The sequence below is a fragment of the Amphiura filiformis genome, chromosome 2 (genome assembly GCF_039555335.1).
Source record: "Amphiura filiformis chromosome 2, Afil_fr2py, whole genome shotgun sequence".
In the NCBI taxonomy this organism is placed as follows: domain Eukaryota; kingdom Metazoa; phylum Echinodermata; class Ophiuroidea; order Amphilepidida; family Amphiuridae; genus Amphiura; species Amphiura filiformis.
In genome coordinates, this window is record NC_092629.1 from 24,136,118 (window position 1) to 24,208,206 (window position 72,089).

General features: G+C 37.6%; 1 protein-coding gene across 1 annotated transcript; it reads right to left on the bottom strand.

The window, feature by feature from the left end:
- Positions 1 to 2,605: 2,605 nt before the first annotated feature.
- LOC140146009 (pumilio homolog 3-like) lies at positions 2,606 to 39,478 on the bottom strand. Its single transcript, XM_072167748.1, has 17 exons — positions 39,369 to 39,478; positions 26,873 to 27,276; positions 26,000 to 26,126; positions 25,356 to 25,431; positions 24,459 to 24,552; positions 23,747 to 23,988; positions 22,195 to 22,298; positions 21,030 to 21,105; positions 19,708 to 19,806; positions 18,515 to 18,649; positions 17,715 to 17,857; positions 16,674 to 16,819; positions 15,720 to 15,805; positions 15,056 to 15,118; positions 13,461 to 13,545; positions 7,236 to 7,338; positions 2,606 to 5,654 (listed from the first exon to the last, which is right to left on the bottom strand). The coding sequence occupies exons 2-17, from the start codon at positions 27,264 to 27,266 to the stop codon at positions 5,525 to 5,527; spliced, it is 2,103 nt and encodes a 700-aa protein (XP_072023849.1). The 5' UTR covers positions 27,267 to 27,276; positions 39,369 to 39,478; the 3' UTR covers positions 2,606 to 5,524.
- Between the last annotated feature and the right edge of the window lie 32,611 nt (positions 39,479 to 72,089).

Genomic DNA, 72,089 nt, shown 5'->3' on the forward strand with positions numbered 1-72,089 from the left:
AGTTTCATCTAGCAATGCATATTTTTTACATTTTGCTCTCACCGAATGCCCCTTGGTAGTCCTCTTGGTGCGAAAGTCCCAGCCCTACACCTAGGCCTATATCCATTTCACATTGAAGTGCCCCCCCCCCCGGTGTCGCAAACAGTGATATTTTCAGCCTTTTGGTATAGGCCTATCAATTACCCCCTTTTTCTATTAAAGCCATGAATTTTGGTATATGGATGAGTCCTTTTTTTCTTCAGAAAATACTGCCCAATTTTGCCTCAATCTAGCAAAAATTTCGAAATTTTCCCAACTAAGACAATTTGAGTTAAATTTGGCCAAAAATATTGACTTTTGGTAGGCCTATATCGATGGGTCGAATTTCTTGAAAAATTGGTATATTGAAATTCTTAGCGGCGCACACGCCTACCAAAACCAAACTTGAACGCATTTTATGGTCGATCAAGGGGGGGGGGCAGCGACATTTGGCCGATCGAAAGGGGACAAGCAATTTTTGGCACAGGTGAGCTCAGATGTTTTGGGCACCATAGGACTATTGACCCGGGTCTTATGAAGAGTGTCAAAATATTTTTATTATATTCTTTACTTTTGTCTCTTTCATTTGACACCACTCGGGGGTGGGGTCATACCCTCTTGGCATTTCAAGATATGAAAGGGACCCAAAATATGAATATTGACCCGGGTCTTATGAGGAGTGTCACCCACGGTTGGGAAAATTTTTTTTGACTTTTTTCTCTTTCATTTGACACCACTCAGGGGCAGGCATACCTTCTTGGCATTTCTAGTATGAAAAGGACCCACATGAATATTGACCCGGGTCTTATGATGAGAGTCACCCCCGGGTGCAAAAATATTTTTATTATATTCTTTACTTTTTTCTCTTTCATTTGACACCACCCGGGTGGTCATACCTTCTTGGCATTTCCATTTAAGACCAAAAGGTTACTGAGTAAGTAAGGAAGGAAGTACATGTAAGGGAGAAAGACTAATATAGGCCGAGACCATTTCATGGTTCAGCAAAAAATATTGGATGAGACATAGGGCGTGTTCACACTATGCCTGTTTTGCCCTGGGTCCGGGTATAACCCGGGTTGATTCTAAGTGTGAACAGGAAAAAACCTCAAAAAAATCGACCGGGTCAATTTTTTCAACCTAGGAAAGAGTAGGTTAAAACCCGGGTCAAACCCGGGTATGACCCGGGTCAATTGTAGTGTGAACAGAAATTCACTGTTTGACCCGCATTATTAGAAGAAAACACAACCATTCTCACTCCCTTTCTATAGTTTCTGTCTGCACTGGGAAAAGAATGATTCAGTTCTTTGGCAATAAAATCAATAAACCTCTATTCCTGAGATAAGAAAGTTATTTTCATGCAAATAAATTACTAGTATTATAGAATCAAGAAGTAACAATTACTTTTTTTGAGTTTTTAACCCAAAACAGCTACAAGAAGCAACTAGATAAGATTACATAAGGTGGAATTAGAAGGAAAAAATGAGCATAATTAGGCTGTGAGCCTGTTATATACCGGTAATACATGTGTAATAGTCGATATGTAAACGCCTGCATTTTCCAGTAGGCTTAGCCAAAATAATCAACCCCGGTCAATTTTCTTCATGAGAGTGGCTATAGTGTGAACAGAATTTTTTTTTCAACCCGGGACCCGGGTACAACCCGGGTTAACTCGGGTCCCGGGTAAATAATATATATGTGAACACGACCATAGTCGAGTCCAATATTTTAAAACTCATAGCAAGACCAATAAATATTAGACATAAAGCATCGAATTTTATCATTATTTTGTTTTGGATCCAATATTTTCACACACTTGGATTCATCAAAACATAGTTACCAAAAGTGGAATGAGTTGTCTTGGAACACCACAATTTAATTGTATAATTCAGATAGATATACATTAAAAGACACAAATGAAGGCATATCCAATACTTTCTCTAGAATTATATAGAGTATTTAATCTTATTCAGCAGGTCTATTATCATATTAGACATATTTGTATATGCAAATCTTCTGTCTCTATTGGCACAAAGTGTTATACTTTATTTTGCAATGAACTTTAAGCGAGTCGGATGGCGGAAGCCATATCTTTTAGCCATTTATCTAACTACAGTTTACTTCTTATATGTGATGCGATCAAGCAAAATCAGTCGGAACTCGGAAACATTAAATTTTCAGTTTCTTATTATAGGATAGTAAAAAGCAATTGCAAAGCTGCATTTTGAAGAAAACCACATTGAAATTGAACAACCAGTTCCAAAGATATGAGCAATTTAAGAGTTTCCAAAACAACAGCAAACAAAAGGAAATATTTCCTTTGCTTGGCTATATCTCAAAATCAATATTTCCGAGTTCCGACTAATTTTGCTTGATCGCATTATGTAATGTGATCAAGCATAATCAATCGGAAGTTGGAAGTTTTGATTTTGAGATATAACCAAACAAAGACAATTTCTTTTGTTGCATATTGTTTTGGAAACACTTCTACTGTTCATATTTAGAACTAAATGGTCAATTTCTATGGGGTTTTCTGCAAAATGTAGCTTTGCAAATGCCTTATACATTCACATAAAAAACTGAAAATTGAATATGCCTGACTTCAGACCGATTCTGCCTAATCACACCACATATAGGAAAAGAGTGAAGGGAGCCAATGATAGCATTTATATTTCCATATGGCTTGCAGTTCTTGAATTAAGACCAATACTAGTATATCAAAAATGGAAGTTTTAATTACTTTCCCCTCCTGAGAAAATCATACACATAAAGCCAAAATGATGCTCCTTGGGATCTCCTTTATAGATCCATACCATTCCTTGTGTTAGCAGGGTTGCCAAACCCGTGATTTGGTAGCCCAATTGGGCGACTTTTGAAGATTTTCCCAGCGACTTTTGACAATTTCCTGTCCCATAGAAACCAATGGTTAAGAAAAAATTTGGGCGACTTTTCAACATTGGCTCCCGCGACTTCTGATCGTTTCCTGCCCCATAGAAACCAATGGTAAAGAGAAAAATTGGGTGACTTTTCGATTATTTGACCCGCGATTCGGGCTGAAATCTTTTGGCAACCCTGTGTGTTAGCATTGTTTTTCACAATAATTGAGTGCAAACACAAGACGCACCGCTCAGTCATGCTCCACTCCAACCCGCCTTAAAAAAGTGTATTGAACAGAACCTAGTACACAATACTGAATAACTGCTCTACATGGTTGTGCACCTGTAACATAATTTAGGGTCACAATCTACCAGATGCTTAGAATATTGAACAATTTTGATACCATTTTATAAAAGAAATGGCAGTTTTGAAAATCTTGAAAGATTTAGTTATGAAAGATAAGAAATTAAACAACTGATTTTCAATCCGGTATTTCTCTGGTTTTTAAAAAAAAAAAGTAGGATAACGTTAGAGGAAACAGCCGCCTGCATCCACGTAAATCAATTTTGTTTTGGTGTTCGTTTTTTTTTTTTACTTAATCTTCCCCACTCAGCAGGGGCACATTATCATGAAAATTCAATCAAATTGGAATCTGACTTTCCCCGAGTTTGAAAGTTATTTCTGCGTCAACAATTGCACAAAAACGTGCCTTACAGAGTAAAGAATTATATCAAATACTGTAAAAGTGGAAATATTTGAGCGATTAATTTTTCATGCATTGCCAATTTTGAACGGTTTCCCTTATTTTTAAACTTGTGATTCTAAGTTTCCTTACATATACCTATGCACAAATGAAAGGAATGTATTTGTGGGTTGTTATTTTCGAGGTAGCAGCTTGGAACCATGGAACGCGAAAAGCGCGAAAATAAATGTAGTGCGAAAATTTACAGTTTTACAGTAGATTTCACATACTGAGGAAGTTACAATAATATCATCAAATTGTACAGTAATCAAAATTACTATTGGGATATTCCAGCTGAAATCCATTCACCCCCTAAGAAAGACACCACACCTTATGTCCAAAATAGGGGGTGTAGATTTCAAATGGAGTCGCCCATTTCAACTGTGCAAGTGACCTTTTCGGTAAACCCCATAAGCCTTTGGGAGTACATCTGAGAATATTTGACGTCACGCCGACTTGAAATGCGCAGTGACAATGTTCAATAAACGATGTGCGCATTGGCGCAGATCGGCGTGACGTTAAATGACAAGTTCTTAGGTGTACTGTACTCGCAAAGGCTTATGGGATTTACCAAAAAGGTCAAGTAATAGCCCATTGCTCATTGTTACATCCCTATTATAGTCTGTATGCCTTCCTTGAGGCAGCAATTAAGATATTGTATTTTATTTAATCTCTAAAAGTAATGAAATCAAAACTCGACCGCAGGGCGGTTCCGTCCGGTTTCTATTGTTCTTAACAATAGAATGCGGTTCAACCACCAGTAACCGCCAGTCAGCAAACGGTTGAGTTTTGATTTCATCCCCAAGTATATATAAAAAAAAATACAATTTCAGACAGGATGCAAGGAATCCAGCTACCATAACAGATTCCTGCAAAAATGAGCAGTTTTTGAAAAATTCAGACAATTTGATTTACTTTACTGCCTCAGTCAAAAGCTTTTTTGATGCCAATTTCTTTATATTATGTAATATTTTCTGCTCCCTATAATTGTGAGTATTGCAATTTCATAATTGCTATCTTCTTCTGGTAAAATCATATCACATAACAAAATGGGCTATTCCAGTTGATATCCATACACCCCATGAAGGCATGACCTTAATCTCCCACACAGGGAGTGTGAATTTAATATGAAGCTGCCTATATGGGTGACTCCATTTGGAAATCTACACCACATGTGTAGAAGATTAAGATGTCTTCCATAAGGGGCGTATATATTTCAACTGGAACAGCCCAGTATGAATTATTGCATTTTTGTTTTACTTCCACAATTCTGGACAATCTCTTAAATAACATGTTAGCCCACGGTTTCTTGGTTTTGAATTGGGTGGGAATATGCGGCAGTGGGATTCCAAAAGTGTAAAATTTGCCAAGATTATTGCAAATTTTGCTAAAAAACGTGAAAATGAGCATTTCTTTTCTATGAAGAAAATTTTTTGAAAAGAATATCCCGTTTATAAATAACCCAGTTTTCTAAAATTTAATGTATGCTATCCAAATCTGTCAAGATATCCCACATCCACCTTTCAACTATAAGATCCCAAGGGTGTTGTAGCACTTCCAACCATCAGGTCCATGACTCACTCCAATATTCACTCCTTAAGTACTTGTATTCAATGCGTTCTTTACCCCCCCCCCACCCCCACCCCCCCACAAACAGGAAGTCAGGGACTGTCTTTTGGAATTTGCAGGAGAGCATTAAATAGCTCTTCTGGAGCCTTCAAGGAGAACTGTCTTAAAGGAGCATTTACAATAGAATGTAAGGAGAGAATGGTCAACTATATCAGATTCAAGGAGAGCAGCAGAGAGCTCTCCTCAAAAGGCAGTCCCTGAGAAGTATTGACCCCTGCTGCAGCATTTCCTGGTTAACACCAGTACGGCATCAATCATAACTCAGCTTTCAAAGACCTTGGCATACAGCGTTTTGCCTCCACTATGTGTGCTAGTCTTCAAAGTTTTCTTAACTGGCTTTAGTGCTGAGATGATCTGCTCTTGCACACTTTTCCTGGGACTCTCTGCAAGGCTGTTGAAAGAACGAATGACATTTAATTGGTAAGTGGTAAAACCGGATTGAAACTTATTTACACATGCACACATTTCTGTAATGTCTTGTAAGGAATTAGAGTCTTAGTGTCATAGTTGCCTTAAAGACCCAATCATCGATCCCAGTGAAAAATTAAAAATTGTGTATAATTGCCTAAAAGTGAAGAATAAAGACTTGTCATTAGGTTTTCTTTGGCCATAAAAAGATGCGCACAGTTCTAACCAAGGTCCCCCCCCCCCCCCGGTTGGTAAGCCTCTTTAGGGCACTTACTGAAATGCTAAATTGTAACATGACAAAGTAACTAGCAGCAGTGGCGGCACCAGGAAGTTTTTTCAGGGGCGGCAAAGTTAATTTCAGGGGGGTACAAAATTGTTACAACTAGAGCGGTTCTCGACTTGCGCGGTTCTCGACGCAAAGCGTCGGCCGCAATGCCTCCACCTTGAGGCGTATCATTTGAACTGGTGCAATTTCAACCTGAAATGACCTTCCAAAAATTTGGTTCTAAATGTTGAATGTACCCACCAAGTTTTTACTAAATTGACCTCAGATGACCCCTTGTGACCCCGAAATGACCTTCCAAAAATTTGGCTCTAAATGTTGAATGTACCCACCAAGTATCATGCCCATACGACAGTATTTACTAATTTGACCTCAGCTGACCCATGGATGACCTTGGATGACCCCGAAATGACCGTCCAAAAATTAAACTTTAAATGTTGACTGTACCCACCAAGTTTCATGCCCATTCGACAGTTTGAAGTTATTTGACCTCAGATGACCCCTGGGTGACCCCGGATGACCCCAAAATGGCCGTCCAAAAATTTGACTCTAAATGTTTATTGTACCCACCAAGTTTCATGCCCATACGACAGTTTTAAGTTATTTGACCTCAGATGACCGTGGGTGACCTTGGATGACCCCAAAATGACCTTCAAAAATTTGGTTCTAAATGTTTACAGTACCCACCATGGTTCATACCCATGTTTACAGTACTCATGCCCATATGACGGTTTTTGCTAATTTGACCTCAGATGACCCCTAGACGACATTGGGTGACCTTGACCCACTAACCACACCTACTGGAATTTGAAGACCGCCAATGACCATCCCTCCACCAAATTGCATCACTATACATCTTACCAGTTGGCCCATATGACGGTTTTTGCTAATTTGACCTCAGATGACCCCTAGATGACCTTGAGTGACCTTGAACCACTAACCAAACCTACTGGAATGTGAAGATCGCTTAATGACCATCCCTCCACCAAATTGCATCACTTTACATCTTACCAGTTCCGAGAAATTGGACCCGGAAGCTCGGACGGACGGACGGACAGATGGACGGATGGATGGATGGACGGATGGATGGACGGACAACCAGGAAACATAATACCTCCGGTGGAGGCATAAGAGGCATAAAAAGTGGACATTTTCATAATTTTGACCTTTTACTGGGGTGGGCCAACTGGGGGCAAGAGTTCTGACTGGGTGGTATTGCCCAGCACCCCCCCCCCCCTGGTGGTGCTGCAACTGACTAGCAGACAAACACAACATGCATACCTGACAAGAACAAAAGCACTTCTGTTGCTGCCTAGCCATGACCTCAGCTTGTCCACACTGACTGTGTTCAACAGGGTGTCAGAAAATAAAGGTGATGTTGTGTCTGTAAGTACATAAGAAACAAAGAATGATTAAAATCTTAGCATATAATGAACCTCAAGGCAAGGGTGTCAGAAAATAAAGGTGATATGTCTGTAGGTAACAAACAAATATATTTAACAAATATAATTAAAATCTTGGCATACAATAAACCCCAAGGGTGGCGTGGGTGGGTGGGTGGGGGTAGTCCTGTTGCTGCCTACAAAAGCTTTCAAGCTCTACAGAACACAGTTGAAAAATGGCGTTCTGAATATAAAAAAACACTCAAAATGCAGATTTTGCACAACTGAAAAAAGTAGACCGAGCACAAAAAAAAGAAAAGACAAAGCGAACGATGTCACCTGACGAACTGAGCCAATTAAAGTGTATAGTCCTCTTGCTCTATGAAAAAGAGATGTTTATCCAGGACCGATTACTAGTAATTACCCCCTTTAGTCAAATTCACTCCCAGCTGGACAAGCGCACCCCAATGATAAATCATAGTAGACAAGCCAAAAGATAGAAATTTGTTATGTAATAATGGTATTATGGAATCTTTGATTTAATTCAAAACCTTGTGATTATGGAATCTGTTGGCACACTTTTCACTAGTGCTGTAATCGATTGTCGTAAGTATCGATAGTCGGAAAATACATAGACTTCCGACATGTCGAAACACTCAATGTCAGTATCGATACACAAACGACATGGCACACATGCTTAAATTATCTCAAATCAGGTCTCAAATTACCGTCAAATACTCAAATTACCGTCTCCCAATTCCAAGGTGAGCTTACATCTAGAATACATGCATCATGTCGTCTTCACGATCTCCAGCCCTCCAGTATTGGTAAACTCAAATCCGTGTTTCAAACTGCGTGAGTATCGATAATAGTATCGACATGTCGGATGTTTGCCTCCCGACATATCGATACCCAGAAAGCTTATCGATTACAGCACTACTTTTCACACCATGTTGATAGCTATATAGTAGGGCATCAGCAGGGGATAATTGGATCGAGCACCAGAGTATAAGCTCCAAGAGATACAGAAGGCAGAAAAAATAACCTGAACTGAGCCCGTCACGGTTGTTTGATGTGATCATTTCTTAATGTTTCTAACAAAACATTACATAATTTTCACAGCTATCACGCTAGTAATATACATGTATATATTTTTTGTAGCAATTTGCAACTTTTACTTTTACTTTTTTTTTAAATTAACATCTTTTTCTGGCTTTTTTTTTGGTAATTTTTATTCTATAAACTGTTGTGCACAAAATTGAGGGCACTATTTCCTTTATATTTTTAATTGAATTTAGCCCAATAATATGCTTTATCCTTTCATTTCATGATAAAAAGTAGTTCGAAAAAAATAATCCTTGGTATATGTTACTCATATTTATGTTTTAATACCATTATACAAATGGTTACCCCTTGTAAAGATGCAAAGTAGATTTAAAATAAATAGCACCATCAGTATTCAACTTTGCTTTAAAATGAATCCAGTTCTACATACCATCAAACAACCGTGCTGAGCCTCAACCTGAACCTTCTCCTGTTTACAAACCAACCAAACTCTTGAAAAAGCCATCAAAAAAGTTCAAAATGAATTGCCCGAAAGCCCAAGAAAGTGGAACTCTACATGCTCAAGCGCTTTAACACAACTAAGACTCAAGAGGCTCAATACCAGAAAGCACCACCAAACAACTTGAAACACCCAATGAAAAAACTGGTGGAAAACATTTATCAAAGCAACACAGTATCTTGGCAATCCCCAAACAGAAAGGACCTAGTACGAGTTGACATAAAACTTATATACAAAACGTTTTCTGACAATGACACTAGGATAAACATATGAACTCTTGAAAGCTGATTACCCAGAATTGATATTGGGAGATCCACCTTTTTTATTTGCATTTAATTTATAAACCATGACCATATATCTTTACTACTTTTCTTTGCTAAATTACAGATCATGGCAGATCACCCTACAAAAGCTTTGAGCTCTACAGAATGCAGTGAAAAATGGCGTGCTGAATTTACTCACAGCGCAGGCTTCCTCAAGTAGATTTGTTGAAGCGCCACATGAAATCAAAGACAAGGCGGTTCTCGAACCACGAGTCTCGCCTGCTTTCATGACCGCCTGCTTTTGCGATAACTGTTGGTAGAGAGGTAAATGAATTTGGCGGTTATCGGCTGGGCACGATTATCTGGCCGATGGAAACTGTACCCACCAAGTTTCTTGCCCATGCAACAGTTTTTACTAATATGACCTCAGATGACCCCTGGTGGCCCTAAAATGACTTCTAAAATTTTGGCTCTAAATGTTGACTGTACCCCTCGTGCTAAGTTTCATGCCCATACGACAGTTTTTCCTAATTTGACCTCAGATGACCCCTGGTGGCCTCGAAATGACCTTCCAAAAATGTGGCTTTAAATGTTGACTGTACCCATCAAGTTTCATGCCCATACTGAGTTTTTACTAATTTGTCCTCAGATGACCCCTGCCTGGTGACTCCGAAATTACCTTCCAAATATTTGGTTTTAAATGTTGACTGTACCCACCAAGTTGCATGACCATACGACAGTTCTTACTAATTTGACCTCAGATGACCCCTGGTGACCCCGAAATGACCTTCCAAAAATTTGGCTTTAAATGTTGACTGTACCCACCAAGTTTCATGCCCATCCGACAGTTTTACTAATTTGACCTCAGATGACCCCTGGTGACCCCAAAATGACCTTCCAAATATTTGGCTTTAAATGATGACTGTACCCACCAAGTTTCATGCCCATACGACAGTTTTTACTAATTTGACCTCAGATGACCCCTGGTGACCCCAAAATGAACTTCCAAAAGTTTGCCTTGAAATGTTGACTGTACCCATCAAGTTTCATGCCCATACGACAGTTTTTAATAACTTGACCTCAGATGACCCCTGAGTGACCTCGGATGACCTTCCAAAAAATTGGCAAAACCAAAGAACTATTTCATCAAAGTAATAAATCAAAACAGAAAGATGCTTCCTTTACGAGTTATCACTCATTGAAAGTGCTACTTTGCTATACTTTACATGGAAAGCGACTATCTTAAAGTCGTCATATTTCCTTAATTACATGACCGATCAAGCTGTTATTGGGATATGTGATGCACAGTTGAAAATTAATTATTAAAAGATTTGGTGACCTCAGTTGACCTTTGACCTTGGATAAAGGTTGGATAAAGGATAATTGGATAAAGTATGTTGCGCTGAAAAATCAAATTTGGCAATACCAAAGAACTATTTCATCAAATAAATCAAAACAGAAAGATGCTTCCTTTACGAGTTATCACTCATTGAAAGTGCTACTTTGCTATACTTTACAAAGAAAGCGACTATCTTAAAGTCGTCATATTTCCTTAATTACATGACCGGTCAAGCTGTTATTGGGATATGTGATGCACAGTTGAAAATTAATTATTAAAAGATTTGGTGACCTCAGTTGACCTTTGACCTTGTATGTGACCTTTGACCTCATGAAAATCTAATCAGGTCGAGTACCTCTGGCCATGCAACTCCCCACCAAGTTACGTCACTGTACCCCATACGGATCTCCAGATAATCTGTTCACAAGGTATTTTGCTTATTACGCATATATTATGCAAATTAGGTACTTAATTACCATATTTTACGCTCAAAATCTAATCAGGTCGAGAACCTCTGGCCCCGCTTACTCCTCACCAAGTTACGTCACTGTACCCCATACGGATCTCCAGATAATCTGTTCACAAGGTATTTTGCTTATTACGCATATATTATGCAAATTAGGTACTTAATTACCATATTTTACGCTCAAAATCTAATCAGGTCGAGAACCTCTGGCCCCGCTACTCCTCACCAAGTTACGTCACTGTACCCCATACGGATCTCCAGATAAGCTGTTCACAAGGGTTTTTTGCTTGATACGCATCAAATACGCATAAATTATGCAAAATAGGTACTTAATTAGCATATTTTGCGCTGAAAATCTAATCAGGTCGAGAACATCTGGCCACGCTACTCCCCACCAAGTTACGTCACTGTACCCCATACGGATCTCCAGATAAGCTGTTCACAAGGGTTTTTTGCTTGATACGCATCAAATACGCATAAATTATGCAAATTAGGTACTTAATTAGCATATTTTGCGCTGAAACTCTAACCAGGCCGGCAACATCTGCCCTCTCTGCGCCCCACCAAGTTACGTCACTGTACCCCATACGGATCTCCAGATAATCTGTTCACAAGGTATTTTGCTTATTACGCATAAATTATGCAAATTAGGTACTTAATTACCATATTTTGCGCTCAAAATCTAATCAGGTCGACACCCTTTGGTCATGCTACCCCCTATAAAGTTTCATCATCATAGCACTTACGGTTCTCAAGATAACGCGTTCACAAGCTTTTTCCGAACACACACACGCACACACACCCCTGTCTGTGTTTGCCTCCAAACGTGGACATTGTGTTTTGCTATCTAACCGAGGACGTGTGTATGATGTTTTCATCGCCTAACCGTGGACTAAAATGGCGGATTTTTTGTGTGTATAATACAAAACGGAATTTTAGCCATCACCCTGCGGACGGTAGTTTTTACACGTGTGGTCCTCGGTTTCAGGCAAATAGCGTTTAAAGCATCTAGCATGCATTTGAGGTCTTTTGCAGCAGTTTGAGACCGAGGACAGTCCTCGGTTGGAAGTAGGTCCACAGTTTAGGGTGAAAAATCTTGTGTGTGTCCTCGTTTGTCGGCAAACACGTACGCGCACACCCCCACACGGACACACACACACCATAGTGATTACTAAGTCTCTCCCTGAACATTCAGGCGAGACAAAAACTGCAAAGCGCCACTCAATGCTTTAGCACCGCCTGGGGAGTCAGACGGGGTGTCCCCCCTCTGAAGCTATCGATTTTTTGAAATTTGAGGTGCAAATGGCGCCATTTTGGTGCAACATTTTGTACTATTTTAGCCCGTCTTTACAAGGATAACATGAGAATCGCATTGTTCAATGTTGAAATGTAGAATATTGCCCAATTTATTTATCTTTTTAAAAATCTAAAAGCCACCGCGCGCCACTCGGGAAGCCACGGTGCGCCACTAGTGGCGCATGCGCCGCTATTTGCGGACCCCTGGCTTAAACACAACTAAGGCTCAACAGCAGAAAGCACCAAACAAAACACCCACTGAAGTTGATATTGGGAAATTTACCCAGAATTGATATTGGGAGATCCACCTTTTGTGACATGCGTCCAGTCCATGTGTAATTGGGCAAGGATTTCCCACACAGTATTTGCCTATGCAGGAACCACAAGATGTGAGATTTCTGCTGGCATCCTTGCGCAAGTATACTCGACAAGATATTTGTACCGAATTCAGAGAATTTGTGTATGCAGTCAAGATATGCAGTGAGAAGTGTATGAAGAGTGTACAAACAAATTTGAGAACATTTATAAGTTCAATGAAGAAACAATCAGTACCTGCCAAATTATCGTCCTCTAGAAACTACTTTGATTGGTTACATGAGGACTATATTGTGTATTGAGCCAATCAGAGATATGGTAAGAATAATCAGTAGGACTAAAGGGGATAAAGCTTAAAATTGCTAAGAAATCTAAATGCTCTTTTTTGATAGGTTACGCAGATGATTATATCATGTAATTAACCAATCAGGGGCTCTGTAAGAAATTAAAGCCATGCGGTTAATTTCATGGGTTCAGTGGGAAAGGGTAGAGGCCTGATAACAGCGCAAGCACTGCACAAAATTTCCCTCAACAGGGCTCACAAAAAAGTAGAGCCCAGGTTCTACTTTATCACAAAAGTAGAGCCTGGCTGGGCTCTACTCTTCTCATTCCCTTGCCTATATGAATGGGCTATTCCAGTTGAAATCCACACACCCCCTATGGAAGACATTCACCTTTAATCTCCAACACCTGGAATATGGATTTCAAATGTAGTCACCCGTTCAAGTAATTTAACCCCATTTTAAATCCCCATTCCCTGTGTGGAAGACTTAAGTCATATCTTCTACAGGGGGTGCATGGATTTCAACTGGAACAGCCAAATGCACTTGTAACTATTCCAGTAAGTTATTTAACTCAAAAAAGAATGAAATGTGACTTACCTGGGTGCTTTTCTAAGTGAGCCTTTTCCTGCAGGAGAAGACATCTAATAAAGAAGTGGGCGGAAGGGTGCTCAACAACATGCATCTGTATGCACAAAATCAAAGAGACATCAATTATGAAGAGTTTGTTTCCAAAAGGGATTAAATTTTTATATTTTAAATAGTTCTGAGAAAATCAATGTTTTCTAATAAAACAAGGATGTTACAATTCTTTGATTACATTTCTCTTCTGCCCAATGAGTACAATAAGTTTACGCATGGTGTTGGTCAGCTCTGGCAGGCTTCAGTGTATTAAGATTTCACACCACCAAATAGTATTATACGGTTGTGCGCCCTGAATGCATTCCTCAGAAAAACCCATAGATGGCCTAAAGTAAGCATTAAAATGAGCAGAAATTTGCATAACTTTGGCTAAATTTGGATTGGTCATGATTAGTAATATCAAATCCTGTAAGTGTACCACAGATGGGAGAGATCAAGTATTTTATAATGATTTTAAGCAGTCTTTTCTATACAGAAACAGTGGCATGACTTTGCAGGTAAATTAGGTTATTCCCAAACTTCGAGGGCCAGTCGTAAAAAAATAATGAAGGTCAACCTATATTTTTTCCCAGTCAGAGGGATCAGGCTAGGGCTAATTTCAACCATCATAGCTGTCGCTAAGAACTGAGTCGCTCTTGCAAAGAAAAAATGATGTTTCCTTGAGGCAAATTTAGTACATATTTCTATGGGGATTTTATTTGGTGGTGTGAGATCTGCAGTCCTCTTTAGCCAAATACCCTTATTATGTAATGTGCAGTGAGTGTTAGGATGTACTAAGGTGGGCACAATAAGGTTTGTCTACTTTCCCCAAGAGCCTGTCAAGACCATGTGAATACAGGTTAATGAGAGATACAATATGTTGACGCTTAAAAACCGGTATGGTTTGGGTTTTCTATATATTTCTTTATTTTTGGACATGGGTATAGCTTAATAGTGAAATGTTTAAATCCTTAGGAATATTTTTTATTCTAATTTAAAGTGACATGCACTGATTTTGTAGGGATGGCCAGTTGAAAAATGATAAAAATATCTTTATTTTGACTTCAATATTAACACATCCTGCCCACAACCCATAAATTATAATAATAATAATAATAATAATAATAATAATAAAGACAGATTTAATATAGCGCCTAGCCGCCTAATGCAAATGCCTCTAGGCGCTTTACACAACCAGAAACAGAATAAAATATCTTAAAATACAAACAAAGAACATTTCAGGGTCTAAGACAGCGTTCAAGCTTTGACTTACGTTTGGTGGACACGTGTGTTAAAAAAATATTTATGGGTGAAAACAGGAATATTCAGTTCCATGCGCATCCAAGATGGCCGCTCATGCCATGGCAGCAATAAGTTGAATTTAGAAACTTGGAATGAGGAATAATCATTTGAAATGTTTATTAATTTATGTTTTCCCTCACTCGCATACCCAAGATGGCCGCCATGGGTTTATGCCATGGGTGCAAGCAAGAAGTAGGATTTTACTGTTGGAGCATAATGTGAGAGCGTAGGAAGTTTTAATTCTCCACAGCATTCTCCACTGATAAACTCACCACAGACTCCCGCTCCATCTTCTCAGCCAAGATTTCCTTCTTGTTCTTTTTCTCAGTCATGCCCTGTGAAAAACAACACAAAGGAACTTAAGGAAAGGAAGTTATTAATACATGTATAATGTGACACTGTCTAGTCCATGGGGCCAAAGGCAGCAAATTTGAAATTGAGATAAAGGCAAAAAAAAATGAGTAAAAAAATACATAAGAAAATACACATCCCAAAAATTTCAGAACTTTATTAGAACCAAGTATGCTAGACTGGTGTTTTCAGTATATATGATAGCTTATTATGTTTGTATGAGGTAATAATTATATATAGTATCTCAATTTTCAAACGGCCTCCTTTGGCCCAATGGAGCAGATCATGTCGCATATTTATCACTATTAATCACCTCAAATGGCGGTGAAGGGTAAGGTTCACTTGCAATACTCGGCATTCACCTTCACCCGATCTTTTTCTACTGGGGCCGTTACTGCGCATTCCTCACATCACCCCAAATTAACTTGAATTTGAAACATTTGCTCAGTTGAAACACACTGAACACAAATACAGCACACTCTTAAATGCAAAATAATAAGTAAATTTGAGTGCACAATGGCTCGAACTCAGGACCTCCCCCACCAAAGTCTATTGCCCTATCAACTGTGTCATTGACTTGCCTACCTGTTCTCCTGCATCAAAAGCAGGTGACGGTGTAAAATCTTCTGCTGCAAGATCTGATATTGCTTGAAAAGCATCCGCCTTGTCACCTGCATAACATATCATGGAAAAAGAAGGGTTATAAGTATATATATGAACACCAAATGGTGTTTATGGCTTTGTTGTCATCATGTTGACTTGTCCATGCATTAGTACATGTACCTTCCTATTAAACCAAATAAACACACATTTTATGTATAGAGGGCAGAATACCTGTATAGAATTAAGGACCAACGATCAATAATGATCAATAGATCGACTACCTAATAATATTGATATCCCGATATCACTGCATTGTATCTGAAGAAAATTAATATATCCAAGTTGCTGATAATGAAAAAAAGTATTGAAAAATCAGGGGAAAAGGTCTGAATTGAGCAATTGTCCTAGGTCATGTGATGATATCAGACTACTGGGATTCCAAGGAGAAAGGCTTCCAAGCCAGCAAAGAATGGAAACACTAGGGGATGAACTACTAGCAGATGGTAATCATGTATGAATGAATGTAGAAGATATGAGTAAAATTGGGAGTAAATCGATGTATCGATTTTGATCGACATTGAGTGGCCAATATATCGATTTTTCATTTAAATCCCGACAATGACAGTCCTTGGGTATACGGCTATATCTAGCTAGCAGGGACGAATTAGCAGGAGAGTATTAAATTGCTCTTCTGGAACCTTCAAGGAGAGCTTTATAAGGAGAGAATGGTCAACTAAGGAGAGCTAAAATCACTTCTTTATCAGATTTAAGGAGAGCAGTACGGAGCGATTGCTCTCGCTCTCCACAAAAGGCAGTCCCTGAGTTAGTAAGTATCCAATGAAAACACAAGAAAACTATTTGTTGGTATGATAATAACATTTCTTGTAATTTCAGAGGATAATGTAACATTATATAGAAGGAGTATAATACACATACCAATAGAATGTTCCAACACAGCTAGCATTAACTGACTATTGGATTTGCTGATCATCATTTCTTTGGTTTCCGTGGTTACTAGTTGTAATAGTGCAGGTGACGCTGCCTCTAATAGCTCTTTCCTTCTAGCGGATACATCTTTCTTACTGTAAACAAACAAATAAACAAACAGGGATATGATGAAATAGATTGTGGAACTTCAATTGTCAGCAGTAAAAAAAATACAGAAGAATAAATTTGGAAGTTTGTACAGAAACTGGTTGAAGGAAATCATCACAAGCTGTCCCTGCACGGTAAATTATGATATAAAATTGGATCGACTGAGCCCATGTTTATTGGTCGAGCTATTAGTTTTAAAATATTGGACAAGACATAGTCGAGTCCCAATATTTTGATTGATTAAGCCCATATTTATTGGTCGAGTTATGAGTTTTAAAATATTGAACGAGGCGTACATTTTGTAGTTGAGTCCAATATTTTAAAACTGATAGCGAGACCAATAAATATTGGGTGTAAAGCATCAAATTTTATCATCATTATGTTTTGGATCCAATATAATCACACAGTTGGATTCATCAGAACATAATGATGGTAAAAGTAGCGCTGTCACAAAATATCGGATCAGGCATTCATGTTTTAATATACCGGTAACAGCAGTTGTCCATTTTTTTTTACATTCCTAATTTTTCATAACTTCATCTTTAAATAGTTCAAAAGTGCCTCTTCTGAAATCAATTGCATAAGACATTTTGAGCATCTATACACATTTGGGTTGCTGTCACCTCTTTGTAGCAATTTGAATGACAACATCAGAGAGTGGAAGTGAGTTGGATTACATGATGTCAGCAGAGAGATATAGTAATACTTTACAAAATGATGAGAAAACTTAATTCACAAATCTGCAACTTTTACAACCCAACGAGGCACCATTGCTTACCTATTTGGGTTGTTACCGCTGCCTTGTAGCAGTTTAACAACATCAGGATGGAAATGAGTTGGATTACATGGTGTCGGGATATAGAGTAATTATAATCTGCTTACCTATTTGGGTTGTTATCGCCTCCTTGTAGCAGTTTGACAACATCAGGATGGAAGTGAGTTGGGTTGCGTGGCGTTAGCAGGTACAATAACACTTTGCGGCCATACTGATCCTGAGCCAATGCCGATGCTGACTGCATCATTTCCTGCAATGGGGAGTCAAATGTAACATATATACCAACAACGATTCTGAAGTACTTAGGTAATAGAAACAAATTAGTTCGATCTTTCGATCGGCCGTCGATGCTTGGTTGATCCTTATTATTTATGAAATCAATTAAATGATGATTGTTAATTGTGATAAAATATGAATCTTTGCCTGTATTGACAATGATCAATATAAAGTTAGCATTACTTCTGACTAATTAGTTGTTAGTTCATTAATAAGAAGCATCGAAGCAGCATCGACGGTCGATCCAAAGATTGAACAAATTTGTGTCTGGTAACTTATTATGTGGTTATCAACTGCAATCCAGGACGCACCCAGGAACTGGCCAATAGCGGGGACTTAACCTGGACTTGGCCAGAGATTTAACAGCTCAATGTGTCCCCCACACTGCCGTGACATAGTCGGGGCTTATTTGACAATGTAATGCTTTTCAAAAGGGCCAGGGGATCTACCCAGGATGAATAACTCTCCAGGTTCTTTGATATTATGATATGAGTCTGAGCATGTTTATACTGTTTTGTGAGCTTTCCAGCAGTTGCCAGGGGTTAGGGAGTGTCATTTGATGTAATGAGGTGATGCATCATGTTGCAAAGGATTCTGGGAAGGGTAAGACAGACTCCTTCTAATAACCTACCTCTATAATGACTTTGCTAACCAATTTTGTGTCATCCACTACATCAAACAATGCCAACAGAACACGGTGGCCGAATTCTTCTTTGCATATCCGCTCCACGTATGTCTTGAAAGATTTGATGATGTGTTTACGATCCTGTATGAAGTCAGTCAATAAAGAGTAACATAAACATTAAAGAGAAAACCAGGCGGCGAGTGACATGATAAAGCCGGCAACTTGTGAAACCGCCCGATTTGTGAAATACTCGGTTAGTTTTGTGGGGTTCATTATCGAAATACTCGGTTAGTTTTGTGGGGTTCATTATCGAACCCCAAAGGTTTTAGCTTGTATTTATATTATTTATTAACATAGGCCTATTTGTTTGTGATATTTCAAGCGTTTTAAAATTTCAAAATAATCCCATTCAATTACACGGTTGACGATGGAAATTTACTGAATTTAGAGAATGCACGTCATCCCCACCTGGAGAAAACAACCCATTTGGATTTATTCCTAGTGTTACACTTTTCAACATTTTATGGCAAAATATAATAGATGATAATTGAAGTGTCCAACTTGCCAAGGTCCAGAGGAGTGTACAAGAACATGTAAGGCCAAGGTCGTCTGCCCAAATCCTAGTATAAACATACTACACGTACAGGCTTGGCAAGTTGGCCTGGTCAACAATGTTTCTTCTTTAAGCTGGTAATACTTCCAACGACACATTATTATCAACAACAAAAATAGTCCAAACCCTAACACTGTCAGCACAACATACCGTCAAGTATAATTTGAGCAGGTCGACCATTCCCAGTTCCCACAAAATCCATGAATGTGCCTATATTATACTCTAACCTGCAAGCGGTAAGTCCAAAATTGATCAAACCTGCCATTTTAGTCAATGTTGAAGGATTGTTCACACGGACATATGCAGCAACATGCAATTGAATGGAGCTTTAAATCTTACAGCATGGCTGCTTTCTTCTTTTACATGTATGTCAATATTTAAACATGTAAAAAATACCTAACAGAAAGTCTTTTGGCTTATCCTTCACTTAATCTAACCTATACACATTTCCAATACTGTTACACTTTTATGGGGATCAAGCTGATCTATACAGAGCCTCTAAAGAGCGTTTTACATCCCCAAAGAGTACCGTCTGCAAAATTAATATGAAAAGACACTCCCTATATCCACAAACTGTGTTGCTCACCTTTGTTGTTCCAAACCAGAAGCAATACATAGCAGCTTTAGCACCGTCGTGTGTATGTAAGATTTGTACTACTATCTCTCTCATCATCTGAATTAATTCCTGCAATAGACAGTACAAAAGTGAAAAAGTGAAAGGTGTTTAATATAAAACTGACCAGTATCTAGTGACCAGCCCTACATTTAGTTTTAAATTTCTTGTCTACCTAGAAATCTAGTAGCGCTGCAGCCCCGGTATATGGGCACTATTGATTGGTGCCCCTGATTGGCTAGTTACATGATCTAATCATCTGAGCAACCAATCAAAATATAGCTTTTAGATCTCTTAGCAATTTTAAGCTTAATCCTCTCCAGTCCTAATGATTATTCTTACCACATCTGTGATTGGCTCAATATATGATATAGCCTTCTTTGTAACCAATCATAATAGTTCTTAGAGGCTGATAATTTGGCTGGTAGCAGTGTTCGAAATAAGTGCTTATCCTCTTGTCCTCTTGTCCAAAAATCACTGGGGACAACCATATTGAGCTATGTACTTATCCCCTGGACAACCTTTATTTGGATTCTTTGTTCTCAAAAACATGACATTTATATTTTGGGGACAACCAAAATATTTTGAGGACAGACCATGGGTTAAATTTCAGTAGCTCTGCTTCATATGTTATAAAATCAGGGGTCCATTTCACTAACTTTACAAAGCTTTGTAAGTCTCGATATCGTTTGTAACAACAGGTCGTAAGTTCCGTTTCACTAAACTTACTTACGAACTGTACCCTTCATAAGTAATAGGGATTTACTACAGGGACCCGTCATAAAGTTACGTCTAGTATTGGGTATTTGTAACTTTACGAATGGTTAATTTGAGTTACGTTAGGTTAAAAGTTTAATGAAATGGACCCTGGTCATCAAACTGACATGTCTGTGTTTTTTGCGCTCTGCTACTAAGGCTGAGAAAATATTGTGCCACAAAGGGCATAACTTATTAGCAATCGCAGCGGGCTTGCGATTCAAAAATTGTGACTCATCAGATGCTGATAGCATTTTCAAAATTGCCAGCAAAAAAGCAAGCGTCCGAGCTTAATCAAAGTTAAATTACCATGTTGTCAACTGGCTTGCGACTAGACGCTCGGGCATGCTAACAACGTATCAAATCACGGCAGTCACTGTGCCGATCAGTGGCGTCATAAAACACGCTACAGACACTCATGGTGATTGCTTAGTAATGATAAATTCTTGAAGGCTGATACGGTTACTAGTAACACCTGTGAGAGATTCCTTCGTATAATGCAATATTGTTTATAACGACTTATACAGTATACCACTCACCGCTCGCATATTGATGGAGGCATGGGTCAAGAAGTCTAAGAGAGCCTTGTGAACTATTGTGTGCTTGATGACTGATCTGAAATAAGAGGAAGTAAATGGCAATAATTACTGCATGCGCCAAGTAACAAACACTACCGTAAACTCACATCAATAAACATTAGATCTGATCATGTATGGCGCTCTATGTGCTGTTACACTTGTTCAGGAGCGTAGCCAGGATTTTTCACAAAAAGTGGACCTTTTTCTTTTAAAAAGTTTTCTAACATGCAAAAATGGAATTAAACAGAAAGCCCAGTCTGGCAAGTTCTCCACAGAAGAACTGACAATACACCTGTTACTTTGATGACAGACAGAACAGAATTTACATGGATAAATTTTAACCTTGACTAATTCCCCAAGGAACTTGAACCAAAAGTGGGGCTTTCACTTTAAGCCACTAAAGTTGACTTTTTAGGGCTAACTTGAATGGTGTAACATCCAAAAATTGTTTCCTTTATAATTTATCCCTTCTTAGGTACACTTGTACATTTTTCCCCTAAACAGTGGACCTTTCTGTCAAATTTGGTGGTGGTGCATCGCACCGCAGCACGTAAGCTTGTCCGTAAATGCTCAGATGAGCAATGTCAGCAAACACCTAACTGGCGTCAGACATTCCAATCTATAGCAGGGGTTCTTGATTGTATTTGACACAGGCCAAAATTATTTCAAAGAGTTGTGTTTGAGGTCCAAATAAACCTTGTTTTGCTATGTTTACTGTAAATGTCTGAGCTGTTCAAGGGCCCACCTCAATTGGTCCGCAAGCCGGATATGGCCCGCTTATCGAGAGCCCCTGCTCTATACGCCGTAGAAGTGACGTAGTTAATGGGATTAACTACCATAGCAATAGATTAATACAATTTTGACTATACCGCCCTGCACTACAACGTTCACACGGTACCGAGATTGAACCATAGATGTCGAAGAAAGGCTGATCACTCGCACCTGTAAGATAAGTATCTTTGAAAAGACCAGTATTGTATTCAATCTGTTTGCTGACATACAAAGGTGATTAGTGCAATCTGCTTGTAGTGCAGGGCGGTCTATTCAAATATTGTATTCATCTATTGCTATGGTAGTTAATCCGATTATGACGTCGTATACAGCGTATATAAATACCGATACTTACTTTTCTACAAGTGGTGTGAGTACACTCAACATATGATCTAAGATACTCTGTTTGCTCTCTGGATGCTTGGCAAGAATATCTCCTAATGTGTGTACACCTGGTTCCTGTAAACGACACAAATAATGGCACAATATTACCCACACTTTTAAACTTAACCATTTTTAGCATTGCATCAAAATCCAGCTGCACAATAAATGTTTCACGTTGTGGGTCGACCTGGCAGTAAAAAATGCCAAATTGTCCTATAAATGTTTATCAATATTATCGATTATCAATAGAACACCCAAATTATGTTATCGAAAATCGGTTTTTGACAGACCGACCATAAAATTTTGAGCTCATTTCAGCGCAAGGCTCCTGTCTAAATAATCTACCGTCAAATATGGACCACCCATGGAGACAATGCCACAGGTATAGTTATATGAGTATGACGATAGACCTATAGGGAGGCTACTTGGATTCTTGGATATCAATATTATGATGAAGCAAGCCACATGATCGAAGGCCCCATAATTCATTTAGGGATTCAATCATGTTGTTAATCGGGAAACATGACTGAATCCCTTTCAACAACCAAACAAGCTTATTTCATTGGGAATGTCCGTTTGTCATTGCCACTCAAACTAATGCAAGAAGTACCGCTTTTTAAAGCGGTATGTCTCTGTTGATATCAGCGTAACCTTGCGTTAGCTACTGGACTGTGGATTCATCACCGATACCTGTACAAAAGGTATAGGAAGAGTTGTTGAATCAAGAATCACCAGGTATGCATATATTATAGGGCTCTACCCGGTCATCCACAAACAATGCACCCTGAGGCAACGCATCACAAACCAAATACCAATTTCTATAAGAGTAGTGTATTTTTCGATCGGCAAATGCTACAATGTCAACGAGGGCACTGTTGCGGAATTATTTGACATGCTCATTCACCATAACTGGAGTGAAACTTTTCATGGTGTGTCTATGGAGTGGTCCTGAATTTTCCAGTTTTAAATTTTTTTGTACTTGATAGTGTTAAAAAAGTACATTTAATTGTAGGCATTATTATTGACAATATATTAAAGCAACAAGTGATTTAGCTGTAAGGAAAAATTTTGTTGACTTGGTCGTTCACTCCAAAGGTAATCTTTCACTCCAGGGAGTAACTTGGAACAGCCATATCTGACCAATCAGGGGCAAGAATTCCAATCTGTGACGTGTCCCCGACCGATAGAATAAATGATCCAGATGTGTACTATTTTGTCCTCATGAGCGACATCTCACATGGCGGAGTCGATACTCTTTAGGTCTAACCAAATTGAACCAAGATTGAACCATGCAATTTCTACACAAATCTGCTATATATGCACAACACAAGCTATCTAAAACCAATGTCCTAAAGCATGAACAGACCTTTAGAACAGTGGTTCTGTTTGTGGCTATCAGAGGGGTCGCAGTAGCGCATTATATGATTATATCAATTCTGTGCCAATATTTTTTGGAAGTGGATATGGTCCAATACCCTATAACCATTTCCAAAATCCCAACAATCAGGAGGAACTATGCTTACCTTGAAGATTGCATATTTGGCGCCATAGAACTCCTCTAACAACGCAGACCTATGCTGTGCATTGGCCCAGTTGTTATACGCATTCTCTACCACCTCAGCGGCTATGCTATGTTGGACTAATTTACACACATTCCCATAGAAACTCTTGATGACGAAATCTCGTTGCTGCCGGGTGCCGTATTTCAGAACCTTGAGGACATAGAATTTGGCATATTTTGACTTGCACAGCTCAAGCATGTCATCTGTAAAAAGAAATCAAACACATTTATCTTGGCTTGTATTGAGATTAAACATGAGGCATGAATTTGGTGTCTGTTTAGCAGGTTGTTCTCAATTATTACTGTGTTTTGCGATTCCTTTTCAAAACTATAATTGAAGACCGAATTAAAAAGACCAGTTTGCGTCTGACATCAGGGCAAATGTGCGGCGTGATTGGTTGCTGACAGCATTTTGGTCTGGTTGATAGGACGTCATACGCAAACTAGTCTTTTTAATTCGGTCTTCAACTATAATTATTTTGGATTAAAAAATAACATCTTGTATTGAAACAGATCCTAATCCATTAGTTCTGACAATAAAATTTGGCAATACAAGATAATATTGTTTAAATCCAAAATAAATTGTACTGTATTTTTCTGGAATCAGGAATTACGAAAATGAAACCACAAAACACAATAATAATCAACAATTAAGAAAGAAGTCTTGTACTGACCTTTGACCTCATCAAATATTGCCTGCTTTTGCTGCTCATTCCCATACTGAACACAACACTCAATTACACGAACAGTGTCATGAGCCTTCACCAGCTGAAATTGCAAAACGGGTTATTTGTTTGTTATTTATTTGGAACTAGTCACAAGAAACAAGAACTTTTACAATGTACATCTAAGTAAAATAAAAATATTTATCAATAACGATGTACCACTCAACACTATCCAAATGCTGGCAATACCAGGATAACAACAACACCAACACCAACAACAACAACAACAACAACAACAACAACAACAACAACAACAACAACAACAACAACAACAACAACAACAACAACAACAACAACAACAACAACAACAACAACAACCTCAACAACAACCTCAACAACAACAACAACAGGCTCAGAAATCCGAAGATTCTCGTAAAACATCAACTGGGCAAATCCATATGGATTCGCGTAATGCATTGGCAGTTTACAGAAAGAAAAAAATATGTACCAAGTTTGATTCCCAGTTTGACTATTTATACTTTGTTTTTTAAGCAACTAAACCCCCAAAATGGCGCATTATGGAAAAATTTACTTAAATCTTTAATAATTTGTACTATAATACTGATTTGAGAGGGCATTTTAACAGCAAAAACGGCCATCGGTTGGTGCCGATCTTTTGTTCGCCAAAGCCGCCATCTTGGATGACTAAATCAGACTGTATGAGGACAGTATATATTTTTTTCAATCATTGTGCAGCGGAGGCAGGAGGTAGATTTGCACGAATCAAGGAACCTCGCAAAATTCTCTTGCGAGAATCCAAATGGATTCGCCCGAACTGCCACGGATTTCTAGGCCTGAACGTTACTGCAGATAGTACTGTGTTGCACTTATCCCTCCAAGTCTTACCTCTTTAGCTTTGCCTTTAATCAAACCATAGAGTTCTTCTAGAAGCTTGGCTCGTGTAACTGGACTACATTTACCTCTACAAACCGATGGAAGGAAAAATGAGAGAGGAAAATTCAGGATTTAGAAAAGTATTAAAGTAATGTTCACTTTTTTTTTTTATTGCAGATGTTTACTAACTTTATTATTGTAGCAACTTTCTTTAAATGTATAAAGTAAGTTTGACCAACACTACCCTGCCTTGTTATAACTTACACTGTACAGGATACCATACATGTCATGTAAGCTAGAGCTCAACATTACCCTACCTTGTTAGAACTTACAATTTACAATGCTTAAAAAATATTTATTAGGTAATCCAAGTTATTGGTTAATAACACCAGACATGGCTAATAATATACAGTATATACTTCCCCGTGCCTGGGTAATTATGCGCACAAGGGAAAACTTCTGCACCCCTGCTACCAGAAGGTGTATAGATCCACACGTCACCGGTAAGTTCAGACATAGCACTATGCTACAAAACGGTGCTCTCAAAATCATGCTATGACCCTCAGCTGCGACTCGAGTCATAGGATGGTTTTGAGATCATCATGCCCCTCATAGCAGTCAATATTTGTTTACTATTGATAAGTTTGTAGACTTACTCCCTGACTTGTCCCCAAATCTGCTTAGATCTTTGAGACAGATCATAGTTTGTCTTCACCTTCTTCCTCACAAGTTTGCGATCTTTCACGCTCATTTCCTCTAGTTTGGGGCGGTCATCTTTGCCATCTGTACAAATAAAAAATTACATGCATTGGAAATAAAGACTTGATGCGGTGGCAACAACAAATCGTTGTAGATGGACACTTAACAAATGTGGTGTAATCAACTACCAGGGTCTTAGCTAGAAATTGAGGTTTGCCCATCATTTGAATAAAAATGCCTGTCTTAAGGTAAAGGTAAAGGAGACGATCCTGTATAAACAGTGATCGGAGTGCCCATCTCTCTTTCATTGGCGATTGGGCCAGACTCCTCCACGTAATGTTGCTATAGGGGTATCGCTACACCTCCTCCACAGCGAAGTCTTTTACCTTCCCAGCATTTAAGAATGCCGGTACCCATTTAAACCCCTGGGTGGAGAGGAGTAATCAAGATAAAGTGCCTTAATCAAGCGCACAACACTGTGGCGTCGGCAAGATATTCTGTACACCCCCCCCCCCATCCGATTGGTCTAGCGATGCCCCTTCAGAGCTTGACCACCCACCAAGTTGTCAGGTGATCAAAGGATTGTTACACTACATTGACATTGATGCCAACGCCGTGCTTTAGGCGCACAAAAGGGCTACTTGGCGATTGTACATGTATGTCATTACTTAGAAATAAATGCAGCTACTTGCCTAAAAATTGGGCTGAAGGAGATTAATTCTAAAATTCCTGATATCTACGCAATGTAAAAGATATTCTGAGCAGTTACTCGGATGATATTATATCATGTAAAATCAATCTGGGCTCTGAAAGAAAGCCTTGGTTTTTACCTTTTCCACCTTTATTCCCTTTGAAGTCGCCTTTTTGTCCCATTTCTTCCGTCTGGTTTTCCTTCTTCCATGCTGCTTTCCTATCTCCCCTGTCTCCTGCAAATGGCTTCTTATTTCCTTTACTCCCGTCCTTTGCCGGCGAGGAGAAGTCATCACCTTTTGCCAGCTGCTGTCGGTTCTTCTTCTTCTGTAGCATTTGGTTATTTTTCTCAATCTTTGCAGCAGCTACATCAACATTCTGGTCCTGGTTCTCAACATGTCTGTCTGGTTTAATTGTCTGTTGTTCAGGCTTGCTACTTGTCTTCTGTTTGGCAGCTTTTTGGAACTTTTTAGCGCTTTTCTTCCCTTTGAAGCCAGTTCTTTTTTTGTCAGGTTTGTCCATTTTACTCAGCATTGTTCATAACCTAATAAATTGAAAGCAATTAAGTTTTTTTTAATCAAACAATCCATTCAAAAGAGACATAAAATTTGCTAAGAGGACACCCTCTGTGTTTTTCAAAATTCTGATTTTTACATGATTGTAATGTACTTTTAATTGTACACTGACATACCCTGCAAAAATCAAGGCTTTAGGTGCTACCTTAGAAGTAAACTGGCAACCTCAAAATGGTTCAGATTCCAGTTTCGCTCCACCAGTTGCTATCTCTCCCACATAAACCCACTGTGCAATGACTATAAGCTTTTCCATTAGCTTCTATGCGACCCCTACACTACACTGTGGTGCAGAAAATAGGTTCGCTCCTCTTTTTCATAATCTTCAACACAGTTCAACATCTTATATGTGGCCCACAGAGTCAAGAAGAATTTCCTTACTCAATAGTCAAAAAGTTGAGGTTTATGTGGAGTCTAGTCTAGACATCAGCTTGTTTATTCACAGATATCCGAATATCTGTGGTTTATCATGTTTATTGTAAGAAAGTTATTGTGGTTTCAAGGTTTTTGGATTAAGTTTAATGGAAGTGTCATGGTGTGTGATCATTCAGGGTGAGTCAGTCCCCGGGAGTCAGTGCCACAATTATGTAGGTATCCCAGGCAAACCTTAGTTAACACATTTACTAGTCAGCGAAATTCGCTGAGACCGGGGCCCAAACACAATGCATATTTACATAGAAATTTGAATTTTTTTCGAGAATAGGTCGGTGAAGGAAACCTACATAAATATGTTTTCTATACTTCACTTGACCCAAATATATGATTTTTATGGTGATAATCAAGTCGCACATGGAATTTTAGAGGATTTTGATAGCAGTTCCATTTAAAAAAACTGCTATCGCCATGAGACTAAGATCTAGAAACACCCCTAAATGCCGTTTTGGGGAATTTTGCTAGCAGAATCTTTTTGATGAAAGTCAATCTTTGACAAGATGTAACTTTGTTACGGAAAGTGCTATGACAAAAATGTTTTCAGTTTTGGCTTTCTTTACTCAAGGGCTTTAATTTGATATGTAAAATGATGCAGTTTGATGGCAAATTTGAATTCACCTAGCATACCTAAATTATGTCAAATATTGTTCAAACTAAACCTGTATAATAATGTAACCTCATGCAGACCTACTAAGGACTAAGCAAGAACTTATTGCACCCTATATATTTTTGGTGTGCTTATGCATGCATCATACACCAAAAATGCTATTGAATCTAGTAATATCCCAGCTAGCATGACTAGTGTGTAGCTCAAGATATACTAGTATTCTGCAAGCCAATTTACAAATTTATTCAATTTCAAGATGACTACAGCTCAACTGATCATACTTTTCCTACATTCGACCTTGCATGATTTTTGAGTTGACACAGTCATGAAAATAACTATAGATACTTGACAGACCATTAGTAGCCCAGTTCTGAACCTTTTCATTGATCATTCATAACAATAGGTATCTGATGGATCAGTGAAGATAAGAAGGGATTATGGGTTGTTTTACAATCAGGGTACACAGATTGTCTCACTGGGGGTGAAAAATGAAGTGTCTAGTTTTTCTTCAATTTATTTGTTTTTGTGTTGTAGATGGGTCAAATAGGAAATCTGTAAAAATTTTAGGCGTCAAGTGTTCAGAGTTTCAAGTTATGCCAGAAACATGTTTTTGATGCACATGTTTCTGTATACCCAATTTTTCGGAGAGGACACATTTTGACGGAAACCTGACGTCCAACAAGTGTTTATTATGAGTTTGTAGGATATACCGTATATAAGTGTTTTTCAAGAAAATATAATTTTAGTCTTGGGTCAATTTTAACTATGGATTACGAGCTTGTATTCGGAGAGGACATTTTTTGACGGAATTTTCAACATAAATTTGAAGAAATGGTACAATTAATGAAACAGTCGCAATCTTACATGGTTCTCAATTTTGAACAATCATGTAACGTTTCAAACATTACTTCTGAACTGTCAAAATATGTTTTTATGTTATTGCTGGCAGTGATATATCATTTGCAAAGTTCACAAAGGTCAAATGAGACGGCTATTTTGTCCCAAAATCATACAGAAATGTATATTTTCATCATTTGCTAAGGATTTCAAACAGTTTCTTTGTGGCTGTATTTTTTAGGCATGGCAACTTTTAATCATAAGTTAATCTAATATTTGAAACAGGGCACAATATGGTGCTCAGCCCAAATGTACCCTGATTGTAAAACAACCCTTATAATATAAATCCGTAACCTTGATATTATAGTACATCTCGAGGAAAAAGTGCAATGGACATGTTTTCATTTTATGTTTCAAATATCCCGTGCATGAAAATTGAGTATTTAACCCAAAATGGAAAATTTATTGGAAATCTGTTTAACAGATTTTTTTGACATCTTTTTCTGCACTGTATTATACCTAAATTAAGAAATTTGATAAATATTCAAAGAAAATATCGGTCATCCAAAAATGTTGATTTTTACACATTTTGGGGCAAAAAAGGAAAAATAAGCAAAATATCAAAATCTGTTAACAGCTCTTCATTCATCAAGTCGTAACAAACGGCCTACATGCTTAATTTCTAATAAAATATTGAAATTGTGAAAAATATAGGTATTTATTGATTTTCATGTTTGTTCAGATTGCAAATATGCTAATAATATGCAAATTATGAAATTGCAAAATAAAGTTTCTACATAGCATACATCTTTCAAGTGTGATGTTCAAAATGACAGACATCAAAAAGAGATTCGATGAAATGTAAAGGTGTGGTAACAATTCTGGCATGGACTGTCTGGTTAGGAAAAGTACGGTTAAGTTGAGCTGTACTGTCGACTATTTGTTTCAAAATCACATTTCTACACATGATGACAATATATTTTTTTATAAGGTAGGCCTACCGGTAAGTTTTATTTGAAGAATCAAGGCTCTTGTTTTTAACCTATTTACAGTGTTTGTCATATTCCAGATGAGGTTTTTTGTTTTAATTTGCCCTAAAAGTATGCACCAAATCTAGTACAAGGAACTTATACGATGTCCTCATTCACAAACTGATACTATCTGTCCATCGTATAAGACTGTTACCGTACGGCAATGTTATACGTCGAACAACTGAATACATGCACAACGTACGGACCAATATATTTTTGTAAACATTTTAGGCCTATAACAAAATGTATATTTTCGTACAATTGTACAACTATCGTTTCTACCCTAATGACCTAGATAAAAGTTACCTGTTATCAAAGTGTCCGCAAAAAACTGGTCATCGCAAGTATCTTTGATGCTGAAAAGTCACGATATTCACGCAGGGACAGGCCGAAAACCTTACCTCGATCGTAAAATCCAGCCCATGCATGTCATAAATAATTCATTATTGTATTGTGTGAATGTCACTGATTGTGTCGACGTATTGTTATTGCACCTGTTACAGCAGAAGTCATGCTGAATTTATACTCGATCGCTGGATCACCATGTGAATTCGCTTAAAAAAAAAAAAAAAACCTCTACGACCAGGTTGTTAAGCATCGAGCACGCTGACTGGCTTAGCAAATTATATCCAATTATTTTTGTAAACCAATCAGGTTAGACGTACTTTACTGGCGGGTCACATTAATTCATACCGTAAAAGGCCGTCGCCTTCATTGATTGGCTAACGATTGCGATGAATGGTGTTTGCAACCAATCACAAAACGGGTTACAAATAAATAAGGCGCCTATCGGAAATTTTGTGTGACGTCATGCCACGAGGTAGCCGGAGGCTTCGCTTTTCTGCTAGCTTTAAAAGTGAGCGAGTGGTATAAAGTCAGTTTCACAGCTGTGATTTATGGAGCATATCATAAAATCTCTGAGCACATACACAGCGGATTTGACAGATAAAAATGACATTTGCAATTCTGAGCAACGGATTCCATGAAATTGAAGATTATGTGTTATTCTACAGGATCGGTAATAATTAACAGCTGGTCTGCAGTATTTGAAGTGCATATTGAAGTTTGTAAGTTTGTGACTTCAGACGTTATGTGCAATAGATATTACAGGAAGCTTAAATTGGCACGCTTTCCTGCAATTTGTCTGTCGCCACGAAAGTTATTGGGAGTTCAGGGCACGTCACACCGAGTGTGACGTGACCTCGCTGGGCATACGGCAATCCGCAAGGCTAATGAAAGTTGACTCCCAGTTTCCCGTTACCCGACTCCGGTCAGAAAAAAATGCCGATCAAATATTTCATTATTTTCCATTATTTCATTATTTCACATTTTTCAAGTTTTTAAGAAAAAAAGGATAGTTTTAATGTCATCTTTCACGTCCGACACGTATATTTTAAGCACTTTTACGCCGACCCTGACCGGCCCGAATAGTCTTTGCAAGCGCTGGGTTAAACTACGTGGTAAAATGGCGATATCGTAGGGCGCATTTACTGGAGACTAGGAATTCCCTGCATCTAAGTTTCTCCTACCACTAAATGGATAGACCGAACACAAAGAGAGGCAGCCAAGTTCGCGGGAACCAGCGTATGAACAAATATGAAAGCATTTCTACCGTGCACTATGTAGCGCTATATATAGACAACATCAAAATAAATAAAATAAACAAAATTTGAAGTCAAATTTATTCTGCTTTTCTTACAAATATTTATGTATTTAATAAAATAAACTTATAAATAAAATGATTTATTTGTCAATTTCTTGCATGGTTGTTTTATTATTAACACGTGCACCCTGTGATGATTTTTACCAGCAACCTCCAGTTTGTGCAAGTAGACAAACTAATTTCGTATAAATATTGCTTCCAAAGATGTGCTAGTGGAGAGTAAGTTTGGTTTGTAAAAAGTAGTGTGCAATAGAACACACAGACACCGTGTATTTATATGGAAAAGTGGTTCTCCAAAGACTATCATGGACTTCTGGTGCTTTCATATGTTGCACAACCTATAGGTTAATTTGAAGATTCCAAAGAAGATGTGCTTAATTAAAATTTGTTTTGAAGTGAAGCATGGTCATTACTAACTATACTTTATTATTTTATTTGGGCCTCAAAACATAGCATTCCGTAATTAACTTTGCACCGATAACGAAAGTTTGAAAATAATGAATAATGAATAATGAAACAGTCACCTACCCAGTCATGAAAAACTATGTAACGGGAAACTGGGGATCAACTTTCATTAGCCCAATGTGGTGAAGGAATATTTAATACAGTCAAGAATAGGCTCCATCATTTTTTTATTATGATCCCTCCCAGTCTCCCGAAACATCAAAACATCAAAAGCGTTGCACTTATACTTACCGTGCATACTTAAGACTGTCCTTTTTCACATAACGCAGACAAAGTAGGGCCAACTTGCCTAGAAATGGTCAAATTTTGGCAAGAAATATCTCTGTGTAATCCTATGTAAGTCCCATATCACATCGTTATCGGCGATCGAGGTTTTTTTTTCTGAAGTTTGGTTGGTACCGGTACTTACCAGCGTCATGCATGTGACGTGACGTCACAAAATAATCGACCGGGAACAAATTTCAAAACACAGAAAGCAGTAAACTTAATGGCGAGCGGTCCGAATTTTGAGCCATACAAGTTTACGTGGTGAACTACACCAAATCGCACCATTTTAACTTCATTTTTCAAAATTTCTCAATTTCTCAGCTGCGTCGCACACACACATGTCATGTACGTGCTCCGGCCGGCGCTTCGCGGCAGTTCGCGCCCATTTGCACCAAGTAAAAAAACTAACACCAGCCGCCACTGCGGTTATTCATACTAAAGTTAATAGAACTTTTCGAACAATTATGGTGATGCTTCCGAATTCGACATACATTTACTCACGATGCTAAACCAAGCATGCAAGTAGTCCGAATAATCAGACCCAGAACAAAATATTAATTTCTGACATGATCGTGTACTGGGTCTGAACTGTTTCCATATGGTCATTTTCACGGTAAAGGGTGTAACTTTGGATTTTTAACATTTTGATCCGTAGTTTTCTAATAAAGCCACAGAATTCCATGATTTTTGGCCACATAAGTCATCTAGTTAGCAGCTACCTTGGGTAGCATAATCATCTTCGGAGTTACTGCGTTCAGTTTTAGCAGGCTTAAATGTACCTAATATTGCCATTTTGAAAAACTGTAAAAACAGTAACATTTTTGTAAAACCCTGTGTTTTCTTCAGTTAGTTCATGGATAATTTTTCTTATCCTGAAAGTACGGTCATATGTTCAGTAAACACTGCCACATTAGATTTAATTGTGAACAGCCCTGTATTTTTGAGAACCGGACTTCGATATTTGTCGTTTGGAGGCTTCATTTTCCGTTAACAATTGTTAACAAACTTTGTGGGTATAGCTTTGGTTCATAATTCTTGGTTATTTCTTCACTTCTTCTTGATTCATAACAGTTGATATCTTAACTTGAAATGGGTAACAAAAATTAGTTGATTTGCAAGCTTTTTAACATTTTTATAAAATCTTGACTTCAAAGAGCCGATTTTCCGTTAACTTTTTGAAGCCTCCGAAACAAACTGTTCAGCAAGCTTGGGCAAATATAAATAAAAGAGCTCATCCAATCTATTTATCAAAATGTAGCAAAGTAGATCCTCAAGTCACTTGTTTTTAAATCATGGAGATATATATCACCGTTTGAAAATGGGACCCAATACAAACTTTCCGTTAACAATTGAAGCCTCCGAAACAAATGAAGCCTCCGAAACAACAGTAAACTTAATTATCATCTATGCATATCTAAATTGGTATGTTCCATATTGATATCTGCATTGTAATTGTTGCATGATATGTGCAGAATGTCATAAATTAAAAAAAATTGATATTATGGTTAATGCTTGAAAAATATACTGATATCCAAGAAAGCCCGTTTCGGAGGCTTCACATGCAAATAACACCATACTTAACAAATGGGTGAAAAAATTATCATGTTATAAATCTGCAATATCTGCCGCATAGAATCATTGATTCAATACACACAAGAAAATAACAGCTTAGATGATCCCAACAGTGTTGTTTTCAAAAAAACTACTTCTGCCATGTTTAACCATTGTAAACATGAAGCCTCCGAAACAAAAAATATGACTTGCTGTGATAATTTAATTTTTGTCACAACTGAAATTCAATACTTAGAAGCAAAGCATGAAAATTGGTAATTGTGATATTTTTTACCTATTTTTTCATGTCAACTTGTAGTAGTTAGCCAAATATTTTACTTTTATGATCACCTGTGTTGTTAACTGAAGCCTCCGAAACACAAATCGCTTGAATTGCCAATTCTAAAAAATAACTCCAATTTCTGTGAAACTTGGCTGGGAGGTTCCTTTCATCAAGTAGTATTTGTACATGAAGTTAGACATTTAAATTATTTTAGGAACCCAATTAAAACTTAAAAAATATGTTTAAGGTTGGGAAATTTCCATTGCAAATGACCCTTGATGTTAAAAATTTTCAAAATTGCAATTACAAACATAGCAAAACATGGTATAAAATTTAACTTATATCTGTTGACTTACTTTGGAATGGGATTTCACATGTATTCCAGCTTTCATGTCATAATTTTCTGAGCTTATGTAAAACTAAAATACATTTTTTCTTAGATTTTAACCAAAATGTTATGGAAATGTCAAATTTTTTATCAGAAATCAGAAGGTTTAAGCCTTGAAACACTATTTTACTGGAATTTAAGTTGCTTCTATGCATGATTACAGTAAACAGAAACATATTTAAGTGGTTTGAAATTTTGACCCTAAAAATCAAAAGTTACACCCTTTACCGTGAAAATGACCATATGAAATCTTGATGGCAAATTGGACAAGAGAAGCACATGGTTCTACGTGACAGCTTTTTAATCCCTATTCAGGTTACGTGAATCACGCTATTGTGGACCGAATGCTGGACGGTTCGCACCCTTTCAATTTCGGACCGTGCACTTTCGCCCCTTTCTATTTCGCACCCGTGCACTTTCGCCTCCTTTTTATACCGCGGGTATTGAGCTGCTGTAATGCTGTTGATTAATACACGATCGATTACTTGAACTTCCGGCGACTCTGCGTAGTATGTTTATAGTACTGGGCGTCGGGCATGCACGTATTAAGTCATGATAAACCGGGAAGGAAGGAAAGAAAGGATATTTTAAGATAAAATAGAGGAACGATTTTTTTTCTCAAAATATATTACAGGCCAGATATTTTAGCAGCAGGCTTACCCAAAATAATGAAATAATTGGAATTCAATGATGAAAATAGTAATAATAAATAGTAATAATAATAAAATTTATATTTAATTATTAATTATAATATGTATAAAAACAGGGGAAATTTGTTCCAACTGACGACCAAAGGATGGATCCAAAAGGATACAACAAGTGTCAACAGGCAATGGATAAAATTAAAGATAATGAAAGTATGACACAAAATCCAATTGGAGAGTAACACAAAACATATAAACAAAGTTAATTTAATAATATAATATGATGATAATAATAACATGATAATAATAAGAAGAATAATAATAATGATAATAATAATAATAACAATGATATTAAGGGGCTGTGCAATAATTATTCCCCCCCCGGGGGGTTAATTTCCAAACGGCCTGCCAAAAATCGCTTGCCCCCCCCTCTCGGCCTGCCCCCCCCCCCTTACACATGCCAATTTGTTTGCATATTAAAGCGTTTCCGTACTGTTTTCCTAAGCATTTTTAGAGCGTTTTATTTAAAAGGCGCCACATGAATGTGTGCCAAAAATCACTCCCCCCCTCTCGGCTGGCCAATAATTGCTTGCCTCGATATCCCCCGTTAGGTTCGTCAAAAAATCCCCCCAATTTTACCCTCCCCAGGGCTCATAATTATTGCACAGCCCTAATAATAACAATGATGATGATAATAATAATAACAGTAATAATAACAATAATAGTTATAATAATAAATTGAATATATCGTTTCTGTGTTTAGTTGCAATTCATAACGGTAGCTAAGTTCCAAAATAAATACGTTAATGTGTTAGTGTAAGAAAGAAAGAAGAAAGAAAAACAAAGAAAGAAAGAAGAAGAAAGAAAGAGAAAGAAAAAAAGAAAGAAAGAAAATTAAGATGAACTAAACAAATCTAATTGATAGAAATAAATTATTATGTGCAGCAACATCCAAAAACAAGACATGTTTCAAAAGACGAAGCAGCTTTCTTGATAAAAAGAAAAGAAAAAAGGCACTATGAAAAAAGAAAGTCATCCCCTTTACACGATCTTCTTTATTAATATCTAAGAAATAGATGCTATTACATTATTTCGAGTTCAAACATCCTGCCTTTAAATTGTCGGCATAAAGTATTTAGCGGATTAAGATACCGCGTAAGATATGCTGTGGTGTTAGTGAAGCATCGTCATAATGAGTCCGTGATTGACAGGCCGGTAAACAAAATGAATCATGAACATATAAATGTCAATCATTTACAATGCAGAATGGGATAGCATTTTTTTCACAAATTTGTTTATTTACTTATGCTATTTATTAAAACCATATTTATACAGAGTTACCCTTCAGATAGGGGCCATGTGTTATGAAAACAATATACGAAAACATAACAATTTGTAGAATTATACATAGGCCCTATATGTGTAAGAATTTTTAAAAACATAAACATCAAAAAATCATACATCAATATCAAAATTCAAGTATAAACATTTCTTTGTTTTATACAATTTACGTAACACTTGTAGAAATATATATTAAATTAATTAAGAACACAGACAAAATACATCATTCATTAAAAGACATAAAAGTTAAAACATTTGGTTCATTATTTACACTTCTCATTAAAACGAACAGAAAACTTTCCTGATTAATAATATTTTATATTTGGCAAAGAATATGGATGCAATTGTAATATTTCTCAATGTGCAATCGTAACATATTGTTCGTAAATAAATATCTTTTTATGCATGTATTTCTTGACAAGTTTATACCGGCGCGGGGCCCGGGGCTTGTCAAGCATTCGATCGTACGTCACTAGGCATATGACACTTTTGCGTGTCTGTTTACGGCACCATTGATTGAACCCACACCATACCCGGCGCTTTCCCGTAAGTCATTCATTACATAATGGGTTGAAGGAGTCACACCTTATACAATCACTCGGCCGCGTGGCCCGGAGACTTGTCAAGCAATCGATCCGGTACGGGTATGTTCTGGGACAATGTCGATTATATGCATGCTACTGCATAGTCACCGTAGGCTACCATTCACCTTTGTTTCCAATGGACATTTTATAGTGAAATGTCATTGTACAAGGAATACATTAAAAAAAATTCCACATAGCCCCCGAATGAAAAGTATTCAATTATCTTTGTAATCACTCAAAAAGCATTTGGTGTGAATTTTACATCTGGACTAGAGGCTATTAAATTTTTATGTGCTTTTTTTTATTTTACATGTATAGCCTATGGGGTGACGATTAGAAATGGACGGCAATATTGAAAAACCCTCATTTTGGGCCATTTTAGACACTAAAATGCCCATAAAAAAAAGAATAGCCTCTAGTTCGGATGTAAAATTCACACACAATGCTACCTGAGTGAGTACAAACATAATTAAATACATTTCATTCGGGGGCTATATCAAAAACAAAAAATGTCCTATACCCTAATGGTTATGGAACAAAGGTGCATTGCATTGATTGAACCCATGTCACGCCCGGTGCTTTCACGTACTAGTGGCAGCTAATACTCGCGGTGAAGAAAGGTGGCGAAAGTCAGAACGGCATTATCGCAAAGCTACTGCCAGGCGTTTGTTTTGCTTGTGCGCATTTGTCTTTGAGAAATTTGCTAAATATTTTTCCCATTAGTTTCATGTCAAAGAAGATCAATTCGGCAACATAAAGATGGGATAAAATTATAAATTATAAGCCATCAAATTTTTGGCCATATCAATATTAGGCCCTATATAAATTTTATAGGCCATAAATAATTTAACACTAAATTATATAGCTATTAATAAAGTACTAATAAGGTAACATAATTCTAATAATAATAAATAATAATAATAATAATAATAATAATAATAATAATAATAATAATAATAATAATAATAATAATAATAAAATAATAATAATATAAAAATAATAAATAGGCCTAAAATAAAATAAAATAAAATAGAAATAAAATAAAATAACAAAATCAAAAACATAATGAATACCAATCTTCAGTCGAAGCACATTTAATATATTGTAATAATATAGGCCTATTAAATTCATTCGAACCGGAGAGTCCATCAACATCCCGGTAAACATACTATTTGCTTTTGTACACGCTTGGACTCAATACCGGTAACCGGTACTGCAGACACAGACAATCAACACTAAACAGTCAACCAATACCGTATTTTACACTTACAACCACCTGCATACAACACCCCACTGTACCGCCGGGAGTTGAAGCGATCGATCGTGCATCATCAATCAACAGCAGCACATTACCCGCGGTTTAAAAAGGGGGCGAAAGTGCACGGGTGCGAAATTGAAAGGGGGCGAAAGTGCACGGGTCCGAAATTGAAAGGGTGCGAACCGTCCTGTTTCCTGTGGACCATCCTTCTGATACTTGAGTGTTTGGACAAGCGGAACGGTTTTTGTCTACCTCTCTGTTTGTAAACAAACCAGGAGGTCGAAATCGTCCTCCTCGCCGAATACGAAAGTCAGCGTAATAGTACGGCACTGGCATGCAAGTAAGTCCATGAGACGAGTCAGTAAGCTTATTATACTAAAATGCAGCAAACCTTTTACGAGCGCGACTACCGTGATGTTGCAAATTCGGCGCTAACAACGCGTACAGCGCACAGTTCATTCATAAATTTCCACTCAGCAACAATATATCGCCTTAGCAGCCAATCAGAGACAAGTGCGTGCAACGCAGTATATACGCGATGTATCCTTACAATACGCGCTCGTCTAAGGTTTTCTGCATTTTAGTATAAGAGTTTACACGGGAGATTACATAAATCAATAAATGTTCATCAGAACTAATGCGAAGCATACAGTACCGATAACTCTTGAATATGCATTTAAATAACGACAGAAAACATGAGACATGATACTTACAGTTACAAATGACTAGAATTATTCTGTTTCTGTTTTTAATTTCGTGTACATGTGTGGATATTGCACCATGTGGATGGCTGTAATATACTCATCACCATTTGACCTTTATAAATATTCATAAGCTTTCGTCATAAAATTTAAACAAGTAGCGTCTGTAAAAAAGACACGATCCATCAGGTGATGATCGGCATGATGGGGGGGGCTACCGGGCTATCATTTTCTTCGGAAGGGAGGGATCCCAAATATAAGGTCATAAATTTTGGAAAGAAAACAATTTTGATGACCAAAATGTAGGAGTCACCATGCACAGGAGACGGGGCAAAGTGGTCCAATTTTTTTGTCCACCCCAAACAGGATTACGAAGCATGGCAAGGCAAAACTTAAGGTTTATAATCTTACCTTGGGACTGCAACTAACAAATGATATTAATGAAGTTGATCAAAAATGCCGCTTTATTAAATGGTGCGAACTTGAAAAAGGTCGTTCCGCTTTGCCCCAGGTTCATTGGGCCGCGCGGGGTAGAGTGAAATGTGGAGGGGCCATTACAGAAATGCATCCCCTTCAGGTGTGTCTTCATTGTCAACACCAAGTTAGTGGCCGGATAAATTTCCATTGCATAGTTCTGAGTGGGGTCTGTTTCCTGTGTTCCACTTTGCCCCATCCACTGGACTATTGTCCACTTTGCCCCGGTCCACTTTGCCCCGGCCAGGTGAGATTTTTACAATACAATACAATAAACGGAATTTATATAGCGCCTTAGCATAAGTATGAACAAAGCGCTTTACAATGATCTTAAAAGTACAACTTATAGGCCTACTACATCTTATGCTACAATAGTAAAATGTACAACTTAATTAAAAATAAAAAACTTAGTTTGGATATAAATGGGTTTTCAGATTAGATTTAAAAGTGGCCAGACTAGGTGAAGTACGAAGTTTTACAGGTAACTGGTTCCAGAGAGCTGGCATGCGTCACTATCTTGTACGCTAATGCTATTCCTGTTTAACCCATATAGGCATAAGCCATCTATCATTAATATGCCCGGGTTAATATGGCTATCGAAGTAATTCATTAAAGGCGTAGTGCTTTGGCAGATAATAATATTTCTATATAAATTATCGGGTTAAATAAAATTATGAAAAACAGACATTTTCTGTAAAAATCATACGGTATATACCTGACTCTCTCGAATACCCCCCTATCACAAACAATGCTGGATCCATGCCATGTTCTAAATACATGAGCTTGGATATTGAGGGCAGTATATAAAAAGTTAATGTGGGTGTTTCGTTTTGCCCCGTGGTCCACTTTGCCCCGGTCTCCCCTACTTAGCCTGTTTAAGGGGTAAGGGGTATCGGTGGTGAGGGGTCATAAAACTTTTGTTGCCGCCAAAATAGGGGGGTGTCGCAATTTCATTGACGCCGCGACTTTTTTTTCGCTAAGTGCCTTTGGGGCAATTTTTTTTTCGCCGCCTTCGGCAGCGAAGTTGTCTTTTTTTAAATATTTTAATGTATATCTTTATGCAGGGTGTCCTAGAAAAAATTACCGGGCGAATGAATTTGGACGTAAGTCGAGAAATAGACATCAGAATCCAAAATCTAAACATCAGCCGCGTGAAGCCCTTCTTATTCTGCATCTTAGGCCTACGCCAATTCTGGAATCGGTTGACTGATTGCGAAGAAATGAGCGATTACATAACGCATGCGTCAATTCACTTCATTCCAAGTTTGAAAGAAAGATCATTCAACACCCTACTATTTTGTTTTGTGAAATCCTTTCCGTTCTTTTTAAACAATCTGTTTCTTGTAAAACATTCAATTAGGTTTTGTTAAAATTAAAAACCTGCACGATATTGAAAATGAAAAATGATGCTTGTTAATTGTAAATATCTTTTTCGTTAATGTTGATATAAAATGTTGCATAAAGAATTATTGCATACAGAATTCCAGCTGGCTTAAAAATTCTCAAACACATTAATTCTTAAAACTTCAACAATAATGTTGCATGGTATAAAAAATCACACGTAAAGCTGTAAGCACTTGATCATTTTCATTCTTTGCTCAAATGTTGTGTTTAAAATATAACATATTTGCACAACCTAAGTTGGAAAGCTTCCAATTGCAGAAATCAAAGTTTTCTCGAACAAACTGTTGTTCATCTTCAGTGAAAGCATGAAGATAACACCGTCGGAATATAATATAGATAATGTGGACTAAAAGTAATAGCTAGTAATGAGATACACCGTTAGGAAGCAGTGAGCGAGTATGAAAAAAGCGCCTGCTGATCAAACTTGGAATGAACTGCTTTGATGCGCGCATTATGTAATCGTTGATTTCTTCGCAACCAGTCAACCGAATCAAATAAAATGTTCGTATGTGATGCAAAATAAAATAGGCTATTCGCTCCATTTTACATTTTTTGACGCTGATGTCTATTTCTCGACTTACATTCAATTTTATTCACCCGGTAATTTTTTCTGGGACACCCTGTAGCCTACATACGAGTAGTTGGGTAGGGAATTTTGTTTACTCATCAGTAAGGAATTTTTTCCATCTCATTAGTAGTGGGCAATTATATATGAGGGAAAAGTCCGTATGACCATTTCTCACAATTTTAATTAACTGGCAAAGTATCAAAGAATGGTACAATTAAATCCATTCTCTCAGTTTCAGGCATATAAAATAGTGATCAAAAACAAGTAATTAGATGTTGGTCATGATATATGGTGTAATTACTATAATTACCTTTATTGTGCTTTTTAATAAGAGATGTGAAAAATCTCAGGGCTAAGAATTATGTTCATTACGTGTTTTGAAAAAGAACTTCATTTAGATTTATCTGATGAACAGATGGGACCTGGGGACACATCAAAAATTTTGGTGGGTATGTTCCCCGGGAATTTTGAGGTGGTGGGTCTTTGCAGGAGCTGATGGCGTACCGGTAAAAAGGGGTCTTTTGGAGCTGCGAACAATAGGGTCTTTCTTGGCTTTCTGGTTGAAAATCGCCTGAAAAATCAGAAATATAAATGTGGAATCAGCAATTTCGGAGTCTTTTAGAGCTGAAATATCAAAATCAAGGGTCTTTCGGAGCTCTATTTGGTTCGATATAGTGTGTCCTTCGGAGCTCCGAAATCCAAAAAGGGGGGTCTTTCCGTGGGAACATACCCGTATGGTCATTTGTGTTAAGTGCCATCTTATGCTACAATAGTAAAATGTACAACTTAATAAAAAATAAAAAACTTAGTTTGGATATAAATGGGTTTTCAGATTAGATTTAAAAGTGGCCAGACTAGGTGAAGTACGAAGTTTTACAGGTAACTGGTTCCAGAGAGCTGGCATGCGTCACTATCTTGTACGCTAATGCTATTCCTGTTTAACCCATATAGGCATAAGCCATCTATCATTAATATGCCCGGGTTAATATGGCTATCGAAGTAATTCATTAAAGGCGTAGTGCTTTGGCAGATAATAATATTTCTATATAAATTATCGGGTTAAATAAAATTATGAAAAACAGACATTTTCTGTAAAAATCATACGGTATATACCTGACTCTCTCGAATACCCCCTATCACAAACAATGCTGGATCCATGCCATGTTCTAAATACATGAGCTTGGAGATTGATGGTAGCATATAAAAAAGTTAATGTGGGTGTTTCGTTTTGCCCCGTGGTCCACTTTGCCCCGGTCTCCCTACTTAGCCTGTTTAAGGGTAAGGGTATCGGTGGTGAGGGTCATAAAACTTTTGTTGCCGCCAAAATAGGGGGGTGTCGCAATTCATTGACGCCGCGACTTTTTTTTCGCTAAGTGCCTTTGGGGCAATTTTTTTTTTTCGCCGCCTTCGGCAGCGAAGTTGTCTTTTTTTAAATATTTTAATGTATATCTTTATGCAGGGTGTCCTAGAAAAAATTACCGGGCGAATGAATTTGGACGTAAGTCGAGAAATAGACATCAGAATCCAAAAATCTAAACATCAGCCGCGTGAAGCCCTTCTTATTCTGCATCTTAGGCCTACGCCAATTCTGGAATCGGTTGACTGATTGCGAAGAAATGAGCGATTACATAACGCATGCGTCAATTCACTTCATTCCAAGTTTGAAAGAAAGATCATTCAACACCCTACTATTTTGTTTTGTGAAATCCTTTCCGTTCTTTTTAAACAATCTGTTTCTTGTAAAACATTCAATTAGGTTTTGTTAAAATTAAAAACCTGCACGATATTGAAAATGAAAAATGATGCTTGTTAATTGTAAATATCTTTTTTCGTTAATGTTGATATAAAATGTTGCATAAAGAATTATTGCATACAGAATTCCAGCTGGCTTAAAAATTCTCAAACACATTAATTCTTAAAACTTCAACAATAATGTTGCATGGTATAAAAAATCACACGTAAAGCTGTAAGCACTTGATCATTTTCATTCTTTGCTCAAATGTTGTGTTTAAAATATAACATATTTGCACAACCTAAGTTGGAAAGCTTCCAATTGCAGAAATCAAAGTTTTCTCGAACAAACTGTTGTTCATCTTCAGTGAAAGCATGAAGATAACACCGTCGGAATATAATATAGATAATGTGGACTAAAAGTAATAGCTAGTAATGAGATACACCGTTAGGAAGCAGTGAGCGAGTATGAAAAAAGCGCCTGCTGATCAAACTTGGAATGAACTGCTTTGATGCGCGCATTATGTAATCGTTGATTTCTTCGCAACCAGTCAACCGAATCAAATAAAATGTTCGTATGTGATGCAAAATAAAATAGGCTATTCGCTCCATTTTACATTTTTTGACGCTGATGTCTATTTCTCGACTTACATTCAATTTTATTCACCCGGTAATTTTTCTGGGACACCCTGTAGCCTACATACGAGTAGTTGGGTAGGGAATTTTGTTTACTCATCAGTAAGGAATTTTTTCCATCTCATTAGTAGTGGGCAATTATATATGAGGGAAAAGTCCGTATGACCATTTCTCACAATTTTAATTAACTGGCAAAGTATCAAAGAATGGTACAATTAAATCCATTCTCTCAGTTTCAGGCATATAAAATAGTGATCAAAAACAAGTAATTAGATGTTGGTCATGATATATGGTGTAATTACTATAATTACCTTTATTGTGCTTTTTAATAAGAGATGTGAAAAATCTCAGGGCTAAGAATTATGTTCATTACGTGTTTTGAAAAAGAACTTCATTTAGATTTATCTGATGAACAGATGGGACCGGGGGGACACATCAAAAAATTTTAGTGGGTATGTTCCCGGGAATTTTGAGGTGGTGGGTCTTTGCAGGAGCTGATGGCGTACCGGTAAAAGGGTCTTTTGGAGCTGCGAACAATAGGGTCTTTCTTGGCTTTCTGGTTGAAAATCGCCTGAAAAATCAGAAATATAAATGTGGAATCAGCAATTTCGGAGTCTTTTAGAGCTGAAATATCAAAATCAAGGGTCTTTCGGAGCTCTATTTGGTTCGATATAGTGTGTCCTTCGGAGCTCCGAAATCCAAAAAGGGGGGTCTTTCCGTGGGAACATACCCGTATGGTCATTTGTGTTAAGTGCCATCTTATGCTACAATAGTAAAATGTACAACTTAATAAAAAATAAAAACTTAGTTTGGATATAAATGGGTTTTCAGATTAGATTTAAAAGTGGCCAGACTAGGTGAAGTACGAAGTTTTACAGGTAACTGGTTCCAGAGAGCTGGCATGCGTCACTATCTTGTACGCTAATGCTATTCCTGTTTAACCCATATAGGCATAAGCCATCTATCATTAATATGCCCGGGTTAATATGGCTATCGAAGTAATTCATTAAAGGCGTAGTGCTTTGGCAGATAATAATATTTCTATATAAATTATCGGGTTAAATAAAATTATGAAAAACAGACATTTTCTGTAAAAATCATACGGTATATACCTGACTCTCTCGAATACCCCCTATCACAAACAATGCTGGATCCATGCCATGTTCTAAATACATGAGCTTGGAGATTGATGGTAGCATATAAAAAAGTTAATGTGGGTGTTTCGTTTTGCCCCGTGGTCCACTTTGCCCCGGTCTCCCCTACTTAGCCTGTTTAAGGGGTAAGGGGTATCGGTGGTGAGGGTCATAAAACTTTGTTGCCGCCAAAATAGGGGGTGTCGCAATTTCATTGACGCCGCGACTTTTTTTTCGCTAAGTGCCTTTGGGGCAATTTTTTTTTCGCCGCCTTCGGCAGCGAAGTTGTCTTTTTAAATATTTTAATGTATATCTTTATGCAGGGTGTCCTAGAAAAATTACCGGGCGAATGAATTTGGACGTAAGTCGAGAAATAGACATCAGAATCCAAAAATCTAAACATCAGCCGCGTGAAGCCCTTCTTATTCTGCATCTTAGGCCTACGCCAATTCTGGAATCGGTTGACTGATTGCGAAGAAATGAGCGATTACATAACGCATGCGTCAATTCACTTCATTCCAAGTTTGAAAGAAAGATCATTCAACACCCTACTATTTTGTTTTGTGAAATCCTTTCCGTTCTTTTTAAACAATCTGTTTCTTGTAAAACATTCAATTAGGTTTTGTTAAAATTAAAAACCTGCACGATATTGAAAATGAAAAATGATGCTTGTTAATTGTAAATATCTTTTTTCGTTAATGTTGATATAAAATGTTGCATAAAGAATTATTGCATACAGAATTCCAGCTGGCTTAAAAATTCTCAAACACATTAATTCTTAAAACTTCAACAATAATGTTGCATGGTATAAAAAATCACACGTAAAGCTGTAAGCACTTGATCATTTTCATTCTTTGCTCAAATGTTGTGTTTAAAATATAACATATTTGCACAACCTAAGTTGGAAAGCTTCCAATTGCAGAAATCAAAGTTTTCTCGAACAAACTGTTGTTCATCTTCAGTGAAAGCATGAAGATAACACCGTCGGAATATAATATAGATAATGTGGACTAAAAGTAATAGCTAGTAATGAGATACACCGTTAGGAAGCAGTGAGCGAGTATGAAAAAGCGCCTGCTGATCAAACTTGGAATGAACTGCTTTGATGCGCGCATTATGTAATCGTTGATTTCTTCGCAACCAGTCAACCGAATCAAATAAAATGTTCGTATGTGATGCAAAATAAAATAGGCTATTCGCTCCATTTTACATTTTTTGACGCTGATGTCTATTTCTCGACTTACATTCAATTTTATTCACCCGGTAATTTTTTCTGGGACACCCTGTAGCCTACATACGAGTAGTTGGGTAGGGAATTTTGTTTACTCATCAGTAAGGAATTTTTTCCATCTCATTAGTAGTGGGCAATTATATATGAGGGAAAAGTCCGTATGACCATTTCTCACAATTTTAATTAACTGGCAAAGTATCAAAGAATGGTACAATTAAATCCATTCTCTCAGTTTCAGGCATATAAAATAGTGATCAAAAACAAGTAATTAGATGTTGGTCATGATATATGGTGTAATTACTATAATTACCTTTATTGTGCTTTTTAATAAGAGATGTGAAAAATCTCAGGGCTAAGAATTATGTTCATTACGTGTTTTGAAAAAAGAACTTCATTTAGATTTATCTGATGAACAGATGGGACCCGGGGGGACACATCAAAAAATTTTGGTGGGTATGTTCCCGGGAATTTTGAGGGTGTGGGTCTTTGCAGGAGCTGATGGCGTACCGGTAAAAGGGGTCTTTTGGAGCTGCGAACAATAGGGTCTTTCTTGGCTTTCTGGTTGAAAATCGCCTGAAAAATCAGAAATATAAATGTGGAATCAGCAATTTCGGAGTCTTTTAGAGCTGAAATATCAAAATCAAGGGTCTTTCGGAGCTCTATTTGGTTCGATATAGTGTGTCCTTCGGAGCTCCGAAATCCAAAAAGGGGGGTCTTTCCGTGGGAACATACCCGTATGGTCATTTGTGTTAAGTGCCCCCCCGGAAGATGCGACCAGTTGCGATTAGGCCCAAAAAAAAAATGTTTGTTTGTCCTCCACAGCTTTGAAAGAGGACGTGCGGGCGGGCGGTTTTTTTTTTTTTGATTTGGTGCATTCCTGGACCTAGCTACAGCTAAATGCTACAATCATTCATGGTGACTTAAAAAAACCAACATTTTGTTTCTTTAATATGCATTTAAAGTTATAATAAAGTTCATGTCATATAGTCTTTTAATGATTTCAAATCCAATGTATTCAATCCACAAGTTATAACTTTGCATATTGAAGACACAAAATGTTTTGGGGGGCTTTTTAAATTTTCAACCATGAAAGATATTAGTATTTAGTTCTAGCTAGGTCCAGAGATACTCCAAAAAAAAAAAAAAAATTGAATTTTACTTATTTTTGTTTTTAAAAAAATGATTGGAAAAAAAATATTGGTCAGGCCTTAATCTGAGGAGCGGGCGGTGGAGGACAAACAATCAACTTTTTTTTGGGGGGCCTTACGCGTTTGACGTTGGTAACCTATTTTCTTTACAAAAAAACAACAACCCTTTTTACCATATTTTCACTGTTTTTGCAGCCAACTCTTTACCAATTTCAACCAAATAAAGTTCATTGCATTTCCCTATTCTTCGATCTCCCGTATGAATTTGGCGACATTTGGATCACAGAGCCTTTCAATACATAGATACATACAACTCACAACGTGTCCCTATTATAGTAAGATGTGAAATTAATCAAATTAAAATGAATTTTATAGCATAACTACAAATAACAGGTTTTATTTATTAGGCGACGAAAAAAACATGTTATACGGGCCCGACCGACCCAAAACTTGCGTTTTGAAGATTATTTTTTAAAGTTTGCTAAAATCTTGTAAAATCAGCCGTTTTGGGTCCAAATTGTTTTAGTTTTGGCTGAACAGTTTAGAAAATAAGTTTGCAACAAATCTTCCGATTTTTAAAGATTTTGGTGAAATTTTAGGATAATTCTAGCATCCAAGAAAAAAAATAACAAAGTGCTAGGCTAGCTTGTTTTTCACAAACCCGGTACATGTTCAAACTTCACTTTCTGTTTTTATATAGGCCTACATGCAACCTCCACGGGCTGCAACGTTCTTTGTTCTATTGTGTCTGATTAGAGCGCTGACATATTGGAAAATGTTGCCAATCAATATTCATTGAATGAATGAGTGTACATTCAACGTCCAGTTTTCGAAATTGGGTGACTTGTGCTTGGCAGGTGCGAAATACCAAGGAGGTTAGATATAGAAAGGAGAGGAAAAAGATTACGTAACGCGTATTGTTCTTTTGTGCCAATTAGAGTTTCCGCCAAGCTATTCATCGAGAGGTACCTTTTGTTCGGGACAAAGGACTTCCGCCATTAAATCGGTAACTGACCTGACAGCGTATTAACGCTATATAGACAGGCCACTGTCAATAAGTGATATAACGAAAGTCACGTGAAAGCGCCTACACGAGTGAGAGGTACATTTTTTCCATGACTAAATGACGTCACATGCCGAGTGGTCTATAACATGACTGTATTGTGGTCACTTATAAATTGATACTCGCCTGTTTTGTAGAGCGTTAATATGATGCCGGATCAGTGACCAATTTAACGGCGGAACCCCTTTGTTCGAAACAATCGTACCGCCTGTCGCAAACTCTAATCGGCATCAAACGAACAAAGCATTGCATGATCTATTGCTACTCTTTGTCTATTAAAAGCTCTTTGTGTCATTGATTTTCGTACAATAGACATTTCAATAGAGATTATCCACGTTACTCATGTGTGACTTCTAACAAAAGGCACTGGTTCTCCTAGTATTCCTCATTCAAAGCAATTCAATGCATGACCTCGGAGTTACTTGCATGACCTTGGCGGGCTGTTTTGAAACAGTCGTGGTTGTACATGCAGGTAGGCTTACTTCTTTTGAAAATCCCAAAGCAGGAATATCAGTCGTTGATAGGATATGCAGCTTATAGAACAAGGATAACCTCTATTTCGTCCCAAAAAATCTTTGAGCCAGAAACTCCAGTTCAATTTCACTATGTGCCATTAGATTTCAATATTGTAGCATTATATTTCGTGTTTGTGTCATTGATTTTCGTCAAATTGCAGGTCAAATTCGTCTGCAACTTAACTACATAGCGATCCCTTTCGCAAAAGGAAATTTGTTATTTGTCATTGAAATTTATTATTGTTTTATTCAATTTTGTTTTACATTGGCCTACATGCAATTATTCGTGCGTTCATTCTTGGGGTTTCTTTTTGTTTTAAGTATTTCATTTTTATTTTATCTTTTAGTTATGCTTAAGAACTCAGGCTTCCATTTCTTTTTAATAAATAAATAATAATAATAATAATAAATTTCGGTATTTATATAGCGCCTTACCACAGATCACGGAGTGTTCAAAGCGCTGTAATTTCGCTGCCATGGTGAATCATCACAATCAGATCGCATCAACTAGGCATTGTGCAGACAGAATAGCGCAAACCTATCCGCACTTAGATTGTAACATCCACCATTTATCTGTGCAGCTCCCCAAATTCCATTGGGTGAAGGAAGTTTTTGATAACCAAACAACTAATCAACGATTTTTTGAAAGCAGGAGGAAACCGGAGATCCCGGAGAAAACCTGCGAGAGCGAGCATGGAATCGGGATAAACCAAGTGCACATGAGTCCTTGGGCCGCGCCGGGGCTTGAACCGGGACCTCAGTGGTGCAAAGCGAGGGAACTACCGCTGCGCTAACTCGCCCTCCCTTTTACTTTTTTAATCAAATAAATTGTTATAAAGACTAAACATGAAATTGGTATAAAAAAGACAAGTATAAATCCAAAATATTTTTAAGCAACTTTATTTTTGTTGGTGATTATTCTGAATTGATTTTATAGCATGAATTTAAACTGTCCTTTTTATGAATATGATAAAAGTGCGAAATACTCTGGGAAAATATATTAGCAAATAAGCCTTGCAATGTAACTTGACTATGTCAACTTTGGAAGATACGTGCATGATAAATAGGCCTAAGCAATAAATTTCTCCATTTACTCATAGTGATGGGTCCCCGCTAGCTGAGTAAATGGGGGTGGTCACTAAATCAGGAAGAAGTTTATTGCTTATTTCTCTTAATTGCATTTACATTGAATCCTAATTGCTAATCGTATTATGCACGTTGCATGAAACGTTGTTTGGTAGATTCAGTTAGCTATAATTTTCCACGTGGTGTTCCTATTTTCGCTACGTTGGTTTGAATTTGTGACGCAAATCCGATGAAACCATACAATCAACCAATCAGCCGTTAATTAAGCTCTTGCCAGACAATTCAATCCAATATTAAAAGACACCGAATTAAGGCTGCAAGATGTATTACTTTATAAATTATGTAGAACAACGACTTCTAACAGGATCTTACAAAAGAAAAAAACAATTATGGTGTTGAGTGTCTGCATCGTTGTCAGTTTTCTGCATCACTTTGTCGTGATATCTCAGGCTGAAGTAATACATTGTAAGTATCATATTTTAATGTACGATCCTTCAAATTTAACTTATTTAACGTATTTCCATGTCCATATCTACACCAGGCACAAAAAGAAACTCGTCAGTTATGTAGTCATCCTTGCTGTTCGTAATATATTAATATATATTTTGTTAATTGGACTTTGCTTTCTCGTTTGACACCCTGTTCGTGAAAATCAAGCAAGAATTGACCAATAAATGTGACCCGTTCCGACAAAACCAGGAACATATCGCATTTTTGACATTTGATTTGAATAAAAATATAAGCACAGGACAATAAGCTTCACAATAATACCAAAATTATATACATAGCATCAATCCTTTTCAAGATATGGATTATTTTGTAAATGATACCTTGATATTTTTGCAAAATTGCTAGTCTGAGTAATGATGAAATTGCAACTTTTGATTTTGGGGTTTGACGGTTTGGAGTCGCATATCTTGGTCAATTCTTGTTCGATTTTCACGAACAGGGTGTTAATGAGAAAGCAAAGTCCAATTAACAAAATGCATATTTCAGAATAATCCAAAATTATCAGGTTGTTGAACAGCAGGGATGACTATATAACTGACGAGTTTCTTTTTGTGCCTGGTGTATAGTCTGTATATCTACCTCGAGTCACCGCACGAGCTTTGAAGTTCAGCGTGTGCTGCGTTGGGTTAACGTAGTTTCTTGCGTGTGCATATACGGCACGTTGATCGGTTAAAAAATATGTACACGCACCAAGTAACGCTAAGCCCCCCCCCCCCGCACTTCAATATGAAATGGATATAGGTGTAGGGCTGGCACTTTCGCAGTAAGGGGCATTCGGTGAGAGCAAAATGTAAACAAATATGGGGTCAATGGGTGAGAGCATGATTTTTGGCATTCGGTGAGAGCAAAAAATAAAAAATATGGGGTCATTGGGTGAGAACTTGACCATTTTTTGAAATAGAACCTTTCGGTGAGAGCCAAAACAGCGTCACAGAAACCTCGAACATCGAATTTTTAGTTCGAAATGGCTTCAAATTTCTTTGTTTTTTCAAAATAAGTAACAAAATCAGTGATAAATGAAAGTTGACAGATCAAATGGAAAATAGGGGGTCTTTGGGTGACATGACATGTGTTCGTTAAAAAATATGGGGTCTTTGGGTGACAGCGACGCTGAAAAAGGGTCTTAACAGCCCTACATACGCGTCACCTACAAAGTGGGAGTGCCCCCCCCCCCGGGCGCTAAGCTAACGCAGAACACGCTGAACTTCAAAAATAGTGCCGGTGACTCGAGGTAGATATGCCAGACTAAGCTTAAGGGATCTGGAATGAGCGTTTTGAGCGTTTCGACAGTATTTGTTGTGGGACATGATAGCACATGAGACATATCAAATTGAATTCTGAATACGAAGAATGTCTTTCTGATATCAAATAATTTTCATTTTTTGAAATTCACGATAATACAAATTTTATGACAAATTATTAAAATTTGATATTTTTCACATTTTGATATATAACAGTCCTCGAAGTAAACTTTATAAATCTAATAATATATTCTTAAAGTGTATGTAGCTGGGAGGAAAAGCCGAATATCAATTGAAAATTTTGACCTTTCATATTGCAGATATGGATTTTTTCCCAAAAAGACCTAATTTTTTCTGGTGTTTTTGGGGAAAAAATCCATATTATTCAATACGAAAGGTCAAAATGTTCAATTGATCGTCGGCTTTTCATCCCACATACATACCCTTAAAGTATAAATCATCAGATTTATAAAGTTTACTTCGAGTACTGTTAAATATCAAAAATAGCAATTATTAATCAGTTGCCATGAAATGTGTATTACATTGCGAATTCCAAAAAAAATCTAAATTATTTGATATCAGAAGGACATTCTTCGTATTCAGAATGCAATTCGATATGTCTGATGTGCTCCAATGTCCCACAATAAATACTGTCCAAACGTTCATACCCCTTCCCTTAAGGTAGACAGATCAAACTTGTAGAAATGTTCGCCAACCATTTTACAGTGCGTAACAGATTCCATGTGTTATTTTCACCAATACTTTGTTTTAATCTAATTTTTGAAGCATTGTGTAAAAAAATATGCCAAATTAATACAATAAAAAATGCCATTCTAAATCTCCTAATATAGGCCTACTTGATTTCATTATGTACAGGGTGAGTCAAAAAAAGTGCAATAGAGAAAAGAATCCATTTTATTTAAGAACCGAGTTGAACCTTTTCGGTTTTAAAACATTTTATATATGGTATATCCATCAGTGACCTTGTGTGAAAAAGTTAAGGAATTAGCATTTACCGTTTTGTTTTTATGACACATTTTATAGCGATACCCAATTTTAATGTTTGTCCAAGAGACATCTAAAATTTGAATGTCAGCCCACTCTGTGTAAGGTAGATTTGGAACAACTGTCATTTTCTTAACCTCATGGGCATTAAAATAAAATGGAGCACCCAAAGTGTTATTGCCTTTGGTCTTGTTTAAGGAGAAGAACCATTATTTGTTGTTATTTTCATTTTACCTTTACTTTAAAGATGTTTATTTTCTATCAAAAACATACAAATTTGTAGGCGGGTTTTTCAAATGTCAAAATGAAATGGGCGCAAATTGAAGTGGAGTGAATTACAAAATATCCAGTAAGTTGGACATATTGTGATTAAAAACACTGGAGTTGGAGTCGAGTGAGGTATGAAGGACTTAAAGCAATGTTAGAAAGTTTAAAAAAACAGAAAAAAAGAAATTAGAATAACACAAAAATCAACCTTATTTAAGTTATAGTCAGTTTTAGAACTAGTGCCTTTACCGTGCACTGTGTGCTCTCATTCAAAATATATGGTATCTCGTGGACAAATAACGAAATTGGGTATCGCAGCAAACGGACTCGTCAAAATTAAACGGTAGTCGCGATTCACTTCATATTTTCACAGACGGTGGCCATTGAGTGTGGCATTTATAGAATATTTCAATATAGGGAAAGTTCGACTTGGTTCTTACATAAAAATCGATTCTTTGCTCTATTGCAGTTTTTTGACTCACCCTGTATCATACTGCAGTTACTGTTCATTTTCCTATATACAATACACTCACCATTGACGCGTGACCTCTACAAACAGTGTATGTTATATATATAGGTATAGGGCATTGCCTAGTTAACGCAGGGCCGTCGCTGAGACCATTTCCTCAGGGGGGGGGGTGTCGGGAAATACATTTTGCTGATGGCCGGATTTAGGTTTTGCTGGCCCCATACGCAACATGATTGCCACCACTGGCTCTTTGGATAGAAGACACCCCTCCCCCACACTGTAACTCAAGTTTTTCCCAGCTGTCCCCAGAATTCCTTTACCGTGGAAATGTTCGCGAAAATTTGATAAAGTGAGCGCGTAGCGTGCGAAAATTTGCTATTTCAATGCTAAAATTCAAAGGAGGACATTAGGGTGTATGGGGTTGAAAAAAAGTCTTGAAGTATAGTGAATGCAGCACCTTTTGGCGACCGAATAAGTTAATGTTACAAATGCGCACGAAGCGCGCGAAAAAATTGCAATTTCAATGCTAAAATGAACACAATTGAGGACAATAAATTGTGCCAAAGGAAGATGCATATAAGCCTTTTACAACTTTTGGTTAATTTAGTCCCGGTATTTTGATCCAGCTCATGAGTTTTATGCTTATTCCAGGCATCAGAGGAGTTGCCCTAGCACGCATATTAATAATTTACATAAAATATAAAAAAGATGGAATTATAACTCTCATATTTGAGATTCGTGATTATGTTCAAGTTTGAGATGGAAAAAAAATTCCAATGGGGCGTCTCGCAGATCTACTCACAGAATGGGTTTCCTGTGATAAATGCGCGCAAAGCGCGCGGTAATTTGACATTTTAATGCGAAATGTTCCAAAAATGGGCTTAATTTTGGGGCTAAAATAGAGCAAAAGGAAGATGCAAATCGTAAATTTTGTCACAACATTTCTGCCGACTGAGCAGGAGGGGACTGACTTGCCACCATGCCTTATGGCCAGTGACGTAGATTTCCTTTTAACATCGGGTGATGGGGTTGGAAATATTTCTTGGAAGTATAGTGAATCCAGCATCTTTTGGTGACAAAATCAGTCTATGGTACAAATGCGCGCGAAGCTCGTGAAAAATTTACTATATTGAAGCTAACTGGTGAAGTGTGGTACAATAGTGGAATAAATTCGCGCAAAGCGCATAAAAATGTGCCCTTTTTAGGTTTATATGGCCAAATATGAGGTTAATTTGGTTAGAAACCCACATACAGGTGGCAACATGCAGGGTGATTGTATGGACCATCCCCCTATCAATATATTGGAGGGATTGATCCCTCATCCCTCTAGGATCTACGCCTACATGTATGCCCATGGCTAATCTCCATTGGTGCTGATGGAGGGCGCGATACAGAGGGGTGATGTGATGCGCACATAAACAATTAAAAGCATTAAAACCATCAAGGTCGTATGACTCGTATCAATGTTAGCAGTTACTGATAATAGATATTTGGATTGTCATGGCTGGTTATGATCACCGGCAGCAAACATTCTTAAGAATGACAATCCAAATATCTATTATCAGTAACTGCTAACATTGATACGACCTTGATGGTTTTAATGCTTAATTGTAATTACGTTTTATGACACGACTTTGAACATTATGACAATCCAACAATATAAACTTAGTCGACCTCAGATGACCTTTAACAATTTTGGCGCAGAATTTATACTTAATTCACCTCTGATGACTTTGATCTGACATTCAACATTTTTGCGCTTACACCCATCATAACAATGTAACTCTTACAACTTCCTGTCAACTCTCTAATTCATTAATTCTCAGCTCCATTGGTGCTGATGGAGGGCGCGATACAGAGGGGTGATGTGATGCGCACATAAACAATTAAAAGCATTAAAACCATCAAGGTCGTATGACTCGTATCAATGTTAGCAGTTACTGATAATAGATATTTGGATTGTCATGGCTGGTTATGATCACCGGCAGCAAACATTCTTAAGAATGTTTGCTGCCGGTGATCATAACCAGCCATGTTAAGAATGTTTGCTGCCGGTGATCATAACCAGCCATGACAATCCAAATATCTATTATCAGTAACTGCTAACATTGATACGACCTTGATGGTTTTAATGCTTAATTGTAATTACGTTTTATGACACGACTTTGAACATTATGACAATCCAACAATATATACTTAGTCGACCTCAGATGACCTTTAACAATTTTGGCGCATAATTTATACTTAATTCACCTCTGATGACTTTGATCTGACATTCAACATTTTTGCGCTTACACCCATCATAACAATGTAACTCTTACAACTTCCTGTCAACTCTCTAATTCATAACTCTAAATTTCTGTCTGTTTGCCTTTTCTGTCTTGTACCATTTAGTACACTACAGTTTTTTTAATTAAATGGCTAAAACTGAAGCAAGAAGAGGCTTTAAAAAAGACACAGTTAATGGATCAGGTGTATAGTAATTTGTTTCAATTTTTCATTTTCGTATCTAATCTACTTTGCACTGAATAAATCAGTGATTTGAGGCATAATGATACCAACATCCTGACTCTGGCTTATATAACTAGCCAGCAAGTAACTCGTGGAAATACAAGCTTTCAAATCAATATCACTATCATAGGCCTATTTAATCACAGATTATACCACATCATTAGGGTTCCAATTAAGATAAGCAAACATTGATGGGTAGATAACAGGATTTAGTTACAAACACATTAAATCAAAAAGACTGCATGATTACTCAATCCAATCTTGCATTTTCTGAATGAATTGAATTGTCAAATAATGTCCTAAAAACTTTATTTGTGAACGGATTTTCATCGCTGACAAAACAAAATGTATGTTTAATAATTATATTAATTATTTCATTGAGAGCATTTCCATTAAATTTCTTCCATAAATAATCACAGAGTATTATCTGTTTACGAAATAAGCGGTTTTTTAATTGTATGTTCAGATTGAATTAGCGTTATCATTATCAGTACTACCTGCTGATGCTACAAAAACATGACCTTGCTCATGTATAGTCAAAAACAGATATCAGATAATATGCATTGATAGTAAAATCCGTTTCTGAGTATACCATGGATGAATGTATGGATGTGGTATAACTGGTATTATGAAACTTTGCCTTCTAGGAATTTTATTGCCATTCGATTGATATGACAAAATCAATTGGACAAGTATTAATTCAAAAGAAAATATCATATTTTCGTCAAATTTTAACCGATTTGAATGTGTTAGGTGTCAATTTGGACTGAAAATGGGCCATTCGCCAGATTTCATTGATTACAGCATATTTCATCCATAACAAAAAACTTATCCAGCAAATTTCATACCTACGTAAACTCTTGAACAACCTCATCCTTTTTCTGAAAAAAAACAACACAATTTGAAGGTCATCACAAGAAAGTCATGCATATGCAAAATGAAGCAATTACCTATTGCCAACTTGGTAAAATCCATACTCGTAGCCCATTCTCGTACATCATAGCACCCAGTTTTGGTTTGTGGTTTCGAAATATTGCAATTAAACGTTAGTTCTTTCAAATTTGAAACTCTAAAAGCTGCTAAAACTCAAATCCAGAACAATCAATCATTATATTTATCAAGATATAGCAAACTTTCCATGGTAGAGTTTGGACCCACCATGGCGGAAAAAAATTAAGAAATTATTCCCAAACCGTGTTAAGTCTACAACCATTATGTTTCTCATTTTCAAGAATGCTGGTAACAATATGCAGACTATTGTCTCATTTGGGAAACGGGAAACAAAGGCCCATACAGTATTGTTCCCTTGCGTTTGCTTTATAATCGTTCACCCAACTGAAACTATAATACCAGCTCATTGTAATATCGCACAGGTAAAACAGAAACATGTGTAGTGTGGATTTAACCAGAGAAGATCTGATTTAACATAGTTGAGCTGTTTCAATGAGTGTTATCTTGGTTTAATAGCTTTTAATGGGGTTTAAGTCCTGCAAAGGTCGTGGTGAATTCTACTGTAGACATAACTGCGCCGTGTTTATTTATTTATAATTATAACCGATGGAGCGTTCAGCCGTGTCCTTATCCATCGTCTTCTCCATTCCTATTATAAAATGACTCTAAACTCAACCAAGAAAGTATCGAAACGATTATAGACGGCCAAATATATAGCAAAAACTTATTTAATGTATATAAAGCGCATCTTTTTTCTGCGCATTTTGATACCTCTTTTGTTGCTCTACGATATCATTTGGTCGAGTTATGGGCGCTTGAGTGGCTTCAAGTCGGATTTTGAAAGTTGCACTTAGCTCCTATTCAAGCCAAATGCGTTTGTCGTGTACACACACACCTCCACACACAAAATCAAGACAAAGGATACCGAAGTGCTCTGTTTACTTAACCATGAACTTTACTTTATTTTACTCCTTCGACTTCCAACTTCAATACTTGCTACCCTTTACTTATCTCTGACTTATCTCATGAACTATTTCTGCTGACATCTCAATACTTGGTGTGCCCACCATCACTGTCTATCACTGCCTGGATTCGTCGTCGCATGCTCTGAACAAGATGTCTTATCTTTCCTTGGTCAATGTCTCGCCATTTCCTGAGCAGGATGCACCGAAGGTGGTGTCAGGCTTGATTGCCTTGTTAGCTTTCCTCTTAAGAGTGTTGTTGACCATTGAGTACAATTGATGGTCATCGCAATCAATTTATCCAACACGCGACGCACATACTCATTTGAATTTGACGAACAAAAGCAATGGTCATTTATTGGTCACAGTACAACGCATTTGGCTTGAATATGAGCTAAGTGCAACTTTCAAAATCCAACTTGAAGCCACTCACAAGCCCATAACTCGACCAAATGATATCGTAGAGCAACAAAAGAGGTATCAAAATGCGCAGGAGAAAGCTGCGATTTATATACATTAAATAAGTTTTTGCTGTATATTTCAGTTCCCGATATATCTGACCGTCTATAATCGTTTCGATACTTTCTGGGTTGAGTTTATTTTATTATGATTGTACGATGGTATATCCAGTCTGGACTCTGGACACATCACACTTCATGTGTGATGTGTCCAGCTAATCGGCAAACTAACTTATAAGGTGGACAATTTAGCATAACGGCCTGCCAATTTACGCTTCCTGAAAACACTCTTGCACATAATAATACAAAATCACAAAACTTCAACTTGCACTACTCACAAAATAAAACAAATATTAACTATTACCGAATAACTTACATAATCGTCAATTTCATGGAATCCCGTTGCTGAGAATAGCAAATTTCACAAAGAAATGTCAGATGCGCTGGGGATGCGCGCTTTATAAATCACAGGTGTGAAACTGACTTTATACCACTCATGACGTGAAAATTTCCGACGGGCGCCATATAACCCGTTCATTGCAATCGTAAGCCAATCAATGAACGCAACGGCCTTTACGGTCATAATTAATGTGACCCCCATGTGACCCCGCCAGTAAAGTACGTCTAACCTGATTGGTTTACAAAATTACTTTGACAATTGCTAAGCCAGTCAGCGTGCTCGATGCTTAACAACCTCGTAGAGGTTTTCGAGAGGTGAATTCATGTGGTGATCCAGCGATCGAGTATAAATTCAGCTTAACAACTGCTTTCGCAGCTGCAATAACAATACATGGACACAATCACTGACATTTACACAATGAATTTAATGAATTATTTATGACATGCATCGGCTGGATTTTACGATCGAGGTAAGGTTTTCGGCCTGTCCCTGCGTGAATAACCTTAGTTTTCTGCATCAAAGATGCTTGCGATGACCAGGTTTTTGCGGACACTTTGATAGCAGTTAACTTTTATACGTCATAGGGTAGAAACGATAGCCGTACAATTGTACAAAATATGCATTTTGTTATAGGCCTAAAATGTTGTGCACAAAAATGTGTTTCCGTACATTACGCAAGTCTTGGGATGTAATACACATAGTACGATGGTTGCATAAAAAATAAAATTGAATACAATCATTTCATGTCCAACATGTCCAAAAAGACATTTAAAATAATTTGATTTAAATCAAAGTTACGCCCTAAATTTTAGAAAGCAAACCAAAACATTTAAGGCTAGCAACTATTTTAAACTGTTGCGATTTGGTAGTTCACAGCATTATTTTTGCGAACGGTAGTATGTTGTAAAGAGGGCTGAAACAACCACACATTTGGCAAAACGTACATAACTCATTAACAACAAAATCAAGCAAGTTTTCAAAGTATATGATTTGTAGAATGAACTTTTGCAAAACATCAAAGTATTATTTTTCAATAATATGTTGATTTTGATAATTAAAATCGATTTTTTTGTTTTTGCTGCTTCAACCAACGATGCATCGTGTACCCTTAAAGCCATATTATAACATTTCTGTAAAAATAGATTAATATTTATTTTCCATAAAATGTTAGCTTTTACTGTCAAATATGTCCCCTTTTAATTTTGAGCCGAACAAGTGAAGTAAAGCATAGAAAATTGGAATTTACTACTAGCGCCCATGCATGTTAACCCCGCGGTTGTAATACGGTACGACCCTCTGATGTGTATGTGTGTACGAGTCCCGCACACTTAATTTCTTTCTGCAACCATAATGGGCCGCAATATATAACTAACCGCATAGTCCGAGGGAAGTTCCATTATTGTTAGGGTTAGGGTCTTAGGGTTAGGGTCTTAGGGTTAGGGTCTTGGGGTTAGGATCTTAGGGTTAGGGTTAGGGTTAGGATTAGGGTTTATGGTTAGGGTTAGGGTTTAAGGTTAGGGTTTAGGGTTAGGGTTAGGGTTATGATTAGGGTTAGGGTTAGGGTAAGGGTTAGGGTTTAGGGTTTAGGGTTAGGGTTTAGGGTTAGGGTTAGGATTAGGAGATGATATACGTATTTATAGCACTAATATTCTAGTAATAGTATATTGTGTGTATGCACTTTATTCCGTAATCAATAAGTATGATAAACAAACACCTTTCTGGCACAACGATCCATAGCCTTTGAATACATAGAGTGTGGGTTCGAACCCCAGGTAAACCGTTGTAGAATTTTAATTCTAGTAAATTTCTTTTTATTTTATTAAGTAAGAGGAAATAATAATGGCAATACACTCGTGTTATACCGTAAACGTTCGCCTAATGGCGCTATAGAGTTCATGGAAATGAGAGAGCGCCATCCCTGTAAAAGCCGACTATTATCACTGATCATTAAGGGTACGTGTAGTTAAAGGGTGAAACCTATCGACACATACAATTATGAACAAGATCGAACAAACTTGTTCATGATAATGCGGTAATCATTCACCTGATACGTTGTGGCCCAGTGAGCAGAGCATATAGTGCGAGGCTAAAGAGAACTTGTGGAGAAGATTGATGGTTCGAATCTCATGCAGTAATTTCTGACAGATTATGATGTCTGTCAATGCTTTTTTTCTGATTTGAGGAAATTTTATTCTCTATTTTCTTAATTTTATCTTTAACATTGTTTATATAATTTTATTATTTTATCTTGTATGTGTCTTTTTTCATGATTCTTTGTTTTTATCGTTTCATTTTAGAGTAACTCAATCCATTCAATAGAGGTTATCCATGTTCTATAAGCTGCATGTCCTATCAACGACTGCTATACCTTGTTTAGGACATTCTAAAAAGTACCTGCATGTGCAACCATGACTGTTTCAAAATAGCCCGCCAAAGTCATGCAGGTAACTCCGAGGTCGTGCATTGAATTAGTTTGAATGAGGAATACTACGGGAACCAGTGCCTTTTGTTAGAAGTCACACATGAGTGAAGTGGATAACCTCTATCAAATGTTGTAATGAACCTATTTGATTGTATAGGCATTTGTTATGTGTGTGAGACGAACTGTCGCGTGCGACAAGTTTTTCAATTCGCGCGAGTGTCCTTGCCTATGCATCAGTGGTCATAAGAGGTATATCATTTTATTCGAAAGGGAGGGTCTCAAATATACGGGAGTCATAAAGTCTTGGAAAGAATAATAGGAGGATAAAATGTTTTATGACCAAAATGTAGGGAGTCACACGATGACCACAGAAAGTGTGTTATTTTATTCAAAAAGAATGATTTCAATACAATTTTGGGGTTTGGGATCCTAAAATTTGTGTTGCCGAAATAGGGGGTGCGCAATTTTATTGACGCAGACTTTTTGTAAATTTGGGACCCCCCTTCCAAAAAAAAAAAAAAAAAAAAAAAAAAAAAAAAAAAAAAAAAAAAAAAAAAAAAAAAAAAAAAAAAAAAAAAAAAAAAAAAAAAAAAAAAATGAGGATTCAAAAGATAACCTCTGCCCCAATAATCCCTGGCTATATTTGTTTGAAACTGTTCCACGGAGGATGTATCATAATAGGCTCAGTCTTCAAATGATATATTACAAAAATTTGAATGAGTGAACGAACAAAATCATACAACGACCAACTGAATAGAGGCTGTGCATATGACGTATCATCCCGTAAATATGGCGGACTACTCAAATGCATTCAACAAAAGCATGATTGCATCTACCGGGACAGTTCGTCTCACACACATAACAAAATGCACTACGATCAAATAGGTTGATGACAACATTTGATTGAATGGACTGCACTGCGCCATGATTACGGAGAAGAAACTGGTTCAAATCCTTTGTTTGGAGCCAATCGATAAACGCAAGGCCTCTATAGCTATCATTGAATACTGGCTAGGATTCCACAACACAATGAGAACATGTTATAAGGCGCTTTGGAAGGCACACAATACACCAATGGCTTTCCATATTATGTGCACTCAACAACTATTCAGTATCGAAGCCCGGTATCGAAGTTACGTAATGTTACTATATCAACGGGATCACGCGCTTAAGTAATGAACCACGATCGAAACAATCATTACACAAAAAAGGCATACCAAAATAGCGTGATCGTAATGATCGCCATACAAACAGTGCTTGGTTCCGACACCATCACGGAGTTACGTAACTACTTCGTGGTCTGATAGTTATATGCACGGAGCTATGGTTATATGATCAATGGTCTGATCTATATACTTGGGTTCGATCCTTTTAAGAAAAGAAAAAATAGCTGATCATTTATAATGCATAAATGAATAAAGTAATGTAGTTACACAATTTGAAACATTGAGGCCGTTCTATTTTTCAAAGGTCATTTAACTGTTAAATGTTGTGGAATATATCACGCATTGATAGGTAGCAGGTGGAGCAAATTTTGTCAGCGGTTTTTGTTGCCATTTGTTCGCAGTGCCTATTTATCTAAAAAAAAATAAGAAAATTAAATTAAAAATATTCACATATGAATTAAATTCACAATATTCATTCGTAAAATGGGGACAAAATCCAAAAACATTTCTTGACCCTTCTTCACATAAAAGTGGGGGGGGGGGGATCAAGATTCGAACCAGTACCATTCACCATTCAAGGCGCACCCTCTACCGACTGAGCTAACGGGTCAGACATTAGAAGGGTGTAATTTTGAACTGAAGAATATTTAAAAAATATGAAGAAATTACAATGTTATAAAAAGATTTACCAATATGAGTTAGGTATAACGTATGAATCGATTTACAAATTAAGTCCAATGGCACTTTGAGAAAGAATACCTGAAGAAACCCCAAAACATTTGCTGCTCTAGCAATTAACCTAGTGACCTAAAGTATTGGGTTATGTCACGATATTTTTTTCTGAGGCATTATGTCCAGGTTGCTCAATTTAACATACACGTATCCTTAATGCTGTTGAGATTTTACAAGGATGGCGCTCTCACATTTCTAAGAATCCAAAAGCGCCATTAGGCGAACGTTTACGGTATATGGTCTCATACTTTCATGTATGTTGGCCTACTATGTGTTATCGTTTTGCGGTTGCAGAAAGAAATAACGCGTCCCGCACGCCGTATTGTGTTATGTGTTATGAACATCGCATACAATGGCATACGTGTTCGATTAATATTTCCATCGTAATAATAAAACGCCGGTTCCAGCGTTTTATTCAAAATCTCGGATTTTGACAAAACTACAGCACCTAAAGTCTTGATTTTTGCCAGAGTATATTTGTTTACTAAAGTACATTACAATCTTGTAAAAAACAGAATTTAAAATTGTTTTGAGGGCGTTCTCCTCAGCAAATGTTATAATATGGCTTTAAGTGGATGATATATTTGTGATTTTGTTGATGTTTGTTGTTTTCTTTGGCCTATGATTTGTTTACCTACATACTGCAGTCCATGGTAATGACACCTATGAGTTGCGGCTGGTCGGAGGAAGTACGCAATACCAGGGCAGATTGGAAATACGGCGAAACAATGGAACATGGGGGACCATCAGCGGCAACAATTGGTCGTCTCGCCATGCTTCGGTTGCCTGCAGATCGCTGGGATTTTCATCCTCAGTACTATCACCTGATTTAACCGATCATTTTGGAGTTAGTGCGGGACCAGTTCACCTTGTCGTTACAGTTTGCACAGGTAGTGAATTGTCTCTGTTAGATTGTAGGCATAATGGATGGGAAAACAGCAATGACCACCGTGGTGACATTGGGTTGCATTGTTTACCAGGTAAGAATAATAAGAAATGTTTGAAAAAAAAAGTTCACGCTCACGCTCATGTCATTCGATTAATGACGATGGCATGTCATGATGATGAAACATTTTATAATAGATCAGTTTTCATTTTGTAGATATGACCAGTGCACAGTGTCATCGCCCCGATATCTTCATGGCAGAAAATGCCATGGTAGGTTTAATCCACAGCCACGCATGACCATTGTGTTCCCACCTGTTTAATAGTTTTTAAATGCATAGTGGGCTGAAGGACATCCGACTAAGGCTAATGACATTAGCCTGTGATTGACCTCTGTATGGTCAGCGAGGATACATTCGCCATTGTCATCTGCTTATAGACTGCCTCTACTAAAGTCTCCTACACAGCCAGTTTGTGTCAGTCGGTCTGACACTCGTCGATCCTGTATGTTCGTGATAGCCACATACAGTCTTGCCCGAGACTACCTCCACGAGGGTCCACGCTGCGGTATTTAAAATCTTGAATTTTGGTCACTTTTTCAGCTCAAGACGCAAGCTACTCTCTCAAAGCGCAAACTAACGACTATCATATCTGTTCAAAATATATATTCAAGTGCAAGGAACCACATCTGGTTTCTTTATACGAAATCATTTACGGGAGATATTCATCATTTTCCACCCCGGTATCCAAAGATTTATCGTCTGAATATCAATCGTGCATAGCACATTTACGTGTATCGATCCCGTGTATTCATTTCAGTGTCTCTGGTTGTATAATGTAATTATTAACCGGGCGATGTCGGTGTGCATCGAGGAAGTAACAACATCCGCCCTACCATACCTGGCATGGATTTAGCCATCGAACGTCCTCATCGACAGCATGGCAGTGCTGTATTTGTCAAGGCTGGTTCAATCATAGAAGCTACGTCCTTCTCTGCAGATGAAGACATTGAGATCTTAACCGTGGAAATGAGTAGTGTTGTAGTGACCTCTGTGTATAAACCACCACCCGTTGTATTCAAGTTCCACCAACCTGTTCCCAATGTGCACAACAAGCCTCAAATCATCATTGGTGACCTTAATAGCCACAGCACCCTGTGGAGGTATAGAGAAACCAACAAGGATGGAGAAGCGGTAAAAATGTGGATGGACACAAACCAACTCAGTCTCATTCATGACCCCAAGCTCCCTCCTTCATTCCACAGTGCACGCTGGAAACGTGGATACAATCCAGACCTCGCCATAGTGACTAGCAACATCGCAGGCATGTGCCAGAAGTTCGTAATGGAATCCATCCCACAAAGTCAACACCGTCCAATTGGTATCAAAGTAGATGCAGTCGTCAAACCAACAACAGTGCCTTTCACTCGACGCTTCAACTACAAGAAAGCCAAGTGGCAGAGCTTTACTGACGAGCTAGATCTGAAGGTGAAACATATTGAGCCAACAGCAGGTAACTACGACCAATTCACTCAACTAGTTAGGAAGACTGCTAGAAGATACATCCTACGAGGTTGCAGAGTAAATTACATCCCTGGACTCTCAAAGGAAAGTTCTGAGCTTTATGAGGAATATGTCACCATGTTTGAGACAGATCCCTTTTCTGACGAAACAACTTTGAAAGGAAATAAAGTGATGGAAAGTATCTCTCAAGAGCGCCGCAAGCCCTGGAATGCCTTGATAGAATCAACAGACATGTCAAAGAATAGCAAGAAAGCTTGGTCGACTATCCGCAAACTCAGAGGTGATCCCAAAGCAGCTCCGCCACACTCCAAAGTTACAGCAAACCAAGTCGCACACCAACTACTCCTGAATGGTAGAAGTTGAAAAAAGCAGAAAAAGATCAAGCTCAACCGTAAAAAGTACAACAAGGACCATGGTTTCACAAGACCTTTCACCATGGAGGAGCTAGAAGCTGGAATCTCCACTCTAAAACCAGGAAAAGCGATAGGTCTAGACAACATCTCAACTGAGCAGATCAAAAACTTTGGACATGAAGCAAGGAAGTGGCTCCTACAGCTCTTCAACCAATGTCTGGCAACACACAAGCTCCCGAATATCTGGAAGAAAGCTCATGTGACAGCACTTCTGAAACCTGGAAAAGATCCATCAATTCCGAAGAACTATCGCCCAATATCACTTCTGAGTCATACATATAAGCTCTTTGAACGCCGAATACTCAACAGAGTCGCACCTGCCATCGATGAACGCCTCATCCCAGAGCAAGCCGGCTTCCGCCCTGGCAAGTCAACAACTAGCCAGGTTCTCAATCTCACCCAGTACATCGAAGAAGGTTACGAGAAAGGAATGGTATCTGGGGTTGTGCTCGTCGATCTATCAGCAGCATCTTGAGTAAGCTCACCGGAACAAGCTGGGGTGCAAGTGCTCACACTCTGAAGGCAACGACCTTGGCTCTATGCTACTCAACAGCAGAGTGTGCATGCCCTGTATGGGAGAGATCGCCTCATGCAAAGAAGGTGGATCCAGCCCAGAATGTTAGCTGTCGCCTGATAACAGGATGTCTTCGAGCAACACCAACTGAGAACCTGTACACTCTAGCAGGTATAGCGCCACCAGATGTTAGACGTAACGTAGCAAGCATGAAAGAACGCCACACACCGTCGACGTCCTATACGATAAATATAAATTTAATACTCCGTTGGTGAGCGACGGGCGAGTGGTAGTGAGCGACAGGCGAGTGGTATTTCACTGAACGCAAGAAAAGGAGTTCTATCTGATTGGCTAGCAATCGATCGCTTAGGTCGCTCAGTAGTCAACTACAAACTCATGCATTCAATTCGATTGAAATCGATTATTCTATTATTGACGAAGATAAAGAACGTGATACTGTGTCAATAATGTACATTGTATTGCACCTGGTTTTACCAGCATTCCTTTATAAAATAATTTTCTCAAAGAGTTGAATATTATCAAAATTTTTACCCAGGATTTCAAATTTTTACCCGCAAATTGCAGTTAAACATATCCACAGCAAAATACCGGTCCTCACTAATTAGTACATTTAATTTCCAGTTAGTACATTTAAACGAAACCTGTGATTTACGTGACAACAAATAAAATTTTCTTACAATAGAAATATCATATGGGATACTGATATGGTAGGCCGCAACCGCCACAACGTGGAGCTGCTACGCGTAGCTGACTTTTTGTTCCGTGGAGCCAAATTGACCAATCATGTTAGAGTTTTTCATTACTCGGAGGTAAAACTGACCAATCAAGTACGACTTACTCATTACGTGAAGCGAATTTAGTCATTAAGAATTTGCCAGACGAGCTTCACGTAGTTGCAAGATATCCTCGGTCACGATAGTTATGATTCAAAAAGTAATTTATGAAAAGTACGAACCGACTTATTATTAAGATGGACATGCACTCACAAGAAACTCAAACAGTATTGTACACAACTATATAGCTAGGCAGAGTGGTGGTAAACCATGCACACAATTCTGCGATCTGCAGTGTATCGCCGGGAGCTGATTTGTACATCTTGCGCGGCGTGGCCTGCGGAATTCGACCTTCAGCAAACCAGTTCGGATTTACTTTATATACTAGTAGTAGGCCATACATACTGTAGTTACGGTACTGCCCGTTTTCCTATACACAATACTCAGTGCGCTCACCATTGACGCGTGACCTAGTGTATGTTAGAAGTATTATGCCATTGCCTATATGACGTCACTGTGTAAAAAATAACCAGTCAATATTTAAAGTATTCTCTGAAATTCTAGAAAATATAGTTTTGTAACATTTCCTAAATTTTTAGCTAATTTAGGTGTTTGGAAATATTGGTACTTTTGTGTTTTAGGAAGGATATGTAAACGACAGATAACACCAAAAAATATGAACAAATTATTTCTAAACCGTGTTAAGTCTGCAAACCATTATGCTTCTCATTTTCAAGAACGCTGGTTAACAATAAGCAGACTATTGTCTCATTTCGTAAACAAAAGCCCATACAGTATTGTTACCTTGCGTTCGCTTTATAATCATTCACCCAACTGAAACTATAATACCAGCTCATTGTTCATTGCACAGGTAAAACAGACACAAGTGCAGTGTGTATTTAACCAGAGAAGATCTGATGTAACATAGTTGAGCTGTTTTCATTGAGTGTTATCTTGGTTTAATAGCTTTTAATGGGGTTTAAGTCCTTCAAAGGTCGTGGTGAATTCTACTGTAGACATGACTGCATCATGATTATTTTAAAGTCAACAACATTCAACAATATGATCACCGTGATAGTATGACAGTATCAGTACCGTGGGTGTCAGTGATCCTGGCCTGACACAGTAGACAAACAAACAAACACGCCACACACATGGCACATGCATGCAAGGTAACATTGACTATACACTAATCAAACAATGGTATTGATCCTGTACAACTGTTTGTGGTTTATTTACATTCGATTCATTTAAAATCCACATAGTAAACATTAATTTTGGCAAGAGTTTCTCTCTCTGGAACGATGATGCATCAACTGGCTCCGCGTAATGAAAAGATCTAACATGATTGGTCAATTTAGCTCCGCGAAGCGAAAAGTAAGCTACGCGTAGCAGCTCCACGTTGTGGCGGTTACGGCCAGCCATATACTGATCATGCGAAAATCGTAAAACATAGAATAGAAACAGTGTGGCCGGCTCTCAAAATCTCAAATTGTATGCATAGCCTGAGTCGCACGGCCTATCTCTAACAAAATAGCTCAAAATCACCATGCGTAGTTGTTGAAAAACGTGAGGATTTATCGTACTACCACGGCAATTTTTAACACGAAGATATAGGGATGGTGACGGTGTGCGCCAGCGCCAAGCCACTGATGTAAGACATCCCCTGTTTGGGTATGTCCCCCCAGAAAGTCGCCTGAAGTCCAGAGATAGCTTCCTGCACAGTGTAACTCAACTTGAAACATCAGCCAACAGTAAAAGAGTAGCAAAATGGGAGGAGAGATTTACAAATCACCCACCAATTTTGAATATTACTGTTGGTGAAGAACTACCACCTGGTGCAGATGCAAGTTGGGATGAATGGAAATGCCTTAATAGGTTAAGGTCTGGTGTAGGAAGATGTAAAGTCAACCTCAGCAAATGGGGATATCGAAAGAATACAGATGTAACCTGCGATTGTGGAACAGAACCACAAACAATGGATCACCTACTGTGTTGCCCTCAACTGGAGCAAACATGCACAACTGCTGACTTGAAACACATTTAATCTTGTGCCGTGGACACGCTAAGAAGACGATTTTGGTTATGATACTACTCACTCAGAAATATTTCAATTCCTCTAGGGAATTTAGGAATTGAAATATTTCTGAGTGAGTAGTATCATTTTATTGGATCTGAAAAAGAACCTTTATCAATCTTATGAACTATGAACGATCCTGATGAATCTGTTTCAAGAGCTAAAGAAGTTGTTTGGAACTGAGTGCAATGTTTACAATGCTTTGAGGAATCACTACACTACAATAAGACAGATCCGTATATTTTTCACTGTTTCAGAAAATGTTGATAAGGATCCGAGAGTTCTACAATTATTGTCAGAACATAGACAATATGCTTATTTGCTCTTGTTTTGAATGGTTTCAATATACAATATATACTAATTGTAATACAAATTAACAATCGTTACCACGACACTGGCGTAACTAGACATTTTCAATTTCACTGTTTTTACACAGTGGCGTAACTGTGACATTTGTCATAGTATCTAGCTATCAGTGGACAGCATTTCCAAGATGGGGAAAATTGCAAAATCGTCCCGGTGACCCGTTTTTAAAATTACTTCACCTAGACACGTGCGTGTGAAGTTTGCAAAAATTTGCCATTTTCATTACGTTTGGGTTTTGGAAAGAACCTTCTGTTAAATCATGCATGACTCCATTACAAATCTCAAAATCCCTTTCTTCTTATCTATTGATATTTTGAATAGTGTTTATCTTTCCCTAATAGATTATGATACTAAATGAACAATCAGCTTGGGCAGTTCGCACAAGGCCCTACATCTCATAGGACAATAAAGTTAGCGCCCTGATCGATTCTTCCTGCATATCAATATGCTTCATTTACATTACATTACAGAGATCGGACACTAATCCCAACAATAACAAACCATGTAAACAATGATCACTTATATTACAGGTGATATTACAGGTCTATATTACAGGATTAGATTAGTAAAGTATGATCTATTTGCAAGTATTATTTTGATTGAACAGGAAAGATGTGATACTATTTTTTATAGTAGTCTAGTTACCGGCGTCAGGTATACATAGAATGGGTTTTTTTTATGATGATGACATGGACGTACGTATGTATGATATAAACTCATAGGTGCTGTGCGTTTGGCAATTTGGGAGGGGGTGGGGGTTCAAAATGACCCCATCATAATACTAATCATGGCGTGTCCGTCCGTCCGTCCGTCTCTCTGTCCGCGCGCTATCGCGTGCTCGCGGCTCGCTAACGCATGCTCCCGGTAACGCGTGCTCGCGGTGCGCATCGCGTAGTGCGCGGAGTACCGACGGGCGAGCATCGGAAATCATTACAGTGTGGCTAATCGTGCAGGTAGGTGTATCTCATCGGATCAATAGGCCTATTTTCAACACGTATTTCAATACGGCACACGTGCAGAGGCCTATTGCAGCAGAACATGACTATTACCGGGGTGCAACATTTGAATAGGAGAAACTTAACCCCTAGAGAGAGTTCTATCACGAGAACCACCCAATCCGAGAACCGCGAAATCTAGTTGGATTATAAAATCAAAATTTCAAATTGCTCAAATACCCCTTTCAAATAATAATATCAAATTATTTACATAAACAAAAAATAAATAAATAAATAAATAAATAAATAAATAAACGAAAAAAAATTGAACAAATTTTAGCGTAGCATTAAAATGATAAATATATTGCCGGCAGGAGGACTCGAACCAACGATATTGATATCAGCAGTCTGATGCTCTACCATTGAGCTATGACAGTATCTAGTGATGAGGGTCGAGTTTTTAGCTTATACAGTGTTTGTCTGTGATAATGCCGCCTCGTGAAAGAAATAAAAATAAAATCTCAATTTTTAATTTAAATTTATTTGATAATTTTCTAACCTATATTTTCTTTAGAGCAGGGACAAATATTTCCCCTTTTATCCAATTTGACCGCTATATAAGAGTCTACTTCTTTTATTACTGATTTAATTCTGCAATTTGTTCCATTAAGCAATATCATAGATTAATGTCACACATCTCACAACAGATATTTAGTTGGCTTAGTGGTCTTGCACAGTGCTGTTTAACCGGGAGGTACCGAGATCGATTCCCACCTCTGCCTGCAATTTTTTTTTAAAGACAGGGAAATAATAACCTGACATTCGCCGCTGACATTCGTACTGCAGAAGCGGAGATATAACTTGTTAAACTTTGCTTCTTCCGTAAAAGGGTACATTATTTTGGCACTACGTTATTTCTTTTTTTTCACATTGCTGGTATTAAATATCAAATGGTCATAATTGGCGGTCACTTCAAATCATCCCCAACTGAACGAGGTTCAGGAATGTCCTCTCATTGTTAATTGTTGGTTAACCCACCACTTGAGAATAAAGGACTATGAATAGGTGCAACAGGATTACCTACGGGATTATCTCAAGGATATAATTCTGTTCTCCCTCCTTTTCTTACATCTTCTCTGATAT

What these genes read in the sequence shown, in the direction of transcription:
- LOC140146009 (XM_072167748.1), bottom strand. Translation starts at nt 27,266, where the DNA reads ATGCTGAGTAAAATGGACAAACCTGACAAAAAAAGAACTGGCTTCAAA. An exon ending in AGGGAATAAAGGTGGAAAAG is followed by an intron (nt 26,127 to 26,872) that starts GTAAAAACCAAG and finishes TTATTTGTACAG; the next exon opens with ATGGCAAAGATGACCGCCCC. An exon ending in AGTGCTTTTGTTCTTGTCAG is followed by an intron (nt 5,655 to 7,235) that starts GTATGCATGTTG and finishes TTCTTTCAACAG; the next exon opens with CCTTGCAGAGAGTCCCAGGA.